Raw genomic sequence first — 72,089 nt, 5'->3', positions numbered from 1 at the left:
ATTTGGTCTCACTGACACTGCCTTGAATTTTTTCAAGACCTACCTGACCAACAGAACTAGTCAGGTTTTTGTTAAGGGCACGCTTTTCCGAGACTGCTCTTCTCAAACATGGTGTACCCCAAGGGTCTGTTCTCGGCCACAGGCTTTCTGTTATTACACTATTCCTATGGGTCAGATCATTCGTCACCATGATGTTCAATTCCATTGTTATGCGGATGATGTTCAGTTGTTTGGCGTCTTTGATCCTGCTATACCTGGTGATGCGGCTTGTGCCCTCTTTAAACTCATTAATTGCATCAATGAGTTGACGGCGTGGCTTCAGAGTAACAAGCTCAAGCTCAATATGGCAAAAACTGAATATTTCATTGCCGCCTCTGCTACTCATTATGAATTGGTGAAGTTTTACACTCTTCACCTCGATGAGCATGTTATCAAACCCTCCGCCTCAATAAAAAATCTTGGCGTTGTATTTGATGGTGACTTGAAGATGTCCGACCATGTCACTCAGCTTTGGCAACTACGGAATCTTGGCAGGATAAGACGTTTCATTGACTTCAACACGTGTAATAACATTGTGCGTGCCCTTATATTGTCTAGGATAGATTACTGTTCCTCCCTCCTTAATGGCATCCCTCAGAAAAACATTCAACGCCTGCAGGGTATCCAGAACAAATCTGCCCGCCTCATCTTCCAGAAGCCCAGATTCACTTCCACATCCCCATTACTTGCCCAGCTTCACTGGCTTCCTGTGGCTGAACGAATTAAATTTCGTACGCTTGTCCACACTTACAAATGTGTCAATCTGGATTCCCCTGAATACCTCTCTTCATTGCTCCATATCCGCCAGTCCTCATACTATCTCCGATCGGCTGGTAACTCGCTTGTTATCCCCAGAACCTTCAAACTGGCTGGGGATACTGCCTTTTCTGTGGCTGGCCCCAGTCTTTGGAATAAGCTGCCAATAGTCATCAGAAAGGCCCATAGCACTGGGACTTTTAAAAGTCTCCTTAAAACTCATCTCTTCCCCAAATATGATGTTTCCTTCCTTCTGTCTTCTTCTCGCGCCTCGCATCCCTTGGAAATTTGTGCGCGTTATAAGTTCAGTATTTATTATTATTATTATTATTTATTATATAGGACAAGGAAGCATCTGAAGTTGGTGGAGCAATAAGAAGTGAGTACATTATGTTAAATCTTGATACTTTACAACCAAACAATGTTTATCATTTTCTGAAAACAAGGGACAACATGTCCAGTCAAATTAAATCTATGTATACGGTGTGGTGATGCGAGCCAGTCCAATAGGGCGGTACCTACTACATTCAGTCACTTGATTGAAGGCTGGTGTTCTAAGACAGAAAGCCTGGTTTGCATAACTTTGGGCTTAAATTGCTGAATAATTAATGAGGGAAATGTCAATGGTGATATTACACATAAATTTTGACTTCTTGAAAACAATCGTGAATAAGCCCTTTCGCAATTTTAGAATCGGTCATGTGACGCGTGCATGTCAAAGGTCACGGGAGATAAACAACCCACGTTGCCGATAGTAACGCTATTATTCTCCCGTTGTTCGTGTGCAATAAAAGTTCGATATAATACACTGTTTCTTGTTCATTTCGCGTCAAATTTCGATATTTTAAATGAATAAATGGATGGAGATAGCAATGAGGAAAAATTGACAAGTGAAGAAATAAATTTGTGGACTGTAGAAGCTTTGAAAGACTACCTGCGTGTATATGGACTGAAGACAACTGGGAAGAAACAAGAACTACGATCGTTGGTTTATGCAGCTGGGATTTCAAGAGAAACCAAGTGAAATGGAAGAGGATAGAAAACGTTCTGAACATTTATCATGAACTTCTAAAGATCGATGATTCAGTAATTTTACCAGATCCACTAAATGATTTGACAGACTGGGTTGAAGAAAAGGAAGGGGTACGTCTATGGCCACCCATAAGTTACTTCGAAATCGCTAATTGGCTTCTGCAGGATGTGTCAGTGAACCGTCAGCCTGGAAGAAGAAGACACATGTTCCATCGCTAAGGGATAGGCTTCTCACCGATTACAAAGAGGGTAAAGCATATACAGCCTGTCTCAAAAAAAATTGTGCAAGTGAAAAGCGCCATCTTTGGCAATTAGAAAATACCGTTGTGACATGATGCTTACATCAACGTCAAGGGCACAGTATTAGCTCTCAAATACAGTTTGTTCTGTTCAATTTGCTCTTTTTAATCTCGAGATATGTTTAGTTAACAACGAAAGGGTAAAATCACAACAGCAGAATGTGAAATATTTATTTATCGTTTAATTTGTCGTATGTGGAAAAAGAGAACCATTATACCTTTATCATGATAAAACATTAAAAACAATTATGTATTGTTGTGTAATTGATGCGTTCTTTTGATTTCACGAAGGAACTCTTGATAAACTTGATGCTATCATTGATTTACATGTACAGCCCTCTTCCCTAGTAAAAGTGGCACAATTGTGATTTTACCCTTTTGTTGTTAAGTAAGCATATCTCGAGATTAAAACAAGCAAATTGAACAGACTAAACGGCATTTGAGAGCTAAGACTATGCCCTTGACGTTGATGTAAGCATTATGTCACAAAGGTATTTTCTAATTGTCACAGAGGGCACTTTTCACTTGCACAATTTTTTTTTGAGACAGGCTGTATCAGGGATACCAGTGGCCTCCTGAAGTTGGGAAGGAAAAAAATATTTCATAAAATACTAAATGCGAGCGTAGCGAGCGGAGCTCTCGTCCTTCACGGTGTGGGGTCCAGGGGCCCGCTTAAGGGCCCCTGGCAGGGTCCAGGGGCAAAGCCCCTGTTGGGGGTCGAGGGGGCAAAGCCCCCCGAAGCCAGATGGTTTCTGCACATTTAGCACCACAGGAAAGGCCATTTCAGAGGGTAAAAAGAACATTTCAAAGCTCCTGGCTTGTTCTACACTTTTAATAAAAAGTGCTTCCTTCTTCCAGAAAACATGCTTTAAAGTTTTGAATTTCCTATACTTTTATGCACAAGAGACACTCTTAAAAAATGTTTTTTGGCTTTATTACATGACCAATATGGCTGATGTTGATATATGTGAAGCAGAAAAATAAAACAATAATTAACAATTTGTGCTTGGCATCCACTACCTCCCCCACCCCACCCCACCCACCCCCACCTTTTGGTTAAAATTTCAGGACGACAAACATTTTAGCAGATTTAGCACCCCAAAAGAGACCATTTTTGATAAAAAAAACCTGTTTTAGACTTTTTTTGAAAAAATGCTTCCTTCATCCTAAAAAAGTGGTTTTAAATGTTCTGTTTCCTATACTTTTGCACATGGGAGACATTCTTCAAAGTGTTTTTTTGGCCTAATAACATGGCCTACATGATTGAAATTGATATATGTAATAATATAAAAACAATGATTCATCAATTTTTTTAACCCCCCCCCCCTTCGGGTATGTGGGAGGGGGACCACATGGGGGGGGGGGTACTTATGATTGTGCATGAACTTTCACCGCCATGAAGAATACATTGTACCCGGACATTGTATGATAAGAGTAATTTGTAAAATTCGGTATGTTAAACATACAGAGACAGAGTGATGTCACTACAAATTGGGACTAAAATAGTAGGCCTAAAAAGGAAATACATAGGCCTACACACACTCAACCTCCCCCCCACCCCCATGTTCACAACGACGGCTACACAAAGCCAAAGGATACAGCTAAAAGGTTCATATCAAACCTTTGACCGAAGTTCATTTCCATTTAGACATGACTTGATATTAGAGTATACATAGGCCTATACGGCATCAGCATCATCAGTCCAGCATCATCTCAAACGTCATCGTTCATTAATACACATTACATACTTCTTACTTGGGTAATATTTGTTGAGGAAAAAGAGATGAGTTTTTGAACGCAAAAGCCGACACACTCGGTATAATATGCTGGTCCGATAATGGACTAAAATTCATCAATTTTGGGCATGAAAAGGTGTTCTCAATAATATAAAAATTTGACCACATGCATGTTAAATGAGTACCATTATCTAGTTGAGTCATCCAGTCAGGGTTCTAAGGAATTTTCATTTTAAAATTGGAGATTTCCTCAGATTTTTTTCCTTCCAACGGGAGATTTTTTTTGCGATCGCCGACCGAATTTTTTTTTTTTTAAACGCGGTCCGGATTTCGGAAATATCCGGAAAACTGGCATCCCTGCTGTATACTGCGCCAATAAAGTATCCTTACATTTGGAAAAATAATCACAATTTCCAAACTGAACAATATTGGAGTAAATTTGTTTTTTTAATAGATGCACTGTCTAATCCTGCACATTATGACACCACGTTGAATCCAATGTAACCTCTCAGTTCTGCGAATAGTCACATTTTTTAAAATCATTTATCAATCATGGCCTAAGAGCCAGATGATGAAAGCCTAAGAGCTAGATTTTGAATCCTACAAGAGAGTGAATACAAATAATACATATCTTTGAATGTGGCAATTGTTATGCCATGTTACCATATTTAGGAGCTAAACATAATTGTCCCAAACTTACTATGCAAGATGAAGATGCTGGGTTTTTTTTGAGGAGGAAGGATTCATGCTTTCATTTTTTTCATTTGTGAAGAAAATGAAAGATCTTGGTCATATAATAGTATATCACGAAACAAATTAATATAAACACAAAACAAACACACTTTGAGGATCCATTTTTGGATCCTCTGCAGTAAAAGAAAGGTAGAGATTAATTTTAAGGGTTCTGCGAATAGTCACATTTAAAAAAATCATTTATCAATCATGGCCAAAATTATCCGAAATCTGGACTTCGTTTCAAAGAACAGGTACGAGGACAAACTGAAATTACTCAACATCAAGTGTCCTTATGAAATTGCAAGTAACCACTGGATCGACGATGTGAGAAAATGGCCTGATATTACATTTCCTCAAATTTTCTTCTACTTTATTGACCAACTGGGTATACAGCAAGCAGTTGATGAAAGCCTATAAAAGCCTTGAGAGCCAGATTTTGAGTACAAGCACTATTTCTATATCAGAACTCGAATGGATTGAAAGAGAGCAACTCGTTTCGGAAGTGGCACAAGTGGATTTTGTTTCCCTCATCATGGATGGCTTGACGGATGTTTCAGCTGTTGAGCAAGAAATGGTATTTATCCGCACTTGCAAGAAAGGACAAGTATCCGTGAAATTTCTTGTAATCATAAAAGCACACCAAAAGTGGGCGCAGAGGGAGTAATAGGGAGCTTGAAACACGCCATCAAAAATGGCCTTCAGTTGACTCAAACCGATTTGGGGAAAAACTTGTGGCTATGGGCACAGACAGAGTCGCAGTAATGTTTGGGGGTAACAATGGTGTTGTCACCAAAGTCCACGAGCAAGCCATCCCATCCCTTGGTGGGAATGCATTGTTTTGCTCACCGCCTTGAGCTGGTGACCAAGGATGTTATCAAGAACAGTGTACAATACTCTGATTTTGAACAGCTTTTGGAGGATCTATTCAGGTTCTACAAAAAGAGGTAGGATTTGTAAATTGTATGAGTAAACTTGCATTTATGTTGAGTTAGGCCTACATATAGTTACTAAAAGTTTCAAATTTAATCAAATGATTTAAAATGCTTTACTAAGTGTAAAAATTCTAATTCATATTCTCTATGCATTTTCATTTACTCTTTTTAGCCCACTGAACCGAGCAAACCTGAAGGCAGCATGTGCAGCAAAAAAAGTGAAAAGCCTGGTACCAAACGGGTAGGGGGTACCAGATGGGTGGCACACATCCTGCAAGCTATCAACAATCTTTTGCAGCAACTAAGCAGATGTCACATCAGGGGTGCCTCAAGGCAGCATACTTGGCCCTCTCCTGTTCCTAATCTTCATCAATGACCTACCAGCATGCACCAGGAGCTCTACAACTCGACTATTTGCAGACGACTGTGTGTTGTATAAGAAAATCATATCTGATACATCAGGGGTGCCTCAAGGTAGCATACTTGGCCCTCTCCTGTTCCTAATCTTCATCAATGACCTACCAGCATGCACCAGGAGCTCTACAACTCGACTATTTGCAGACGACTGTGTGTTGTATAAGAAAATCATATCTGATACATCAGGGGTGCCTCAAGGCAGCATACTTGGCCCTCTCCTGTTCCTAATCTTCATCAATGACCTACCAGCATGCACCAGGAGCTCTACAACTCGACTATTCGCAGACGACTGTGTTGTATAAGAAGATCATATCTGATACATCAGGGGTGCCTCAAGGCAGCATACTTGGCCCTCTCCTGTTCCTAATCTTCATCAATGACCTACCAGCATGCACCAGGAGCTCTACAACTCGACTATTTGCAGACGACTGTGTGTTGTATAAGAAGATTGTATCTGATACATCAGGGGTGCCTCAAGGCAGCATACTTGGCCCTCTCCTGTTCCTAATCTTCATCAATGACCTACCAGCATGCACCAGGAGCTCTACAACTCGACTATTCGCAGACGACTGTGTTGTATAAGAAGATCATATCTGATACATCAGGGGTGCCTCAAGGCAGCATACTTGGCCCTCTCCTGTTCCTAATCTTCATCAATGACCTACCAGCATGCACCAGGAGCTCTACAACTCGACTATTTGCAGACGACTGTGTGTTGTATAAGAAGATTGTATCCGATACATCAGGGGTGCCTCAAGGCAGCATACTTGGCCCTCTCCTGTTCCTAATCTTCATCAATGACCTACCAGCATGCACCAGGAGCTCTACAACTCGACTATTTGCAGACGACTGTGTGTTGTATAAGAAGATTGTATCTGATACATCAGGGGTGCCTCAAGGCAGCATACTTGGCCCTCTCCTGTTCCTAATCTTCATCAATGACCTACCAGCATGCACCAGGAGCTCTACATCTCGACTATTTGCAGACGACTGTGTGTTGTATAAGAAGATTGTATCTGATACATCAGGGGTGCCTCAAGGCAGCATACTTGGCCCTCTCCTGTTCCTAATCTTCATCAATGACCTACCAGCATGCACCAGGAGCTCTACATCTCGACTATTTGCAGACGACTGTGTGTTGTATAAGAAGATCGTATCTGATAATGATGCTGTTCTACTTGATGCTCTGCAGATGTGGGAGAGTACTTGGCTAATGGAACTTCATCCACCAAAGTACCAAGTATATAGTGCGAGTCACCATCAATCGAAAACCAATCCATGCCTCGTATTTAATCCATGGAGAAAGGTTCCCCTAGGAACAGCAGTTACCATATGCAGAGTATTATCACCAATTTAATCTGTAGCAGCATGGACAGTTGGAGGCTGATGTTAGATGGGTCATACCTAATTGCTGCCTTTGTTTTCTACAGGACATGCAGGCCCTTTGTGATGATACATCACGTCAATATTTTTCACATTTTATACAAGGTCAGTGTACTAGCAAGTTTCAAGACATTTGTGTGGACTCCCCTGTTCTTCACATTAGTATGTTATACAGGGCCGATGTACTGGTACAGGCAGCTCTTGGTGAGTACCCTCACCAGAAATGACTAACAGGTGACGTCATACACATTCATTCCTGCAAGAAATTCACATATAAATCTTATGGAAAACCTTTTCACATGGTTAGTGAAAAGGTAAAAGAAGATGCTATTCTGAATCAATATACAAAGGAATCCTTTACATGATGGTATGTATGTCATACACATCCTGTAGAAAACCTTTTTCACATGCATGGTTAGTGAAAAGTTAAGAGTAGATGCTATTCTCCACCAATATACAAAGGAATCCTTGGCTGAATTGAAAGCAAGAATAGTAGAACCATCAAAGATATAATAGACTATACTATATCTTCTAAGGGATAATACCATTGAGCACAACCTGAATATAGATCGCAACTGTTGGTATTTGCTAATGCCTAGAAGAGAACGATGGGAAGAAATCTTGCTGAGGTCATCATGTAAAGAGGTAAGAAGTTTGTACATGAATGGAGAATGGTGAGAGCAGAAGGTGTGGTGGAGAGAGCCAAACTATACAAATTACAATCCAACTAAAATCTGCATTTGCGGAGGCCATTCTACATAAAATTGGGTCTCACAGAGTTTGGCGTCAATTCTATGGCTACATGTACCTTGACAAGAGTATGGCATGACATGTGTGTTACTGTATGAGCTTTCTGTGTTACTTTTATCATTTAAATAATAACTATATATGAGTTTTTGCCATTTTTTTCCAATTTTGCTGGTTTAAACTGGCCAAAAACAGTTTTTTTGCTGGCAAAAACCAAACCCTGAGGGGAAGCACAACTACAGGCTTTGCCTCTGAATGATGTGTATTTTAAACCACTCTTAAAGACAATTGATGTACATTCAAAGGCTGTCGGATGCCCTCAAGAATTTATATTTTATCCTCTTCTGAGTATAGTTGCTGGATGCATGGGAGTGCATGAGAAGCAGAATAGAAATCAACAGTGACAGAAGTAACCTGCAATAATGTGGATAGTTGTTGCCTGAACAATTTGCGGGTTCTTCCGTCTTTATGGGTTCTCCTTGAATCTAAGGTAAGGTTGAAGAGAGAAGAACGGTCGATTCCCGAATGGTTTTAGGATGAACAAAATGTTCCTGAAATAAACCCGTCGTGTACAAATTTGTGTCATTTCGATCCCGAACCTTTTGTCGTCGTAATCCCCACAAAACCCCGACCCACACGACAAATTCAAGAAACATTGCAGAAAGCTCAGATGCATTATTGACTGCACAGAAATTTTCATTGACCGTCCGCGTTCGCTGAAATTACAAGCAGAAACTTGGCCGGACTACAAGAAGCACAATACGCTGAAGATTCTTGTTGGCTTAAAACGCCCAATGGTCAGATATCCTTCCTCTCAAGGGCGTATGGGGGAAGATTCCTGGATTTCATAGAGCCAAATGACGCATACCCATTTCCATGGCCTACAGACATTTGTTATATCCCTTTTTCTCACTCATAGAATAGTCGAATACTACTTGGTGCTTTTTACGGACAATGGTGTGTACAAGATATGCACAGGAGATCAGCTGAAATATGGTATCAGTTTGAAAGCGTACTGGTCACCGAGACCACCTCAATTCTTTAAGGCCATAGAATAGTAGAATACTACTTGGTGCTTTTTACGGACAATGGTGTGTACAAGATGTGCACAGGAGATCAGCTGAAATATGGTATTAATGGCAGTTTGAAAGCGTACTGGTCACCAAGACCAACTCAATTCTTCAAGGCCATAGAATAGTAGAATACTACTTGGTGCTTTTTACGGACAATGGTGTGTACAAGATATGCACAGGAGATCAGCTGAAATATGGTATTAATGGCAGTTTGAAAGCGTACTGGTCACCAAGACCACCTCAATTCTTCAAGGCCATAGAATAGTAGAATACTACTTGGTGCTTTTACGGACAATGGTGTGTACAAGATATGCACAGGAGATCAGCTGAAATATGGTATTAATGGCAGTTTGAAAGCGTACTGGTCACCGAGACCAACTCAATTCTTCAAGGCCATAGAATAGTAGAATACTACTTGGTGCTTTTACGGACAATGGTGTGTACAAAATATGCACAGGAAATCAACTAAAATATGGTATTAATGGCAGTTTGAAAGCGTACTGGTCACCGAGACCACCTCAATTCTTCAATAATCTGAAAGAAAGGGTGGTGCTAGGGTGAAACCAGGCTATCCAGAACTGCGAGAGGCCCACTCAGCAGTTTTCGCTGTGTTGCCTCTCATTATGGTAGGGGAAAGACCCCTAGTACTTGCCAAGTCATCAAGAAAATGCATGAGCTATTTTTGGAACAACATGACAGACCATCAGATCAAGTATCTCCATTCCTACAGGATATTTTTTTAATCTTGGATTTGGGAACCCCTGCTCAGATGTATGTGCTCTCTGCACACAGCTCAAATTATGCATCAAGATAACCAAGGACCGCGAGCGAAAAGGCACATGATGAAGTATAAGACAATGTCATTATTCATTATGAAAGTTCCATCAGCATCAGTATCCCAACAAACATTATAAATATGCATCAATTATTACAAATAACAAGTACATAATTGATCATTTATTGGGCCTATTCATTTTTAATCACACTGCAGGTCCTGATGAAGGGGATCCGACACCAGCTGCACCCACAAATGTAATGACCAGTCTGTTCAGATCAACAGCAAACAAGAGGCAACTTGCAGTAGGAGGCGAAACATCAAATGTGCATCATGCTCAGAAGAAAATGGAATGTTACCTTCAAAAGGAACCTTCTGAGTTGCAGGCGAATGCGCTAGCCTGGTGGTGTGATAGAATTGCAGTCTTCCCCTAACTCACTCTTCTTGTAAGGAAAGTGTGGTGTTTTCTAGCTTCCAGCGTGCGATCTGAAGAACTTTTCTTGACTGCTGGAGACATCTTGCGGCCCATACGGCCTAAGAATGTAGGCTGTCTTGTATTTCTTGCGGAGAACATACACACTATGGAAAACTTTCCTGCCGATGATTTCAAGTCAGAGTCTGGATCTGAATCAGGCTCTGAATCTTAAGAATAATATGCAACATTTTAGTTATATTTCAGTTTAGCCTGATCAAACTTATAAAAGATGCCAAGACAGTCTTTTTCTAATGAGAGAGGTTAACATTTTAGTTCACTTCACGTCCTGAAACGGCTTGTGAAAAGAAAAACTTGCCAAACAAACTATTAAAAAGTCAAGAATAATATGTATATCTCATTATATTAGTTGCATCAAATTTGTTTATTTTGTGCGCCATCAAGATCCAAACTTTCTTTTTGATTTTTTTAATGTAACCATTTGGTACTTCAAAAGCATGCAAAATGCAGACCTGCTCGTATGATCGTGTGATGATATGCACCCCCAAAGTTTATCATTTGCAAGAGGTTGAAATTTCAATAATTTTTTAAGCTGAACAAAGGGCGCTGTGCATACTCATATTGTACATGTGAGTTGTTGAATACATGTATGTACCAATATGATTTGTTAGAGAAAATTTCATTTTTTTTGTATAACAACCCCCCTTATTTGTGTTCATAATAAGAATGGCTCTTAACGTCTTGCTTTGTCAACAACTTGCCAACGTTTTATTTATTTATTTATTTATTTAAATAAATAATCTTGAGATTTAATGATTGTCGACAAAAAGTATAAATTTATACAGTGTAGCCTCTCTTTGTTTTATAATAATATGTAAGAGTGAATGCTTAAATAAATATATAATATATACTTGCTTTTTACCAAAAAAATAAAGTACTTTTATCATTTACAATATCCCATTGTATATTTATCGTAAGAATGCAGAACGTCTATAACACTGCTTACTGAATGTCTCAATGTCATACACAAGGCTTATATTAAGCAGGCACCCAGACTTTTGACATGTTATATTCCTTTAACATTCAAATGATATCAATTTACAATTTTTGAATTTGTGGCCCTTTCGACAAACATGCATGGCACACAAACATCTGTGCACATAAAATTGTTAAGGCACCAGTGAGCGACGGGCTAAGAATGGCAAAACATCAAATGTCGGTCAAAAGGCTGTTAAGACGGACCATATCACTCCTCTGATTGGAGTTACAATAGCTATTCAAGACACAGTGTATGTATTGGGATAAACTGCATATGAGATAGAGAGTTCAAGTGGGGGAAATGTTCACTCCGTGAACAAAAATGTGACCATTTACAATTTTGCAAATTGAGTTTGTGGGCCCTTTTTTGTTAATAAAAAAGCAATATATTCTTAACTCCCTTAACAGCATGATGTCTTCTATCAGTGGAGTTCTACCCAGAGGCAAGCCTTCATCACCTGCTGAGAGAAATGAATTTATTTATTGACTATTATTTCAGAAGTGGATATCAGTATCATGAGATAAAAGGATTTTTGACAGCACTACATCAAACCATTATTAGCGTGAGACAGATTAAATGTATCTTGCAAAATAGAGGGCTGAGACGATGACTACCACTAACTGCTGATCGGTATGAGATTTAATACAATCACAATTTAACCCTTGCCTTTAAGCTTTTTTTGTGTTTCACTGTTTACCAGGGGGGATTACCACAGTGGATAGGTATGTGACACGATAAAGGGAAATGAGTCGGATGTTGCTAATATGGATTTTGAGAACTTGGCAAAGAAAGTGTTAAAATTCTTTCGTTTTGTATTGTTTTTAGCGACTAATAAATTGAGGTAACTTGGCAAAGAAAAGCTGTATCAACATGGGGTTTCAGTTTTTGAGTGAAAGCTCTAAATGTCCTCTTCTAGAAACATGTGTAAATCTCATTTTCGACCAGGTTCGACATGTGACTCATTCCCCTTAATCATGTCACATATGGTCTCCTCTTTTAGGGCCATTCTTCAGAAAATGAAACTAATTTGAATAAAATCAAATTGTAGGTATCATTTATTTTTAAACATTTTTGTGACAAGTACAGTTCAAAGTTTTAAGAACTGTAATTTTCATGAAAAATTAATCGCTGAATGCCCTAATTTGCATAAATTAATATAATTGTTAGTTTTTGGTCTAAAAGTAGTGATAGGCTGTACAGCCCAAAAATAAGGGTGATGTTTCAAAAAGCTTAGGGTACCAGCTGAATTGAAGCAGCTAATCCTCCTGAGCATTTTGACACCTTAAAAAAAATCAGTTGAAAAATGAGACAGTGCCGACCAATAAAATGAGACAGTGGCGTGATAGAATTGCCGTCTTCCCCTACCTCACTCTTCTTGTAAGGAAAGTGTGGTGTTTTCTAGCTTCCAGCATGCGCTCTGAAGAACTTTTCTCGACTGCTGGAGACATCTTGCGGCCTAAGAATGTAGGCTCTCTTGTGGAGAATATCCACACTATGGAAAACTTTCCTGCTGATGATTCCAAGAGTCTGGATCTGAATCAGACTCTGAATCTTAAGAATAATATGCAACATTTTAGTTATATTTCAGTTTAGCCTGATCACAGTCTTTTTCTAATGAGAAAGGATAACATTTTAGTTCACTTCACGTCCTGAAACGGCTTGTGAAAAGAAAAACTTGCCAAACAAACTATTAAAAAGTCAAGAATAATATGTATCACTTATATTAGTTGCATCAAATTTGTTTATTTTGTGCGCCATCAAGATCCCAACTTTTTTTCTTGATTTTTGTAATGTAACCATTTGGTACTTCAAAAACATGCAAAATGCAGACCTGCTCAGATGATGATATCGTGCGATGATATGCACCCCAAAGTTTATCATTTGTAAGAAAGGCTCAGAGGTTGAAATTTGTTAAGCTGAACAAGGGCGCTGTGCATACTCATATTGTACATGTGAGTTGTTGGTGTCAATATGTACCAATATGATTTGTTCGAGAAAATTTTTTTGTATCACAACCCCCCTTAATTATTTGTGTACATAATAAGAAAGACTGGACCTTAACGTCTTGCTTTGTCGACGTTGGATCTTGAGATTTGATGATTGTCGACAAAAAGTTCTACTCGCCAACACCCCTAGACATACTAGTTTTTCCTTTTAATTAATATGCTGATAGCTGGTTATTTCAATGGTTAAATTTATGACAGTGTAGCCTATTTTGTTTTATAATAATATGTAAAAGTGAATGCTTAAAATAAATATGTAATATATACTTGCTTTTTACCAAAAAAATAAAGTACTTTTATCATTTACAATATCCCATTGTATATTTATCGTAAGAATGCAGAACGTCTATAACACTGCTTACTGATTGTCTCATTGTTCCCAGTGCCTGCTTATTTCAAGGCTTGAATGCAGAGCACACACCACTCCACTGATTGGCTACTTGCACAATCTGCCAATAGTCATCAATAATATTATACCCCAAACAGTTGACAAATGTAGACGGCCTGTGTATCCAGGTTGTTAATACAGAGCACACACCACTCCACTAAGGGGCAATAGCCGTTAAGGGTAGCGCTAGAACTAAACACGCCAGTGTCCGCAGGGACCCCGAACTTGAAGAAAATTTAAAAACAGGGGGTCCGAACTCTATTTTGGTGGGTCCGGTGCCCCAAAAAGCAACCTAGTGCTACCTTGTCATTAATAATATTGTGTATCCCAAACAGTTGACAAATGTTAATGGCCTGTGTATACAGTCAAAAAGGTTGTTAATACAGAGCACACACTACTCCACTGAGTGGCTGCTCACACGATTTGTCAATAGTTGTTAAAAATATTATACCTTAGGGCTCATATTGAAATACCCTACCACGTTTTCACACAGAAAAAAGGCAGGATTCCCCTCGCTAAGCGCGCGCCTCAGGAAAGCTCGTTCATAAAACGGATGGATTATATGCATCAGTGATACACCCTGCCCAGGATTTTAACAAAAGGCGGCTAGCACAGGAAAGCTGCAGGATGGCGCACACCTTCCTGTGTAAGGGAATTTCAATATGAGCCCTTAAAAGCTCTCAAACAGTTGACATAATGTTGACAGCCTGTGTATACAGTCAAAAGGTTGTTAATACTGAGCACATACCACTCCACTGAGTGGCTGCTCAAATGATCTGCCAATAGTTGTCATCATTAAACCCAAACAGTTGACATATGTAGACGGCCTGTGTTTACAGCCAAAAGCTGTTAAAACAGAGCACACACCACTCTACTGAGTGGTTCTCACACAGTGTGCCAATAGTCGTCAATAGTATTATACCCCAAACAGTTGACAGCCTGTGTGTACCCCTGGTAACAAGAATTTTGATCAACCTTTTATAACTTTCTCAAAATATTTCAGTCATTTAACTTGTAATGCCAACAGAACTAATATCATAATATTTGGCTGCAAGCAATTACAATGAAGGCACACTTTCTATCGGTCAAATACAGCATGTCCCAAAAGTCTCTCTACTATTTCACAGCCTTGTATCTCATCAAAGCTTTTTTTTCCATAATACAGACAAAAACTTTGAGAGGAAAACATTTGCAGATTGTGCAATTTGAAAATGTGATTTTCTAGAATGCTTAACTTGCTATTATTAAACAGTGGAATAATAGAAAATGTAATACCTAAAATAATTATTGATGTGTTTTCTCTCAAATTCTCTGATCATATATAGGCCCTAAATCTCAGTCAGAAATAGTAAGAGACTTTTGACACACCCTGTATGTTTATAATGTGAATGAATGTTTCAACTCTATACTCTTAGTTTCCTTCGCAGTTTGCCCTGTACTTCCAACATGCAAAGATACCTCAAAAGCCACTCCCTTCCTGTGGCATGTGCCGGAGACTTCCTCGCAGAAGTAGACATCAGCTTCTGTGCGTAGCGTGATATTGCTTCCAGCGAGGCTGTCAGGAATGTTCAGAGTTGTATTTGGCGTCTCCTCAAGTGATGTCAACTTTCCGTAGTACGGACTGATTGCTGAGATTGACTCTTTTGCAGAATCTATGAATGAAGAAAATTATAAAAGAAATAAAATCTTAATTAAACTTGCAAATTTGCGGATATTTACTGATGGTCAATTTACTGGAAAAGTGGGGAATTCATGGAGCTATATATTTCCTAGGAAATGTTGATATTTGGAGGGAAATTTTGCTTGAATTAGTCTCCTCCACAGCCAGTTTGAGTCCGCTTGCTCACCACACAAACCATCCGTCCACTTTTTGATTGGCTAAAATAAAATTAAGTCATGTCATGAAGCACAAACTTCTTTAAACAGGCTTTCAATACTTTTATGACCATAGTCACATGCACTAATTGTATATCAAACTCAGACGTACACCTGTAGGACAAATGTTAGATCTAACAGCCAATTAGAAATGGTGTTTGTACATTAAAATTATCAGGCAGTTTTGTGTGGAGTGAGCGGAATCAAACTGGCGGAGGAGAAGGCTACATTTTGATATACACAAGGAATAGTGGGAAATTTGCAATCTTAGTTGAAAATTGGTATATCTACCCGAAAAAAAAAAAAAAAAAAAAAGTCCTGGCCTGTGTTGTAGTTGCATTATTTTGCTGCTGATATCAAATAGGTTTTACCACACATGCCATATATCAAGGAGCTTATTATATTGTGATTCAAGACCATAATAGATTCCACCTGTTTAGGTCAATTATGACTACTTCCAATAATAAACAAGTTTATAGCATGTAAATAAAGTACAGTAATCTCACCTTGTGCATAAACTTGCCAGGCAGTGGGTGCTCCCTCTGTTAATTCACAGCCTTCAGGTAGACTAATGAGAAGATTGACAGTGACATCTGCACCTGGTATAATATCTACCTCATCAACGGTTACAATTGGTGATCGTGCAGAAACTAACTTCTTGACTTTCTGTGCAGATGTAGGCTTAGCAGCTGCTTTGGTTGGGAACACAACTTTCAGCTATAAGGAAACAACAAAATCAATATAAACATTAATCCTACTACCAAGTCAAAATCTAAGTTTCAACGACAGCGAGTAATATCGACATCCAAGTTTCCCTCAGTGTAAAAAAATAAAAAAAAAAAATTGATTGGTGTATAGAGTGTGTTATGTAACACAATGTGCTATACCAGTTGAAATCCATATACCCTCTATGGAAGACCTGACCTTAATCTACCACACAGTGTATATTTCAAATGTGAGAGAGATTAAGGTCATGTCTCTTCATTATGGGTGTATGGATTTCAACTGGAATAGCCCGATATGATCTACTCAGGCAAAATGTGGCAAATGTAAAATTGAGAAATGAAGCAATACTAGGGAGCCCAAACCAAGCAAAATACCACGCATTGAAGAGGTACAGATAGCCATATGTTTACCAATCTAGTGTTTACAAGAGAAAAAAACATGATTGCCCTTTGAAAAAGCAGAGCCCCGGTACAACCCTGCCATTTTTTCCCTTGAATAAATCGAAACTAACCTCTTGCACAGATTGTGAATCTAGATCCAACACTCTAACTGCGTTGCTGTTAGTATCAGCTATGTAGATCTTCTTCCCATCTGGTGATACACACAGTCCCCCTGGCTCGTTGAACTGTACAACATCTAGCGGAGCGCCATCTACTTTTCCAGATTGGCCGCATCCTGCGACAGTTGTGCACGTCTTCGTAACAGGATCAACAGATTTGATCTGCAAAACAATATTACATATTTTCTCACAGTTGTTTTCCCTTATGGTTTTGGTTCATTCTAATCTACATGGTAGTAGCAGAGTAGCAAATGTCATGGAAATTTAACCTCACTGTTGACCATAACTTTAGCATTAATTTACAAAACAGCTCCTGGGAGGATTCTTGTTTATATAGAAGATTTTTGTGGACTACAAGGTTTTCCTATTTCAACATGAGGAAGCATCATCAAAGCACTGTTTTCACTACAAAATTAAACAAAAAAACAAAACCTGTCTTCATTTTCATGTTAACTGTTCCTGCCCATGCACACAAGCAGTGTGTTTTTCCTCACACATTTGGGACAGCACTTTTAAGGAAGGAAGGAAAGAAGGGAGGAAAGGAAAGGAGGGAGTACTGCTGAACAGTGGTGTAGATTTCTTTTTGACATTGGGAGGGATGGGGTTGGAAAAAATTTCTTGAAGTATAGTGAATTCAGCACCTTTTGGCGACCTAATAAGTTTATTGTACAAATGCGTGTGGATATTTTTGCCATTTTGGAGCTAAACTGTTGAAATATGGTGCAAAAATGGAATAACTTCGCACGAAGCGCATAAAAATTTGCACTTTTGGGGGCTAAAATGGCCAAATATGAGGTTAATTTGGTCAGAAACACACATACAGGTGTCAACATGGGGGGGGGTGATTGTATGGACCATCCCCCCGGCAAAATATTTGGGGGACTTATCCCACCCTCCCCGGGATCTACGCCTATGCTGCTGAATTTAGGTTTCTTCAATTCCCTTTTCTGATGCTGTCATGCCATTGCAGATATTGTAACTACACACTTTGTGGCTTTCAAATGCGCCGTCACAATGTGCACATCGGCATGATGTCAAATGATGACATGTTAGGTCAACCCCAATGACTTCTGGGATTTACCGAAAAGGTCAATCACATTCTTATGAATCCATTACATCTCATACCTTTAGAGTAGGTATCGACAAAAGCACTTTTGCCGATTGTCGACAAGAGCTTTGCATGTATCGACAAAAAGTAAACAAAAACTTTGGCTAAGAAAGCTCGAAAAGTTTATCCTTACAAAAATTTACCAAGGTATTTTCGGGATCTCTTATTCTTTACATCTTTGTCATCATTTCCCTGACGTTCTCGTCGTGTTTCTTTAGGGTTTTCATTGTGACTTTTTCGATCTATCGCACATACTGGCAATTTTCGCAATCACGCAACATTGGCAAACAGGGAAAGTCCCTGATGATCAACTGATGACGTCATTATATTTATTGAAACAAGCACACTGATTGGGTAGCCTATTTAAGTGAAATGGGTAAAATATGAGCCAATCACAGACGCTGTTTATTTGCGATTTGACCTTTCACACAATGTTTTTTTTTATCTCTGTATTACTTGATCGGCTGTTAGCCTGTTAACACCGTGACATGACAGATGAATACAAAAGTATTTTTCAACTCACAAAACAGTCACATGCTCGGAATAATGCACACGCTCTCCATATTTGGGGAAATGGGCGGAGTTCAGAGCAAGTTGCGTGATGAAGCGGATTAATATTGGTTATTTACCAATTTGTGATTCGGCACTTCTGATGTTTACATTTAGTGACTGAAAAAAGCGAAATCATCAGGTTGGCAGATCATGTTTGTATCATACTTTTTTATATTTTAGCTCAAAATCTAGCATATTTAACTCATTAAAATGTGATAACTTTCACAACTCTTGCCTGGATTTCTAAAAATGGGCCAATCATTCTTTGCAATTGCATATCGCTTTCATGGTATTCCCGCAGCGTGTTGTGCCGTTGTGTAGGCTGCAGAATTTTCAACCGGATTGTCGAAAAATATGCCAGGTTTGTGGGACGATTTTGGTGGTTATTAATTAGGCCTGATTGTCGCCATCGGCTTTTTAATTTTGTCGATTGTCGACAATGAAAATGCTTGCCGATATCAGCACTACATACCTTGTGATTGTACGAATCTGCTACATATAGCCTCTGATCACGCGTCTATTCCATGCCACACCAAGAGGATGCTGCAGTTTCACATCATAGCCTTTACCATCTTCATCGCCAAATGCAAATAAATTCTGCAAAGAAGTAAATGTTCAAAATTATTTAACATGTACAATAGCATCTATAATTTAGGTTAAAAAGAGACAATGATGTTTTGAGAGCATTACTTGCCTTCCATCCAAAAATGCTGAAGGAATGGGACGGTCTTTCTCAAAACTGCCTTCATTAGAGCAGTTCAAGAAGGCAATCACATTGCTCTCAGCAGTCCAGCATCTCCATATACTTTTAACTGGCTTTGACGAGAATCAGCGTAGAAGTAGAAGAACAGCCCTTACAACATATGATATAGTACCTTTTACTAAGGTAAAGACAACAAGTGTGGGCAAGCACTACTTGTCACAAGCACTGCAAATGATATAATGAAGCAGACAGCAAAAATGACAAGCATGGAATGAAAAGAAATTAGAATAAGAATAAAGTATTCATAGGGAAAAATCAATTAGGTGAGATAAACAGACACATGCAAGTACAAAAGGCCAACTGGGTCAAAAAGGCAAAAACAAATCTATGGTCAGCCACTCTAATCAAAAGACCAGAAGTAACAAAGAAATTCTTGTTCAGACTCATCCTTTATGATAAACTTCTCAATTTTAGATTGTAAGATCAAGTACTGTTTTCACCTGTAACAGCTATTTTTTAAAATCTTTCAACAGCCATAGTGTTACTTGCTTATGATTTATTAACAAAACTCACAATATAAAAGATGGCTGATTTTATGATAAATATTTTTAAACACCAAAAAGGACAAAACAAAACGAACACAAACAACACAAAACAACAATGACACAGACAAAAGGATAAGATTCCCATGTTATTTTCATCAGGTGCAGAATGAGAAAAAAATAGTTAAAAAAAGAGGAAATGCAAATAAAAACAGATTGGGAGGGCCTGTAACAGCTAATGAAAATCCATACATTGTTTCTGCACAAGGATCTATTTGGCTTTGAGCTGATGGCATGCCCATACAGAAACTTACCATTTACACTGGTCACAATATTTAATTATTGGCATATAGGTGTCAAAGGACTGAATATTGATGGCTCCAACAGCAAAAAGACGTGTATATCTCCGTTGATTTAGCTGAAGTATGTATGACTGCCTCAGATATGCACTCGAATAAAGCATGTAGAGTACGCCAAGTAAATTCATATCGCAGGCACTTATACACAGAGCAGCAAATGAAAAACGTCTTTCTGCTGACGACGCCTTCAATAATTACCATCTTGAATCAACAAAACAATATATAAACAAATCACAAAAAGTAATTACCCCCTTTATTACGAGAAAATAACTCAAATACCTCAAAATATTTTGCCATGGTAACTCTTTGAATGAAAAAGATGCAGCATTGCAGATTAAAAAGTTGCACTAAAAAGCTACCCAAGCCAGCGTACCATTACAGTCTCATTGGTCAAGGATGACCTGTAGTGACCAGTGATGACCAGACACTTTAGCAATAAAAGCATCATTTTCAATGGGTTTAGGTGCAGCTTTTAAATATGCACCCATTTCATTGGCAGGGTCACCATGGCAACAAATTATGAGCTATTAAAACAAATGAGGCATCACCAGCAATGAATACAAGCACTGACATAATTTCCTGAAACTGCTTTAACATTTCCTGAAAATGTGTATTTCCCTAGATATTTGTATAGGGAAGATCCAAGCAAAATTTCCTGAAGATTTACATCCCTACATCACAATTGCAAAGCAATATGGATTTTCTTATTGCTATTTCAGTTTTAAAATTTGTTGAATAGATTTTGAGTTACTATCTCATGATGGGGGAGGGGGAATTACTTTATGTAATGTGGTTATAACGCTCACCATTGGATCTCTCTCTCCACCAACCAAAGCCTTCACAGCGCCATCTTTGAATGAAATTGTCCGAACTGTGCTGCTTTCACTGTCGGCTAAAAACAGACAGTTGAGGGTGTCTTCATTCGCTGCTGATATTCCCGATGGCTGAGCAAAGGCTGCCTTGTGTGGATACGAGTTGTTCCTGTTCTCCTCTTTACCGCTGCCAGCGTACGCCATACAGGTGCCCTCTCTGTGAAATCTGATACATGCAAACACAGAAGTAACCATTTTTGAATATTGTAACTCAGGTGAACTCAATATTTAAGTTGACGAGACAAAGAACAAGCCACATAGAAGTACGTATGTGGGGTTTTTTATACAGTGGATTTAAACACAAATAGCATCATCAAAAGATAGCTCTGCTAGCAAGTTACAACTAAAAAATTTAAGCATTCATCCAAACAAACCATCCCTTACTTTTTAATTCCCTTCAGTTTAACACTTCCTACTATAATATACATTACAGCCCTTATCTGGGGATTTCCTACATATCCAAGATATACCGCATGGTATTTAATTATTAACAACTAAGTTTTGGGTGAATTCAAAAACTATTTATGAGGAATAATCATTGTTTATTAAGTAATTGTAATATGTTTTTCCTTACCCTTATATACAATCCCTTACCTACAAGTCTAAGCTGGCTGCCATTGTACTATGCTCAACTGGAAACTGACCTTTTTGGTAAATTCCAAAACTCCTTGTAGACCTGATAAGCACATCATTTAGCGAACAATATTGTTACTGCGCATTGCAAGTCAAATGATGACTAACCGCAAGGAATTATGGGATTTACCAAAAACTGGCACTCAGAAGATAATAACATGACCATGTATACTCACATTTCTTTGAGCCATGTGCCATCTTCAAAGAACAGTCCCCATATGGTGTGGGTACCTGCCATAGCAATGAACATGATATTTCTGTTAGGTCCGCCAAACTCCAGATCCCACGGTGAGCTCAACTCTTGATCTGTCCACCTTCCTCCACCCACTTTGCCATCCAGCATCTGCCCTGTACCAGCAATAGTTGACACAACCTTCTGACGGAAATCAATCTGTGTGTACAATATGAATGATATAATAAGTTCACCTCAAAACACATATTTTGTAATGGTTCAACCTCTTGCATCTGGGCAAGCATTATTTGTGTATCTGCAAATATTACTCAAGGTGTATAATACTATAGATGGTATTTGAGTGCTATACAACATTATTTATTATACTTCAGAGCAAGACATTAATTTTAGTGTCAAAGAATTAGAATGTGTTTCTATGATTAGTACAAAAAAGGTCTAGAAAAGGAAGGTTGGACTTTAGATTGGTTTCTGTTGCAGATTCATCATGGGAAATGCCAGACTTCTTGGGTAATGTATATTTGGACACATGTTACAAATTATTTAAACATGTTACAGAACAACAACAAAATACTTAGTTAGCACTGACCTTTTACATTTTTGGGTTGAACTTAAACTATTAAGGATGGGGGCATTAGATCTTTTTTTTCTACACAAACATGTGTAGCAAAACTTTAAATTATCTGTGAATGAATGTTTCCTTCATACCCCGTATTTAAATATAACAGGAATTCATAATAATTACCATAATAATTACCACATATAGGCTGCAGGGATCCCATACAAATTATTATTATGCATTATACAGCTAGCAACTGACAAGAGAAAAGATGTACTCTGTTTATTTTAGTATATACTTTACCTTTCTTATTGTATGATTCTCAGTATCAGCTACAAAGAGGTCACCATTTCTCCACACCATTCCTTGAGGTGAATGAAAGCGTGCATCCTCAAAGCTGCCATCTTTGTAACCTATATCTGGACCTCCAATGCAGTGTTCAACAACGCCCTCCAACGACAGCAAAAGTATACGATTATGCCCGCTGTCCGCCACTGCAATCTTATCTCCCTCCTGAGTGAGTTCCACTTTACCGGGTACAGCAATGGAGACTCCGGTAAGGAATCTTTAGACGGTTTCAACGGCAGACTATGATCGCTTATCAGCCCGCGGGCTTTGTAAAATTCAAGCGCCACATCGCATATCATCATTGAAAGCTCTCGATTGCCTTCTCCCATGAGAGGCACCAAGTAGTCACCTGTGGGACCTACAAAAAGTAGCGTTGGCCAACACTGTATTTTTAAATCATCCCACATTGTCATATCACCGTCATTAACTACTGGATGTGATATATTGTACCTTAGCACCGCATTCAGGATATTCCCAGAGTCTTTCTCATTGTCAAACTTCGCAGAGTGCACTCCGACAACCGCCACACCGTCCTGTATGGAGTAGCGTTCCTCGATAGCTTCTAGGTCTGGTAGAATATGCATACAATTGATGCAACAGTAGGTGAAGAAGTCTAGGATGACAAGTTTGCCCTTCAGGTTCCCTTGTAGACTTAGTGGTTCACTGGTATTGAACCATTCCAGACCTAGTTGATAAATGGAATAAGAAAGCAAATAAATCAATTATCATTTACACAAAAAAATTGTCGCACATTTCACAACCAGGTTTTACAGTTGTGCGTCGGACCGGACGTAGAGTCTTTGAAGGCTCTACGCGGTGTAACTGCGAAAAAGCATTGATGTCACTTCCGAACTTGAGGTGAACCAAATTTGTAGTGCTTCGTGATACGGCCCAGGAATGGATGGATGAGCTTCCTTCACCAGTCTCACTCGAACCTGATAATGATATTGATACCGGTACTTGTGAAATAATGTAATGTGCGGGTGCACTAGTGTGCATGTAATATTTTTGTTGTGCATGTAGCTTTTCAAACCTGCATGTACATGTGCATCTAAAAAGCTTTTTTCTTTCCTGGCCCTGGCTGACACAAGGGTAAGCTGAAGGTACTCCTCTCATGATCGAGAATTAGATGTTTTGCCTATAGCAGAATAGCTGTTTTCACTTGTTTTGAAAAAGTTGTTTTAACCTTGTTTTTTTACCCCATAATTTCCCTCATTTATCAAAGCCCTGCCACCCTTTCAATACATTAACACTCCCGGGCTGGGGGTGGGGGGGATTTACTCAAGTTTGATTTTAGGTTATGTTTTTTGAGGTGGGCACCCAAAAATTTTTCTCTTCTTATTCCTATATTTTTGCTAAAATCCTTCATGAAGAAATGGTTTTGATCTTATTTTGAAGATAAATTATTAATTTAATGAAATAATAACAAATACAGTTGAACAAATGTATTAATTAATTACTACAGCTTAATTAAGTTAATTAGTCAGGGGTGGAGCCGGTAGAGGAGGAGCTCTGTGTTAGTGTGTAATTCCAATGGGAAGTTGGTGTTCATTAATAAAATTTATGCACTTTGTTGCCTAGTAGAAGTAAAAATGCATTTGCATAATGTTAATCTTATTTTTTAACTTTCTATTCTATAATTGCCTACATAATCTTAATAAACTTAGTAATTAAGGATTTAACGAGCTTTTAATTAATGCAGTGGAATATGTGTCATGCAATACAATGGCCTGTAAATTTTGCAAATCATGAAAAAAGGAATGAAAATAAATTTCCTCTGTCATAAATAGATCTTTTTAAATTGTTTTATCTTTGAAATATAAATCTTTTCAAAGGAGATTATTACAGTCAAAGGATTTAATCTGATGACATATTGATCTCTGGTTATTGTTAAATATTTTATTGATGTAGGCTAATTAATGTACAATTGTACATGGACCATTGTTACAAATTATTCACTGTATATTTTGGAACACCCTGTATGGGAATTGGATACTTAAATGTGATATTATAATATATAGCAATTCTTTAAACTATAATATATTTTCCAAATTTAATGTGCATTTGCTTACAATTAATGGCCCCTAGGGAAATTTAACATTAAATTAAACAATTTAAAATATAGCTTTTTTCACACCTTGTATAACACAATAGGCTTAACAAATATATTACAAACTATATTTAATGAAAGGACTAATTGTGTACATTCTAAATATCAAGTTCATTTTCAAATTTAATATACTACCGGTATGTAGAAATATGGGAGTGGTAAAGAAATGTAATTTTTTAGGTATTTTTCAGTGGAATCACCCTGTATATTTTTTGGCACACCCTGTATATCCACTCAAACATTACAGATTTGCAATCCTGACAATATATGCTTTCTAAAAATGTATACTTTCCCCTAAAAGGAGCCGGGCTAGATGATATTGCTCCTAAATTCCTGAAAGATGGGGCTTACCAACTCACTCCTTTAATTACTCATATTGTCAACTTATCTTTGGTCTCGGTACTTTTCCGGACGATATGAAGTCTGCCAAGATCATCCCTTTGTTTAAAAAGAAAAGCAGGCTTGATGTAGGGAATTATCGTCCGGTGAGCATACTGAGTTGTGTTTCCAAAATCCTTGAAAAAGTGTTTACATCCAAGTTGAAGAATATCTCTGTTCAGCAAATTTATTATATCAATACCAATCTGGTTTTCGGTCAGGGTACTCAACCGAATCTTGTCTAATTTACTTGACTGATTTTATTAGGTCTCAAATTTCTGAGGGAAAATTAGTTGGGATGCTATTGCTGGACGTACAAAAAGCGTTCGATAGCGTTAATCATCATATCCTGTGTAAGAAACTTCAGGCTATGGGAATTGACCCCACTTGGTTCATTTCTTATTTATCAAACAGGCAGCAGCTTGTGTGCATCGATGGTATTAATTCCAGTCTTAGGCAGCTCTCCTGTGGTGTTCCACAGGGGCGTTTGCTGGGACCATTGCTTTATCTCTGCTATAGCAACGACATGGAAACATCGGTGCACAATAAGCTTCTTTTGTACGCCGATGATAGTGTGATTATCTCATCCCATAAGGATCCTGAGGTCATTTCTCATAGTCTGAGTTCTGATTTATCTTCTTGCAATAACTGGTTGATTAATAACAAGTTGTCTCTTCATGTGGGAAAAACTGAGTGTATTCTATTCGGGACCAGATCAAAATTAGGCAAGGTCGGTGATTTTCAGATTTCCTATAATAATCAAACTATCAAAGCTCAAACGTCCATCAAATACTTGGGAGTGACACTTGACCAATACCTCTCTGGAGACATTATGGTTAGCTCTATAATTAACAAAGTTACTGGCAAACTCAAATTTCTTTACAGACATGTTCAATATCTCAATCAGAATTTACGGAAAAATCTCTGCTCTGCTCTTTTACAATGCCATATAGACTATTGTTGCACATCATGGTATTCAGGCCTTAACAAGCACTATCAACGCAAATTACAGATTATCCAAAATAAAATGGCTCGTTTCATTCTCAACTTGTCTCCCAGAGAGCATATTGGTCAGGTACACTTGGATTCCATTAAGCTTTTGAAAATCCATGATAGAGTCAAACAACTCCGACTCAATCACATGTTCAATATTTTCTATGCAATGGGTCCCTCTTACTTTGATCAGTTTTTCACTAAAACCACTGTCACTCACACTCACCGTACCAGATCTAGCTCACATAATTTCCATGTCCCCAGAGTCAGTGGCCTTGCTTCCAACTCCTTCTTTTATCAGGGTACCCTTGACTGGAATTCTTTACCTATTCACATCAGGTCTATCACCAACAAGAATTCCTTCAAATCCCATGTCAAAACCCATTTATCTTTAACCTCAATGAACCAGGAAATGGCTGAATATGTTTAACTTATTTCTCTTTTGTCCCCTCTTTTGTGGCTCTGTTTTCATCTCCCTTTTGCAGGCACCTTTTCATTTTGGACCCCATTGGAAATAAGTTGGCATATTTAGCCAACTTTATGGGTTATCCTGGCTCATTGACTTGGTTGTGTGTTTCTTGTGATGATGATTGATTGCATATTTGTTATTTTCTGTATTGTTGTCAATTTTGCCAAATAATAAATAAATAAATAAATAAATAAATACTTTTACATAGTTTGGGTGAAAACTTATTGAAATATAATCAGAAATACAAACTAGATGCCACAGTAATGTGTTTTACCAAACACGAATATCTATGCCCGTGACCACACCTAACCCCTTTCCCCTAAATAAACGAAAAATTGGTGAGCACCATGTGAAAGCACTTGTTTTAAGCTTTCATTTGATATACATGTAATGTTCATTACACTGGACTGGCCCACACTCTCTCTAATACCCTACCAAGCCTTCACTCTCATTTATACCCCCATCAGACCACCACTCTCTCTAAAACACCACCAGACTGGGCCACAATCTCTCTTATACCCCATCAGAACCCTCAATCTCTCTTATACTCCACCAGATCATCACTCTCTCTGAAACACCACAAGACTGGACCACACTCTCTCTAATACCCACCAGACCCTCACTCTCTCTAATACCCCACCAGACACTCACTCTCTCTTATACCCCATCAGACACTCACTCGCTCTAAAACATCACCAGACTGACCCATACTCTCTCTAATCTAATACCCCATCAAGCCTTCACTCTCTCTTATACTGCATCAGGCCCTCACACTCTCTAAAACACCACCAGACTGGACCACACTCTCTCTAATATCCCATCCCTTAATCAACCACACCCCTTGAATATGACAACCTTTTGAGGTGGTCCAAAATCAAAAATCAAAATGCCTACACATTCCCTTTTAAGGGAGTTTTTGTCAAGTGATCAATTTCCTTGACGTACGATTCAGACCTTTATCATTGCAAACACGGAAAATACTACCTATTGCGCTACACTGTGTTAATAAGTCGTACCTATTTTGCTTTTTAAACCCTTTAGACTTTGACCTCTGGGGATGCGGCTAACATAGAATACATCTAGGGTCATGGGTCATCATTGTACCAAGTATGAACCCTGAGGGCGCTGTAGTTCCTGAGCTAGAGCTGTTTGAAATTTTACACATATTGCCCCCTGTAGCCCATGACCTTTGACCTCTGGGGTCGATGTTACTGCAGAAAATATCTAAGGGTCATGGGCCATCGTTGTACCGAGTATGAACCCTGAGGGCGCTATAGTTCTTGAGCTAAAGCTGTTTTAAAAGTTTACACATATTACTCCCTGTAGCCTATGACCTTTGACCTCTGGGGTCGTGGTTACCATAGGTTACATTTAGGGGTCATGGGTCATCATTATACTAAGTATGAACCCTGAGGGCGCTATAGTTCTTGAGCTAGAGCTGTTTGAAATTTTACACATATTGCCCCCCTGTAGCCCATGACCTTTGACCTCTGGGGTCGGGGGTACCCTAGGAAATTTTTAGGGGTCATGGGCCATCATTATACCAAGTATGGGCCCCGAGGCTACTTTAGTTCTTGAGCTAGAGGAGTGCAAAGAAGTGGTCTTAAGGAGAAGGAGGAGAAGGCGAAGACGAAGGAGAAGACTAAACACAACAAATACAATATCTATGCCCCGTTGCACGGGCATAGATAACAAGGCGGTTCTCGAACCACGAGTCTCGCCTGCTTTTGCGACCACCTGCTTTTTCAATTACATTTGGTAGAGGTAAATAAATTTGGCGGTTATCGGCTGGGCACGATTATCTGGCTGATGGTGACTGTACCCACCAAGTGTCATGCCCATGCAACAGTTTTTACTAATTTGACCTCAGATGACCCCTGGTGACCTCGAAATGACCTTCCAAAAATTAGGCTTAAAATGTTGACTGTACCCACCAAGTTTCATGCCCATACGACTGTTTTTACTAATTTGACCTCAAATGACCCCTGGTGACCTCAAAATGACCTTCCAAAAATTTGGCTTAAAATGTTGACTGTACCCACCAAGTTTCATGCCCATACGATTGTTTTTACTACTTTGACCCCAAATGACCCGTGACCTCGAAATGACCTTCCAAAAATTTGGCTTTAAATGTTGACTGTACCCACCAAGTTTTATGCCCATCCAACAGTTTTTACTAATTTGACCTCAGATGACCCCTGGTGACCTTGAAATGACCTTCCAAAAATGTGGCTTTAAATGTTGACTGTACCCACCAAGTTTCATGCCCATACGACAGTTTTTACTAATTTGACCTCAGATGACCTCTGGTGACCTCGAAATGACCTTCCAAAATTTGGCTTTAAATGTTGAATGGACCCACCAAGTGTCATGGACATATGACAGTTTTTACTAATTTGACCTCAGATGACCCCTAGATGACCTCAGTGACCTTGACCCACTAACCAATACAAACCGCTTTTGTCTCGGGTCAAGATGCACCCACCCACCAAGTTTGAGGAACGTGCGACTCATAGTCTCCGAGGAAATAGGCGGAAAGCAAACTTTAACCAAAACTTTAACCAACTTTGTCACATACACACACACGCCCCTACACACCACCCCACATCTGCACGGAAAAGTGATTATATAGTCTCCTGCCTTATCAGGCGAGACAAAAATGAGTTGATTTTTGACAAATTGTAAGATGTGACACAATTGGGTCCCACCTCAAAAAACATGACCTTAGGCTTTAGTAGGTGTGTGCTGCTGAGAATTTGAAAGTGGACCCATAAATATACCAAATTTTCAAGAAATTTGGACCCATTGACATACCAAAATTCAAAAATTTTGGCCAAATTTAACCCTTATTGTCTTAGTTTTTACAAATTTTCCCAAATTTTTTTGGATAACTTCAAAATTTTGGCACGATTGAATTGGGCTATTTTTTGAGAAAATTTAAAAATTTTTGAAAAAAGGACCCATTCATATACCAAAAAGGGGTCATTGATATACCAAAAGGCCGAAAATGGTACCCATGATATTTGCAGCACGTCCCCAGATGGTCAAGTACTAAGTACCCCCCTGGGTTAAAACCAAAGTGTTTGGCAACTGTTTAAACTTGATACAAAAGTAAACCTTGATGCAACAGTAATAATTTAGTCCCTTATATACCGTGGGTGGTCTAAAGGAAAAGATCACCGATTCACCATTAAATATTATTTGATGCATTCACACGTGTATGCAGATGTGTCAAGCGACACCGTGCGCTCGGAATTGAAGTTGAGATTTATTTAACTTGCAAAAGCGACATTGTTTTTGCCTTCACATTGAATTATATTGATTGATCGGCTTGATTGACACGCTCTAAAAATGGAAACAAACATTGAGCATGCGTGAGAATAGCTTTTCTGCAAAAGTGATTGAGTATAAATTCAGCTTGATTTCTGGAGCACATCATGATCATGTGACCACATCATGTGATGAGTATTGTCAATCACACATTTTCAATGGAAAACTTCTTTAAGGGGGTACTACACCCATTGCATTTTTTTTTTTGCATTTTGTGAAGAAATGAGAAAGAAATTGGACAAAGTGGTATGCAAAATGAAGGCGCAAATCTTCTCGCTCAATTGGTGGCATCAGTATCAATGACGCGTACATGCTTCTAATGGTATAAGCCAAAAAGTGGTACATCACCGATGTTTTAAATTAAAATTCACTTCATTTTGGAAAGCTTACTATCAACGGATTTCGTTAAAATTTTGGATATGTGTTGCTAACACATTAGGGAAATAATGTTGATATGTAAAATGGGAATAAGTGGTCCCTGATTTCTTTTATGACTTCATGAACTTGGTGCTCCACAACTATCAAAAAACGAACCGGTTAAAATGCTTCTATTTTCAATGTTGAGCTATATTTTGTATTTGGAACTTGCGACACTATGTCACTGAAACTTAATTAAGCCATAGGTAACAGGTTACCACAATCACACTACAGCAATGTTGAAAAAGATTGTATTTTTTGTCACCTATACCACCATATTAGGTAGTTTTCCGTAAGCTTCATTTTTGTGATTTTGGTAACTATTTTATATTTATTTGCCCAATCCATCTCAACTAGGCAATCTAAATTGTACTCACCATTTACATCCCAAGGTATTTTAGTATATATATATCCACCTCACACATTTCCATTATATATCCAGTAACAGACAAAATATCAAAATTGATGCCTCATTATGACATGTATGATATCACAGACTATCACATGTATTCAAAATTGATGCCTGAATTTGACTTGAACCAATTGACCTTATAGCCTTTTTTAATCTCTTTTCCTAACAACACATTATAGAAGATACATACATGATGTAGTATTAAATTGTCTATGTGGAAGAGATTAGGCCTATTTAATTTATTCAGTGTTATAATCAGTGAGTACATTTCTATAGATAGTATAACAAAGGATTTAATGTATTCTATTCATGTATTCTACTTGGACATGTTCAATAGAATAAATTATGGTTTGTTATGAAACACACATCTCAGTTACCAGGATACAGTAAACAAAAAATATATAGGGCTAAAATGATTTTCTAAAATGATTTAAAACCACTTTGTATGTAGAGATATTTTATAAGTTCAGAACATGAGATGATGAACATATTTATATACTTCATAAATTTGCAACAAAAAAAAGAAGATGGGTACTGATGAAAATCAGGGTATTATATCGCCTTAATCAACTTTCAATCTTTTAATAGCCTCATCAGTCATCATCTCATAGCTGAGCTGAAACGAAAACAATTAACTTATGGTGACCACCCGAGCTATCAGGGTTCATAGTGTCAAGACCACAGTGAAATCAATGACTTTTAATGACTTTCAAATACACTTTTCAATGACTTTTTATTAAATCTCATACCTCGGATGTGTTGAACAGTATTGTTTGTACATCTTAATATAAGTACCAGTTATGTTTGTACCTCTTAATATAAGTACCAGTTAGTTTTACCCTATACAAATATACATTGATACTACAGCCTGCAGGTTCAGCTGCTGAATTCGGAAGGGTTACTCAACTAATCTACTGTTCTAATTTATCTAACGGGAAAGTATAAAGGGCTATTTCATAATAAATGACAACATTGAGTCCCAAAAGGGGTCAAAATTCAAACTCATTTATTTCATGCAAATTCATTATCATTTCAAAGTTCAGATGGTGTGTCAATAATTCTCAAAATATTAGAGCGTCAAACCCTCAGGAACCATTAAAAAATTAAATTGAATTTTTGCTGTGTAAAACATAGCTGCCGTCTGAGGGGACATTTTTTAAACAATTTAATACACAACTTTGAAAGAGTATATGTAACCAACATTGGGTTCATACTTATTCATATTTAGTCTGTAATAATTGTTGTATGTTCCTTTACACTTCAGTGTCTTAAATATGCCAGTTTCAATATAAAACAATTAGTAAATTGATACTAATCCAGATAAATGGTGCAAAATTACTACATATTTTTAAGGATAAACTTTATCTTCACATGAAAAATTCATGAAATAGTCATTTTGTCCTGCCCAATAGCTACACTGATGCATAAGTGAGTATTCTCGTCAATCTGTTGTACTAGTCATGGAAAACCTAAAATAAAAGACCCCTCCTGTGTCATTTGTTCTGGATAGGACACATTTTTTAACACATAATAAAGCATACTTTAACTTTAGAAATAGCTGCATCAATACCGGGCATCAATATTATTGCATAAAAGATCCCCAGCATTTAAAATCCACTACAAACAGGGTTAATATTCTGGTTAAATTAGGAATATTGCAATTTTAGCTAACCAAGTTCAATGCAGAATAATATCATATGTGTTCTCAACAACTGGACAATAATTTGAACACTAAAGTGGTTTGTAAGCATAATTTGCAATAAAATGCAAAAATTTCTTGTAGGTTTGGCTCTTTGAAATTTTTATTTTTAGTTTGTTTACCAATTCATGGAAATGACATAATTGTGCTGGAGAGGACATTTGTTAAATTGCAAACAGAATCGTGGATACAGGCTTGCAAAAATGCAACAAATACCAAATCATGTGCCACCTTGGTAGAAGGAAGACCACTCTTCCTCTACAAATTTCACATTCTATGATATAACCCTTCTTATTTCAACATTTATTAGTAATTAACTTCAGTTCTGGAGAGGACAAATTTTTAACGCGGAACTGTGGTATCAAGAACAAGTGGTCTACTGTATGTAAAATAAATGAATTCCTCAATCAGTGCCCTGTCCCATCAATTGGTAATATAACACAGATTATACAGGTAGGGTAGGGGTTTATATTTCCTCTTTAATGTTAACAAAAATGGAGGCATGAATTGGAGAGGACACTCATTTTTTTTTTTTAACGCAAAATGCCAATTTTGCAAGAATCTACGGAATTTTAACATTTTTGCACCAATTTTCACCATTCAACTTGCATGATGTTCCACACATATCATATTTTCATTGCAACAAGCACATTGCCATAGAATGTACCTAATTTTTCAAAGAATTAATTCAGAATACATGGGCAAAATGAAATGGGACTCCAAAATTGGGTTAAAAATGTACCTTTTGGCAATTTTTTTATACAAAAAATACACAGAATTCTGTAAAAATGCTCATGTAGCTTGTAGTTTGTGGCATACTTAGAATTAAGTTAATAACACTGCATTATCACCCTAATTATATCAACCAGATATGATAAAAGCCATTTTTGTGAACGTGTCATTTATAATGAAATAGCCCTAAAGTAATACATAATAATCACATACATTGTACCTGCCAACCCCAGAAACCCCAAAAGTGGAACACATATTGCGCGGGAGCACTTGTGCGACCGAGCATATAACAGCGGGGTTCAGGGGCAAAGCCCGGTGGGGGTCGAGTGGACTAAGCCCCGAAGCCAGAGGGTTTTTACACCATTTTTGACCTGTTTTAGACTTTTTTGAAAAAATGCTTCCTTCATCCTAAAAAAGGGGTTTTAAATTTTCAGCTTCCTATACTATTGTACATGAGAGACATTCTTCAAAGTTTTTTTTTGCCTGTATAACATGGCCTACATGACCGAAATTGATATATAATGCGCAATATAAAAACGATGATTCATTAAATTTTGCTCCCACCCCTCCTTCAGGTATGTGGGAGGGGCCCACATGGGGAGGGGGTACTAATGTGTATTTCAAAGCTCCTGGCTTGTTTTACACTTTTAATAAAAAGTGCTTCCTTCTTCCAGAAAACATGCTTTAAAGTTTTCAGTTTCCTATACTTTTGTACATGAGAGACATTCTTCAAAGTTTTTTTTTGCCTAATAACATGGCCTACATGACTGAAATTGATATATATAATGCATAATATAAAAACAATGATTCATCAAACTTTGACCCCCCCCCACATCTCTGGGTATGTGGGAGGGGGCCCAAATGGGGGGTACTAATGTGCATGAAGAATACATTGTATGATAAAAGTAATTTGTAAAATTCAGTATGTTAAACATACAGAGTGATGTCACTACAAATTGGGACTAAAATAGTAGGCCTATCCCAAGGGAAATACATACACACACTTACCCACCCCCACCCAACCTCCCCCCCTCCACCCCAAGTCCACCCCGACTGACGGCCACACAAAGCCAAAGGATACAGCTAAAAGGTTCATATCAAACCTTTGACCCAAGTTATTCAATTTAATTTAGACTTAAACATGACTTGATATTAGAGTATACATATAGGCCTACACGACATCAGTCCAGCATCATCTCAAACGTCATCGTTCATTAATACACATTACATACTTCTTACTAAGGTAATATTCCATGGCTGGAAAAAGTGCACAATTTCCCGGGAACATAGTTGAGATTTCCCACTATTTCTTATGTATTTTTTTATTTAGAACTTGAAAATTTCCCTCCAAATCACAAAATTTCCTGGGAACCAGGTTCCAGAGTTCCCTATTTTTTCCAGGCCTGTAATATTCATTGAGGAAAAAGAGATGAGTTTTTGAACGCAAAACCTGATAACATGCAGGTCCGATAATCGACCAAAATGCATCAATTTTGGGAGTCTTTTGGGCATGAAAAGGTGACCACATGAATGTTAAATGAGTACCATTATCTAGCCTAGTCATCCAGTCAGGGTTCTAAGGAATTTTCATTTTAAAATTGGAAATATATGTGTCCAGAAAGAATCATCATTAATATTCCTTTTTTCTTGGGAAAAGCGGAACGTTCCGTTTTTACCGACTTTGAGGTTTAAAAAGTGTAACAGTTCCGCCAAAAGCGGAACGGTTGGCAGGTATGTAATCATAAATTAAATAAAATAATTATTAAAATACATCGTATTTTTATTTTTTCCTTCATACAAATATATTTCAAAGACTTTTAATGACTTTTTTTACTTTTCTACAAAATTTAATGACTTTTAATGACCTTAATGACCTTGCTTCAAATTCACTGACTTTTAAGGAATTTAATGACCGCTACGAACCCTGGCTATGTAAGGTTAAAAAGCCCTGCTATTTTTCTATCAAATTAAACTTTTGAACAAGGTTAAACTTCTTTTCAACTAACATACCTTTTATTCCGTTGAATGAGCTTCAAATGTTTTATTCCAGAATTCACATTTTTTAGCTATTTTTGATGTAAAAGAGCTTGATGCAAAACGGTACCAGCTCGAAGCTTTCGCAGTAGTACTAACGCATGTTGTATTAACTTTGTACGCAAGCATTTTGACGGTAATTTACGCTAGCAAATCATGCATTTTCAAGCACGTTTGACATCTTTTTACTGCATGACGCATTTCTGTATTTATTCAAGATGGAGAATTTATAAAAAAACGTAATGTATTCTGAGAAAATTCCCATATGTCTCAAATTTTCTGCAATTGCAACTTTTCACTCATTAAAATCATCTTTTCATGTGACGGAACTTCACGGAAGTGATGCTGATTTTATAAAGCTAAAGGTACGTTTCTTGCTTTTACGATTATTTTTTCGAGACGTTTTTCGAGCCATTTTCACTTGTTTTCAAAAAGTTGTTTTGACCTAGTTTTTACTCCACAATTTCCCCTCATTTATTGAAGCCATGCCTTCCTTCATCATGATCATGATTCTTGAATGATGATAGCAAAATACTTAAATTGCAATCCCTTGTAAAACCCTGTGGACCAGTGGCTAACATACTCGGCAGTGGGGTTTGACCAGACTGCCTTACTAGCCTGTATCATGTTTCAGCGAAAGAACGTCTGTAGTCAGTGTTCGAAATAAGCACTTATCCTCTTGTCCTCTTGTCCAAAAATCACTGGGGACAACCATATTGAGCTATGTACTTATCCCCTGGACAACCACTATATTTTACCTCCAAAGTATGACACATTTTGGGGACAACCAAAATGTAGTGAGGACAAGCAGAATTTATGCTTTAGTTATCCTCTGGATAACCTCCATATTTTCCTTATTTCGGACACTGTCTGTAGTACATACCTGTTTTTAATGACGTTGCAACAATGTTTCTATTGTCAGCAATAACACCTTGCATTCATACTTTTGAGTTTGTATGGAGCACGTTCGTACACATTATAAATTTATAAGTGAAATCAGAATATCCTGAAAGGAATTTAGGTATCGAATTGAACGACACTGACCTCGCAGCAGCTAATGTTTTCATGTAAACGTGGCATAATGTATACATTTTTAGCCTACGTTTCAGTATCCTACTATCGGATCGTTGAAACAAGAAAATCTCATTCCCCGCCTCATTCACTTAATTCACTCTGACACCTTCCTACACCACCAGTTGAAATAAAACTCAAAACATCCCGTGTTATTCCTCAAAACTACATGCACCTTCATTAATAAAAAATTGAAATCCTAGTAGAAATCCGTTATCGAAAATTGTTTGATATAAAACGTCAACAAAAGTAATTTTTCTGAAGAGTAGATACCGCGTGTCAAAATGGCGGCTCGCAGTCGCATCCCCTTCTTTGTACGTGTACCCAGGTCACGGTCTGTCTACGTGACGAACAGTCAGGGTCAGAGGACAGCGCAACCTGTCTGCTGCCATGCCGTAATATATGCGTGACGTGTGCACAACAACAGCCTAATATGGGCATAATGGCTCTGCCCAATGAACCATATACGGCGCTGTCAATCATCCTTATTCACAATCGCCTTTGTCGAACAGACTCTTACAGACTCTTACGCAGGTAAGAGCTCACGCTGTCCTCACTTTAGCGATTAGGATCGACGAGCGTCAGGCCGACACAATCTGGTTGTGTAGGAGACTATCATCGTGATGCCCACGTTGGAACCATTGGATTACGGAAGAAATATTCATTACCAGGACTGAAGCAAGTACCGGACATTTTTCAACACGGAGCTAGCGGAGATTACAACAAATTCGTCCAAAGGTAAGCTAAGGGTTGGGGATCGCATTTTTAACTTTGACTAAACTGTTTCGGAGTTAAGGCACGCTAAAAGTAGACCATTTTGGGGGCTGTATTTGGTGTACATGTGACGTTTTGAACAGAGTAAAAAACGACCATTTATTCGCTATTGCTGATACTCACCGAATCATGTACCAATACACAAGGTATTGGTACCGTACATGAGATCAGGTATAGGGTTTGACCCCCACCCTTTTTATTTCCCCCCACCCTTTTTATTGAGGCACCCTTTATTATACTGAAATTCCTGACCCCCACGCTTTTTACTGAGGCACCCTTTATACTGAAAATTCCTGACCCCACCACTTTTTGCTTTTTTCGCTATTTGTATGTATACATTGATGAAGTCACACACAATTTGGTTCGAAGTAAATCAAGTACGCCGAATTCTGCACCTATCATGATCATCACACATGCAAGTCCGATGTTTTTCTCTCCATTGATTATTACGTGAACAATGCAAATTTGATGTGAAAAACTACTACAGTACAACTGTATAATAAACATTTTAATGAATAAAGTACTTAATATGGCATTCAAATATTGTTCTTGTCATTCAGCAACTATATCCTACTTCTTCGCTGAATCAACATGATCAATTATGCATGATTAATGACGTCACTCATTCATATACAATGTACGATCAATGTAAAGAACAAACTAATTAAAAAAATACCACACATCGTAACACGTCAAGGGAAATCGGACATTTGCATATCACGTGTGTGAGTTTTGGCAGGGCTTCCGGGGAGGATAGGCCTATTATGGGCAATTCCACGTTACTCGCGTTACATTTTTGATAAAATCAGCACATTCAATGTCATATAAATACAATTGAACAAGGAGTTGGTTTATTCATCTTCTCTCCACATGTACTTACTGACCCAACGTATCAAATCACATAAACTTTAATTTTGTAAATAACTAGATGAAACATTTATTAGCAAAACTGTGATTGTGACTCACGTTACGAAAAAATTACACCTTCAAAATTAGGCTTTTACTTGTTCAATATTTCTCCTCAAACAAACAGCTGCAGACAAAAGTTTATACCACTAAGTAATTACCTTATATCTCAGCTGTATTACAGAAACAAACATCAAGTATATTTGAGATTGGTATTTTTAAAATGGCCAACTGTAGCTAAATTGGTGTGTGACTCAAGCACGTGACTTCATGCGTTACGCTCACTATTTTGATTACATGGTCCCACTTTGAAAGCTTTAAACGCGCTCAATTTCATTTCCATTGTGGTCAGTTTTACTTTAGCACTATAAAAATACTGTAATTCAGCATTAAAAAGGACCCTCCCCTCTGGGGTGGGGTGGTGGTGTGGTGGGGTGGGGTGGTGGTAATGGGGGCTAATGATGGAAATTTTAAAAAAATGGCAATTTGAATAAGAATACAATTTTCATATACATTTATTACATAAAATGCATTGAAAAACTGTATGGAAACATTCATATACACCAGGCACAAAAAGAAACTTGTCAGTTATAGTCATCCTTGCTGTTCAACAACCTGATCATTTTGGATTATTCTGAAATATACATTTTGTTAATTGGACTTTGCTTTCTCACTTGACACCCTGTTCGTAAAAAATTTAACAAGAAATGATCCCGACATACTCCTCCAAACCCCAAAATTAAAAGTTGCAATTTCAACGATTTTCAATGGGATGCATCGTTGTGTTGTACACAAGCACCACGGGCCGATCAATAAAGCACACAGTGTAACAGGCACAATTGAATCGTTAAAATTGCAACTTTCGATTTTGGGGGTTTGGAGGCACATATCTTGGTCAATTCTTGCTCGATTTTCATGAACAGGATGTCAAACGAGAAAGCAAAATCCAACTAACAAAATGTATATTTCAGAATAATGCAAAATTATCAAGTTGTTGAACAGCAAGGTTGACTATAACTGAGAAGTTTCTTTTTGTGCCTGGTGTATATGCAAAACTGATATAGACCATTTAAGGTTTGCAAAATGGGTTCCTAAACATTTTCCGTATGTGCAAAGAGGGGTAAGGATTTTTTGGCAGGGTGAGAAGAGGATCAAGCAATTTATGGCAGGCTGAGGGGGAGGTCTGCTTATTGCAGAGCCCCTATAGTAGCAAAATATAAAAGGCTGCCGCTGATCAATGTGGAACACATTCCTCAGACTTGATTTATTCATCTTCTCTTTACATGTATCAATCACGTGAACTTGTAATTTGTGAATAACTCTATGTAACGATGTAACATTTATTAGCAAAAATGTGGTTGTGATTTTGGTTACAAAAATTACCCCTTCCAAATTGAGCTTTTACTTTTTCAATATTTCTCCACAAACAAGAAGCTGCACACAAAAGTTGATACCACTTAATTACCTTTTACTACAGCTATACTACAGAAGCAAAGTACATTTGAGTTTGGTATTTTTAAAATGGCCAACTTAGTGCATGACTCGCGTTACGTTACATGACTGTTACACTCACTATTTGATAACACAGCCCAATTTGAAAGCTCTAAACATGCTCTATTTAATTTATATTGTGGAATTCAACTTTAAACATGTTCTTCTGTTCTGGGGTTAGGTGGAGAAACTGGGGTGGAATGGTGGTAGTGGGTGTTTATAATGGGTGTTTATAATGGAAAGTCAAATTGTGAATTTGAATTCACAGATGGAGACAAAAACGGTTTCCAGTCCTGCAATTTGTTAAGTGATGTACAATAATTATGAGTCCTGGGAGGGTAAAATTAGGAGGGAGAAGTTTTAGTGATTATTTATGGATTATTTTCTAGCCCTACTGTATAGAGAGCTGTATAATATGTGTGACTCGCGTTACAATATCGTGACTCGCGTTACATTGTGACTCGCGTTACCATTTTGAATAGTCTGTCTCTGGTGGTACAATTGTAGCAAACCAAAAACCTTATGAAATAATTATGAGTTATGACCCAAACCAGGAGGAAAATGAAAGGGAACATTTATAACCCTTTAGATTTTTTACTGCATTAAAAGGTTGTTTTTTGTGACTCGCGTTACATGCTTAACATTATACAGCTTGCCGTTCCATCCTGACCATTACCAACACAGTTTCCTAATTTTTTATTTTTTATTTTGACAAATTATGTATCAAAAAACAACACTATCACAAAAAAAAATTGTTTTTGTTCCATATATTAATGAAAAAAAAAATTAATTACTTTTGACTATCTGCTATTAACAAAATGTAGGAAAATACATTAAATCCTTCAAATCAATGAAAAAAAAATACTGCAGCTGATATTCATTTGAAAATGTCTATTTTGTTAACTTTTAAGGGTGTATAATCAAAATACATCATCAATCATTGCCAATTGCAAAGTTCATATTTTTGAAAAAATGTCATTTTAACATGGAATTGCCCTTATGTACATTGCGCTGGACACTCGTAAACAGGCGCTAGACACAGGCATCAAATGGAATTTTATCTTGCGGCATTGTATGCGGGTTTTGCCAATTTTTCTTGGAACTATGAAATTAGGCCCTCTTTAAGTGAAGGTACTCTTTGTTCATTCATCATTATAGTTGATATTATTAAAGTCAGAAAATGACAAGTAGAAGTACTGTAGTTGAAAGTTATTTTAAAGGAGAAAATTAGAAATAAAAATAAAATAATTAATTATTTTGAGATTGTCAATTTTGGACGCGGGCGGTAAACAGGAAACTAATACGAAGGGCCTTATTATAATTAAATTTATAGGGTACGGTACTAGACGTTCGCTTTTCGTATCTCTTTCCTTGTTGGAAAGGTATAACGTTGACGAGATAGGAACATGTACCTAACATCCGGGACCTACTCTGCCGTGTTTGGCTGAGTAACGGTACGTGAACACGGTCTTTTGTGCCTATGTAAATTAGTCATTGTATAAAGCTGTGTTTATACCCATAGGTTGGTCATCATCAGACTGAATCATTGTCGTTAACTGCACAAGTTATGTGTGCAATTCTAGAGAACGTTGACCGACAGAGGGTGTCAATATACGTGGTGTCGCTTTTGAAAATAGCGATTCATGCGCATGCTCAGCAGGCAAATACGACGGCGATTTAGTACACTGATCATGCGTGCGATTCAGATTTCTGCAAAAGCGATTGAGTATAAATGCATCTTTAGAAATGACTGGCGATTGTGTGTTCTCAAGTGGGTTTTATCATGTTAAAGGCCCATTCAGTGATTTGCTCATCCGGACGATCGTAAAAATCATCAAAATTCAGATTTTGGTACCTTTGTAATTGGCATAGATGTGCTAACATAGCCTGCTAGTGGTTCGGTCGAAAAGCCGTGTATTTTAGACAAAATAAAGCATTTGCATGATTCTGGACTTTTGATACTGACAGTACAAAAGTCCGACTCGAGATCGAAAGAAGCTCACTCTCCACGCACCAACACGCGTTGCATATTGTTTCTACTACTTATTACATCAGTAGCTACTATTTTAAACAAAATACACAATTTTAACAGCTTTTTATAAAACTGTTTTTCATATTTGAATTGACCGTTAGTTTGCCTCGGTGACCTTTATGCTGATTTTGTTTTCTACTACAAAAATTAAGCGCCTGTTTTAAATCAATTTAGACTCTACTTCCCCGTGTTAGAAACACTGGACTAGGAAGTTTTTCCAGTCGATTAATTGGCGACTGTACTGAAAATCTCGATTTTCTCGAGTCGATCTGAGTTGAAGTAGAAAACCTTTCTAAAACTTCTGTTTTTAGACTAATTTGTCGATGTATTCAGGGAAAAGTGGTTTAATGAAATTCTGTAGACTTATTCTTTATTTCTAAGCAACTCTGACAAATTTCCATTTTTTTTAATGTTCCTGTGAAATCACTGAAAGGGCCTTTAATTAGTGACCTGACACACATTTGTATTGGTTCGATCAAGCATTGATTTTTTGTACTGGATCGTTCAAGCATCTCCAACAAATTTTTCAATGTAAGTGCCTCTGGCCCTAGTGGAAGTAAAAACGGACACTATCATGGCCAGAGTTCTAGGGCTATACTAGGCACCGGAGTTTCGCGCGCTTTAAAACGGCAAAATGCGCTGGCCACTTTTCAAAATGCGCGAAAATGCGCCAAAAATAGGTCAAAATGCACTAAAATGCGTGATCCCCTGTTTTCAATGCAAAACACAAAAAAAAACATTGGTAAAACAATGGCATGTCAATCAATTACTTAACGACTTCGGTTCATTTCCAGTTTCTGGAAAAATAAAAATAAAGATGGCGACCATCACAAATCGTCGATCGAAATGTCGAAAGCAAGGCAAATTTCCCCACATTATGCTTGGTTTAATGATCGTTATTTGTATTTTGATGTACATAAGTGAAGTTAGAACCAATATTGCGTGAATTTTCTTGTAAATGCTGCCGATTTGGGGCATAAAATCGTAAGTTTTAACTTTAAGCTTATCGATGGGTCAAAATCGTGAACATTCTCGATGGAACCCAAAATGCGCTTTGGACACCCAAATGCGCGAAAATGTGCGCTTTTGCGCGAACCGCGCGAAACTCCGGTGCCATACGGTACTGCAACTGCAAGTTGGAACAAGCCGGCATAAGCCGCACGCTTTTTATTTTAATCCCACGCTTTATATCATTCCACACTTTTTACCCAAAAAGTTTAAACCCCCACGCCCCACAATGATTTATTTTCAGAATTTCGAACCGGCACGCATAAAATTAAAAAAGCGTGGTCCGTGGACTGCCGAGTATCAGTATGGGCTATTTTTTTATAAAGTAGCCACTGCGGGAGCCCCTGGTCCTGCGCTTCGTCTTTCCCAGCCTGTTCTTTACTATAGCCCATGAGCCACACCCACTGAACAAAAACGATTTTTAATGACAATTTAATGTTTCCGCATTCCGGCTATTCATCTGCATCCTCATCATGATCATACTGTCGAATTCCTCACCCTGTTTGAAATCACCAACCACTTGACGATCTTCTTCGGCTGCATTTGCCTTCCTTTCTAAGCACTGCAAAATCAGCTTTTTCTTCTCTTCGTCAGTTTTGCACTCTCTCAGAGCTGCGTACATCAGATTACCCATTTTTGACGGCAGAAATCAGTAACTTTAAAGTTGGAACTACTTCCTAAAATCAGCTGCACCAATACATGTATCGATCATGAATAAAATGACATATCGATTTGATTGATTGATTTGATAGATTAGTCGACTTTATTTGAGGGGTACTGTAAAATAAGGAAATCTCTGCATATTTTGTCTGGGAAAAAGAATCCGACTTTGCACAAAAGACATACTATCTTCCCTATCGAATGATCACTTTGAACAATTGAGTACTGACTAATATCACTGTTATGAAAACAATATATTTTTCTAGATATTTTTATAATTATTTTGCCCATATAATAATAGAGCCCCTGAGCCAGGATAAAGCAGTCCAATCAATTAGCGCCGCTTATCGACGAGATTTTGCCATTGCAAACTTTTTTTGTGAAACTTTTCCCCAGATTTTTAAGCTTTCTGGATTTTGATGAATTTTATGTTTGGTTTCTATATTTTGCTTAGAGCTACTGACCCTGCTGACAGTTAGAAATGAACTTTCACGTGCTGTATGAACAAATTTGGCTGTCTGAACAGAAGGCCCAAGAAAGGCAAAGTTTGCTGAATGAAGGTAAGTAAGTGCAAACAGTTTAGAATTTTAATGAAATCTTGGTTTTTCATGTTTTTGAAGCCGCTTGTTTGTTTGTTTGTTTGGTTGGTCCGTGAGGGACACATGCTAATCCATGGGAAATCCATTAGACTATGCCATAGTCGATTTTTGATAAATAAAAATGTTATTAATCATGATGAACGCATTCAGTTGAACTCGAAATTATACTGATATTTAGTAGGCCTACATCAAAATACTAGTATAAAATGGTTATGAAAAAGTTTAGGATATATAATTATATTTGTGACAGTAAAAGTAAAGTATAGGCCCTACGTAGGCTTATATTATTGAATGCAACATATCATAATGGCATAATTATAATGACACTTCAATACTGAACAATTCTAATTTTAGAATCTGCCAGTTTATTATCCGAAAAACCGACTATGGACTTTCACTTTTAAGCAGAACTTTACCCCGGACTCACACACTGTCAATCATACTTGTTTATCAATAAAATCTAACCACAAGACTAAGCATGGTGGTACAATACGCGCTAGATGCATACGTTCATCCACCAGCACAAAAGCGCCGCATTCCCTAGATAGTTGTGTACCATGTATAGTTATAATGGTACCAGTGCAGCGTCGGGAGGATTTAAACAATAACGAGATCTGGGCGACCAATCACAAGCCAGATTCATTTTTAAAGATGCATTACATCATCACCAATTTTAGTTAGGCCAGAAATTGGCCTAACTCTCAAGGCAAAGTCAGTAGTCCACTTGGGAAGCTAACAAACAGAGGGCGACGGTGACTGAAAAGATCAGTTGTGAAAATCTATCAATTGTGCACTCATTAATTAAATCAGAGTTTTAAGCTTAAATGTAATAGCCAGAGTAGTGCACAATTGGCAAGTGGACTACGGAGAAGTCTAGAAATCCATGGACCATTCCAAGCTCATATAAAAAGCACAAGTCTGGATAGCCAGTGCATGACCCATCCATGCCCCGGGGCCGGGCATCCATGATGCTGCAGTGCAGTTCATGATGTTGATAATGTTTACAGTTGAATTACACACAACATCACACATGAAATGAATACACGGGAAAAGAAGGGGTCGAACAAATTTGTTATATTAATGTCTTGGCATGGTGCTTGGGAAACACATGAACACATGACTAGCAACTTTATTAAAAACACTTGTTTTGTGTGTGATGAATTTGTCCCACTCATTGATTGCATTTTCGGCGTTCGCACTTAAAATCATTTTCCTGTGAGCGCGTCCAAAATTGAAAATCTCAAAATAATTAATTATTTTATTTAAATTATTTCTAATTTTCTCCTTTAAAATAACTTTCAGCTACTTCTACTTGCCATTTTCGCCATCTAAAATCGGACTTCTTTCCATATCCCTGTCCCGTCATATCCGGATGGCATCCCTTGAATTTAGTAGCCTCTGACTCTGAGCACTAAGGATTAGCCTGGCTTCGGCTGAATGTTAATATAAATAAATAAATAAATAAATTTTCTGACTTTAATAATTTTGTTTGTTTGTTTGTTTATTCTTCTTTATACTGGGTCCATATTCAGGGGAAAATTTAAGTATTCCCCTGTTCTTCCATATGGCCCAGTTATTACATACAAAAATACAAATAAATAATTACAAAACACTTAGAAATATCAACAATAATGATGAATAAACAAAGATAACAACTCTACCTTCACTTATTTATAAAACCAAATATTGTTAAGAAATAATTAAATGCCCGCTCTAGTCAAAACGAGTCAATAGTTGCTTGTAATTGTTCAAACTAAATAAAAAAAATAAGTGCCGATTCTGCCTTTATTGAAAAAAAAAAAAAAGGAAATAAAAAATAAATGACTTTAGAAATATTATGCGACGGTTTTACTAACGTATGCTTGAGAGCTTTGAGACAAATAATTAAATTAATAGGCCTATAGCCTAATAACTTTTAACTTAAAAATTATTAACAAGCTTTTTTTTATCTTCTAGTGAAGAATGATATTGCTAAAGTGCAAAAAGAAATCAAGGAAACAAAAGAATCTGGACTTATTCTCAAGAGTCAGCTTACACAAAAGGTAAGACAATAGACATTTATATATGGTCATTTTCACAGTAAAGGGTGTAACTTTTGATTTTTAGGATCAAAATTTCAAACCACTTAAATATGTTTCTGTTTACTGAAATCATGCATAGAAGCAACTTAAATTCCAGTAAAATAATGTTTCAAGGCTTAAACCTTTTGATTTATAATAAAAAAAATAGACATTTCCATAACATTTTGGTTAAAATCTAAGAAAAAATGTAATTTATATATGCTCAGAAAATTATGAAATGAAAGCTGGAATACATGTGAAATTCCATTCCAAAGTAAGTCAACAGATATAAGTTAAATTTTATACCATGTTTTGCTATGTTTGTAATTGCAGTTTTGAAAATCTTAAACATCAAGTGTCATTTACAATGGAAATTTCCCAACCTTACACATACTTTTTAAGTTTTAATTGGGTTCCTAAAATAATTTGAATGTCTAACTTCATGTAAAAATACTACTTGATAAAAGGAACTAGGGGTGTGATTTTCAGGTAATTTTGTGCCCGGTACCCGGCACATTTTTCAAGCGGTAACGGGTACCAAATTGCAAAAAAAAAAAAAAAATTGAATTAAAAAAAAAAAAAAAAATTTTTCAAAGTTTTTTTTCGGTTTTGTAGTGTCTCTGGACCTAGACCTAAATGCTAGGATCATGGTTGACCTAAAAAAAAAAAAAAAAGAAAATGAATTTTGCACATTGTTTTGTGTTTTTATTCTGAAAATTGATACCTACTCTATTAATGATATCAAAATGCATTGAATTTGAATGCATTTTAATATCATTAATAGAGTATGACATGAAAACTATGTATCAATTTTCATATTAAAAACACAAAACAATGTGCAAAATTCATTTTTTTTTTTTTTTCGGGTACCCGGGCAGGGAATTTCCTGCCCGGGTAATAGGATTATCGGGCGGGACTCGAATTCCCGGGACTCACTCACGCCCTTAAAAGGAACCTCCCAGCCAAGTTTCACAGAAATTGGAGTTATTTTTTCAGAATTGGCAACTCAAGCGATTTGTGTTTCGGAGGCTTCAGTTAACAACACAAGTGATCATAAAAGTAAAATATTTGGCTAACTACTACAAGTTGACATGAAAAAATAGGTAAAAAATATCACAATCACCAATTTTCATGCTTTGCTTCTAAGTTCTAAGTATTGAATTTCAGTTGTGACAAAAAGTAAATTCACAGCAAGTCATGAAATGAGACTTTTTTTTGTTTCGGAGGCTTCTTGTTAACAATGGTTAAACATTGCAGAAGTAGTTTTTTTGAAAAGAACACTGTTGGGATCATCTAAGCTGTTGTGTGTATTCTATGTGGCAGATATTGTAGATTTATCACACTTTAATTGTTTCACCCATATTTTTAGTATGGTGTTAACTTGCATGTGAAGCCTCCGAAACAGGCTTTCTTGGCAATCAGTATATTTTTCAAACATTTTAACCATAATATCAACACTTTTTTAAATTTATGACATTCTGCACATATCAAGTAACAATTACAATGCAGATATCAGTATGAAACACACCAATTTAGATGTGCAAAGATGATAATTAATCTTAGTGTTGTTTCGGAGACTTCATTTGTTTCGGAAAGTGTTAACGGAAAGTTTGTATTGGGTCCCATTTTCAAACGGTGATGTATATCTCCATTGTTTAAAAACTAGTGACTTGAGGATTTACTTTGCTACATTTTGATAAATGGATGAGCTCTTTTATTTATATTTGCACAAGCTAGCTGAACAGTTTGTTTCGGAGGCTTCAAAAGAGTTAACGAAAAATCGCCTCTATGAAGTCAAGATTTTATACTAACAAATTTAAAAGCTTGCAATATCGGCTAATTTTTGTTATCTATTTCAAGTTAAGAAATCAACTGTTATGAATCAAGAAGAAATAACAAAGAATTGTGAACCACAGCTATACCCATAAAGTTTGTTAACAATTGTTAACGGAAAATGAAGCCTCCGAAACGACAAATATTGAAGTCCGGTTCTCAAAAATACAGGGCTGTTCACAATTAAAACTAATGTGGCAGTTTTTACTGAGCATATGACTGCACTTTCAGCATAAGAAACATTATCCATGAACTAACTGAAGAAAACACAGGGCTTTGCAAAAATGCCTATTTTTTTAGTATATCTAAAAGGCCACATTTATGGACATTTTAGCCTGCCAAAACTGAATGCAGTAACTCCCAAAGATGATTATGCTACCCAAGGTAGCTGCTACCTAGATGACTTATGTGGCCAAAAATCGTGGAATTCTGTAGCTTTATTAGACCATTACAGATCAAAGTGTTAAAATCCAAAGTTACACCCTTTACCGTGAAAATGACCATATGAGTATAGAGTTGATTTATATGCCTTTTATTACCTCATCTCTGCCATGTCTGCTGAGAAGAGTGATGATGTTCAGGCAGAGCACAGTTTTTTAATAATTTTACACTTAACACTTTTTAATTTAATTATTGTCATTATTTGCTCAATTCAAACAGTTTTAGACCAACTTAATTTCAAGTTACTTGTAATTTCTTTAGTGGTATGTTTTTAGTCTCGCAATTCCAAGGATGCTGGTTCGAGTCTCTGTGAAATCTTACAATTGTTTTAATACCGGTATTTTAAATCACAAATTAAAGTATGATTTTCAATTGCAAATTCAAAAGGATATTTTTGTAGTACCAGTAATCTACCCCTCACCCAGAACCTTAAAAATAAAAAGCACCACAATGTTTTCCAAGAATGTGTCAAAAAAGGATTAAAACTGCTACCAAGTAGCAATACCAATTTTGCATGGAAAAAAGAAAGAAAAAATGAGAACCAGAAAAGTAAATTTATGTGGTCTAATCGTCTTCAAACAGTCATACTTTTTATATATATATTCATTCTTTATTCAGTTGGGGGCTTTAGCAAGTGAAGAGGAGAATGTCCTGTGGTTTTCAAGAAGACAGGAGATGTTACAGGAGAAGCTAGATGAAATAAGGAAACAAAAAGTTGAGCACCATGGTCAGTTGGTGAGTAGATGGAATAGATGAAAATTATTTTTCTCTCACCATATAATCTTTTAAAATGCGTATGTAGGGCACCAAACCATAAAACTAACATTATGGAAAACCCAAAATCTCTGAATGTCCCTTTAAGCTATTCTATACCTTTGTTTTCCTATGCCAAAAGTCTTGCCCCCCCTTCTCTTTCCCCCATTGGATGCTGATCATGCTGGTGCCCTGATATTTTTAAAATGCCTAAAATCTTTAAAGACTTTAAACCTTTTTTTGTACTTTTCAGCCCATTTTAATTTAAACAATTTTTGTCAAAATTTTCCGGCCCTTCAGAGTTGCTATGCCCTCCTTTCCCCTCCCCTCTCCTCAGAAAAAGTCTGGCTAAGCTACTATACTGCCTCTAAGGCAAGGTATTGTAACTTCAAGCTTTTCTTAACTTAGATAAGATTGCAGAAAGTGACATGTATGGGAGAGTGTGGTAGGTTGTGCTTCAGTATACATTAACGGTTCTCTTTGAAAGAAGATGCTTAATAAGTGTTCTACTGTCTCAGTCATGGTTGGCAATGAATGTAATGTAATGTCACATTTCTGCAATCTAGATTCTAAGTTAAGAAAAGCTCGAAATTACAATGCTTTGCCTTATTTTCATTTCTGATTTTGTCTTTCAAAAGGTTACCTTACAGGAATCTAATAGAAAAGAGAGGTCAAAGTTCATTTCAGAGGTCACTGCATTTAGTAGATCTTATGATCTTGGTGGAAAAGGTCAACAGGAAAGACAAGCTGATGCTAAGAAACACTTGAATGATCTTCAAAAACAGCAAAAGCAACTTGAGACAGGTAAAGAAAAATATTACTAGTGATTTAGCCTTTATGATAATTTCTCCCTTTTCTGATTTTCAATTTTGAATTATTATCTACTATATTTATAAAGAAAAAGAACTAAGAGTGACCCTCTCCAATTTAAGGACTTCCCATTTGGCCTGCAAAAACTAAAAGATCTCTTCATGATCATTATTTTCCACAAATCCTATTTGTACCAATCCTACTTTGTCCAGTCCAATTCCCATTTATAATGAGCAGATGTTGATATTGCAATAAAGTTCAACATGTTTTAGCCCCCACCCTCAACAAAGGTATATGCTAGTTACTAATACTGGCTGCTCTATTCCTCTATCTCTTATTTTGTACTCTTATTTAGAATTCTTATTTTTATTTTCCCATGTGTATAATTATAGAAATTTATTTAAATAATTTATTTGATCTCTGCATTTCCTGTAATTTTTCTCCCCAGACAATTCAGTTCTTGGCAAACAACAGACTGCAATTACAATAGAAGAAGAAAAGCAAACAGTCTTACAGAAAGAGATTGAACAACTCAAAGCTAAACTTCAGTGTAAGTTTATAAGAAAACCCCCAAACAGCAATGTGCAGAAGTGATATGGGCCTGTAATTTTTTGCAAAAAGATGTCTTTATGAGCATTATTTTGGGCCAAAAAAAGAGCAAACTTTTTTTCTGTATGATCTATTTTGCCTTCCACCAAGGAAAATGGTAATAAATCAAACTATTGGTGCAACCCACTTTTGTTATGTAGCTGTTCCCCCTGGCCAATTACATGTTTTTGGCCCAGTGGGTACTACTGTTGTCATAAGGGGTACATTGTTGACATTAAATAATTCATATCAATAGAGGCTTTGTTAATTGTTGATCTTCTAGACCAAAGAGCTTTTAAATAGAAATAGAGTCGCAATAGATTATATAATCTTTTGTTCGTTTGATGCCGATTAGAAGTTGCGACAGGCTATTCATAAAAGTGGTACCCTTGTTTCGAATAAAGGGGTTCCGCCATTAAATTGGTCACTGATCCGGCATCATATTAACGCTCTACACAACAGGCTAGTATCAATAAGTGACCACACTACAGTCATGTGTAAGGGCAGTCATGTGTAAAGTGGTACCATTGTACTCATGTATCCCAAATGTGTGCTTGTGTGGGTCTGAAGACTATAAGGAGGCTTTAGCTGTCGATGCAATCATCTTTACCACCCACCTGACGATAGGTGTTTCATTTAAATAAATTGAATGCTCTTGGTGATCGATTACACATTAGAATGTATGAAGGCTGCCATTTCCAGTCCATATATCTATATTAGCTTATATTACACTATAATGGTAATCGCTATACGTATGTACATGTAAGTATAAGTATAGGCCTATAAAGGTTGTTTTTAAGAAATTTCCATTTAATTTTATTTTAAGAAGGAGATTGGTATAGAAATAGTGGCGCACTCCAAAGACGGAGGGGTTGGGGAGGGACAGATTCACCTCTGTGAGAAGTCTTGGGAGGGGGAGGGAGGAAGAGGGGAGGAGGGCATATGGAGAATGAGAGAGGGCTGGAGGAAGGGATAACAAAGACAAGTAGATAAATAGAAATATAAGGAAAATGATGGGAATGAGAGAGGGAGGGTGAGAGGGGACAATGAGAGCGAGGGAGTGATAAAATGTAGGCCTAGGAAAGAATAAGTACAGAGAAGGGAAAAGAAAGGAATGATGAATACATTTAATAATAATTATTAGGCCTATATAATAACTAAACACATAACAGCACTGGGCAGCCATTCGACGATGTCAATGCCTTTATTCGATTACGTAATTAAAACGCCCAGTCAGATGTATTTCACACCTACCAAACACAACTCACCCAATTTCGCAAACTGGACGTTGAATGTACACTCTCATGAATATTGATTGGCAACATTTTCCAATATGTCAGCGCCAGGGCTATGACACTCACCTCATTTGCATGGCAAAATTACCTGTCTCCTCTGCAGCCAATTTGGTTTCGCTCCATCGAAATCAAGCTGGTCATGGAGGAGACTACCCTCCTTTGTGTTTGTTCATTTGTGTATGGAGAGCCCTTTTTGGAGTCTATAATAGCTTATAATGACTTAGGCTACGCTCTCAGCTAGAGTCCGACGCTGCATTGTACTAGAAATACCTTTTTTGTGAATTCGCTATAGAGCCAATCGGGAACACGTATTCGTTTTGAAAATATAGCATTAAAATTAGTATCACCCTTGTGACCCCCGTGCAGTGGAAAACCCTAATTCTTTCATTAAAAGGAAAGGAAAATTTAAAAAAACACGGATCTACCTGTGCACCTATAAAATGGGCACAGCAATTTGTCTCAAATATGAATGAATTTTAAGAAACATACGGGATATGATGAACATTGACCTGACGCCATGATAGTAGGATCTATTAGTCGTTTTATATACAATGTATATACCGTATTGTCATAATACCAATATTTGTCATTATATATGATGATTAATATTTAGCAACGTAAATGTGCAGTTCATATGCACAAACGAATACTGATCTTTATGATATTCAGGTTTTTGTACATCACATATAACATGTCACATAGGAGGTCATACGTGTTGACCTTCATCTATTGTATTTGTTCATCTGTGTATGGAGAGGATTAACGCCATTAAAACTCCATCAGTATTAGGGCGTAGTTCAGTGAACTCACCGGATTGCTGTTCCAAGTACTTTGATAATACAGATAATATGTATTAATGGGTCGAGGCGATTGCATTGAAAAACCTAATAAATTATTCATAACAGTTATGTAATCAATCAATAGTGTGGACACTTTTCATTTGCAAACCACCAAAATTTGTGATCTTTTAGCGTTGGAAAAGAAACCACGTGAATAGAGTGCCTTCTCAAGAATATCAACTCTCTGTCAGCGCTCTAATCGGAAACAATAGAACAATAGACCCTGCAGAGCGTTGTTCTAGAACACTTCTGATGGATTTTATAGAATTCAAATATGATATTGTTAGAATAGATTATCCACGCACAAGTGGAACAGTATAAAAGCATGTTGACTACACCAATCTGTACTAAAGATATTTCTTGTGTGTACTGATTCTGAAAACCCGTTAACTACGTTACTGTGAGCTACGTTACGCACTCATTTATGCATCTTTAAAACTTCTATGAAATGGTGAAATCGGTGTTACATTTCACTCAAGTGATCTTTCGTTTGCTTTTTATGACCTTGGATTAAGTAAAACCAGCCCATTTTGTAGCCGGTAACGTAGCTCACATTACATTGAGTTTTAGTGTTAAAAAACATCATGACGTCCTGAAAGAAAAATATACAAGTGGTGTTGACAATCTTTTACATCTGAAAGTAGTGATACATTTGCTCTTAAAAAAAACAAAAAGCAGGTCTTTTTGAACAACTTTTATTTTTTCAATTTTTACAGTGGATTGGCACCGGATTTTGTAGAATGAGCGATATACAGATCTATAGAAGATGTAGGCTATGCACTACTTCATTGATACACAGATCTTCAATAAATGTACAAAACGCACTACTTCATCAATGCAGTTCTTCAGTAGATATACACAATGCACTCCTTCATCAATACACAGATCTTCAGTAGATGTACACAGTGCACTACTTCATCAATTCATTCATTCAATCTATCTTTATTCTGGTAAGCTCTTTCAATACATAAGTACTGATCTCCCAAGAGGTCCAGATCAGACAATATCAATATACATTGTATAATAAATTAAACAATCAAAATACAAAGAATACTATAATACAAATGAGGATATGAAAATAATACAGTAATGTATATACACAGGCATGAAAAAAGATGAAAATAATAGGAACTACATCATTACCATTATTATCATAAACCAAAAACATAATTACAAAATATATACACAGTATTGTTAAACAGCAATAGCATTTTTGAACTCATACATACTCATGGCCATAAAGTTTGAACGAATGTTCAGTGGAAGATTATTCCAGAGTACTGCAGCTCTGTAATTGAATGTTCTTTTACCAGCAAAGATATTCCATGTAGGAACAATCAGGGCATTATGAGTTTGACTTCGAGTACCTTTGTCATGACTTGAATGTGTAAAACTGAAAATAGATGAGAGATAAGATGGAGCTATTTGTTTAAGACACTTGAAAGTAACAATCAGTGATTGATTATCCCATCTACAATTTAGTTTTACCCAATTCAGGTCTTCCATCATTTTGTCAATTGGAGTTCTGATGTCAGCATGGAGAAGCATTCGAGCAAGCTTGTTCTGCAAGACCTGGAGCTCATGATGATAATTAGCATTGAAATTATTCCAAACAGAACTACAATAGTCAAAATGAGGGAAGACTAGAGCTTTAGCGAGCATGTTCACAGTACTAGGTGGAAGATAATTCTTGACTCTACCAATTACACCGATACGTTTAGATACATTAGATGACATATAATTTATGTGTTCACTCCAAGATAAGTTTGGGTCAAATACTACACCTAAATATTTGTATTTATTTACAATTTCTATGCTCTCATTTCCATAGGCAAGAGATATATCCTTAAATTTACTTAATTTCTGTCTAGAGCCGAATAGCATGATCTTAGTCTTTTTAATGTTTAAAGTGAGTTTATTAGACTTGAACCATTTAGCTATCATATCTAGGTTACTCTTGAGATTAGACTGTAATATTGTTGGATCTGGTGAACTAACTAAAAGAGTTGTGTCATCTGCATACATTACGCACTTACAATTAACAGATTCTGGTAAAGAATTAACAAAATAATAAATAACAAAGGACCCAATATTGATCCTTGTGGTATCCCAATATTAATATCTTTAAAATCAGAGAGAGTTGAATTTATATTGACAGCTTGGGATCTACCACTCAAATATGATTTGAACCAGTCCAGTGACATGCCAGTGATACCATATGAATACAATTTATCAAATAAAAGATCATGATTTACCGTATCAAAGGCTTTTTAAGATCTAAGAAAATTGACCCGGTTACTTTACCATCATTCATGTTATTCAGGATATAATCAGTTACATCTAGGAGAGCAGTATTAGTACTGTGATTAAGTCTAAAACCTGACTGGCATGGATTTAAAATATTGTTTAATGTAAGGTAGTTGTACAATTGATCATGAACAGTTCGTTCTAAAATTTTAGATAATATTGGCAGAACTGATATAGGCCTATAATTGCTGACTTCATTCTTGCCACCATCCTTGTAAATAGGTGTAACCTTTGCTTTTTTCCACACAGTAGGAAAGACAGAAGTTAACATGGAAAGGTTACATATATATGCAAGGGGTGACAGATGACAGGAGCAGCTAATTTCAAGAGTTTAATACACACATTATCAATACCAGTACTTTTGTTATTTGAAAACTGACAAATTTGATCAAATACAAAACTTGGTGTTATAATATCAAATTTAAAATCTGCATTTTCAACATCATTATTGAGTTTGTGAACACTATCATTACTACACTTAAATTCGTCAGCTAATGTGTTTCCAATAGAGGTAAAGTAAGTGTTAAAATGATTAGCTGTTTCTTTATCATTTGAAGTGAACCCATTCTGAGTTTGTACATTAGTAACATTAGATTTATTCTTAGGTATTATTTTCCTAATTGTACTCCATAATTTCTTAGAATCTTTTACATTTTCATTGATGGCCTTGTTACAATAGTTCCTTTTCAATGTCTTATTAAGTTTATTGACTTTGTTTCTTAATTGTCTTGCCATATTCCAATCATCAGAATTATTGCTTTTATGAGCTTTAGCAAAATAATAGTCCCTGTCTTTAGAAAGTTTAATATAATCTCCTGTAATCCAATCAGGTAATGAACCCTTGACACGCTTCTCTTTAACAGGACAATACACAGATCTTTAGTAGATGTACACAATGCACTACTTCATCAATACACATATCTTCAGTAGATGTACACAATGCACTACTTCATCAATACACAGATCTACAGAAGATGTAAGCAATGTACTTCATCAATATACAGATCTTCAGTAGATGTACTCAATGCACTACTTCATCAATACACATATCTTCATTAGATATACACAATGCACTACTTCATCAATACACAGATCTACAGAAGATGTAAGCAATGCACTACTTCATCAATACACAGATCTTTAGTAGATGTACACAATGCACTACTTCATCAATACACATATCTTCAGTAGATGTACACAATGCACTACTTCATCAATACACAGATGTTCAGTAGATGCATACAATGCACTACTTCATCAATACACAGATCTTTAGTAGATGTACACAATACTCTACTTCATCAATACACATACCTTCAGTAGATGTAAGCAATGCATTTCATCAATACACAGATCTTCAGTAGATGTACATAATGCACTACTTCATCAATACACATATCTTCAGTAGATGTACACAATGCACTACTTCATCAATATACATATCTTCATTAGATGTACATAATGCACTACTTCATCAATACACAGATCTTCAGTAGATGTACACAATGCAATGCTTCATCAATACACAAATCTACAGAAGATGTAAGCAATGCATTGATGCAAGATGTACAAGATGTACACATTAATGCACTACTTCATCAATACACAGATGTTCAGTAGATGCACACAATGCACTACTTCATCAATACACAGATCTTCAGCAGATGTAAGCAATGCATTTCATCAATACACAGATCTTCAGTAGATGTACATAATGCACTACTTCATCAATACACAGATCTTCAGTAGATGTACACAATGCACTACTTCATCAATACACAGATCTTCAGTAGATGTACACAATGCACTACTTCATCAATACACATATCTTCAGTAGATGTACACAATGCACTACTTCATCAATACACAGATCTTCAGTAGATGTACACAATGCACTACTTCATCAATACACATATCTTCAGTAGATGTACACAATGCACTACTTCATCAATACACATATCTTCAGTAGATGTACACAATGCACTACTTCATCAATACACAGATCTTCAGTATAGATGTACACAATGCACTACTTCATCAATACACATATCTTCAGTAGATGTACACAATGCACTACTTCATCAATACACATGGTCGCATGTCATAAGAAGAGAATGAAAAAAGGGTGGAGGGATTACACTTTTCTGAAAATTGTGATACAAATTTGATTGGCTTTCCGTAACCCCATATCCTACAGCAGTGGGTCATACCTCATTTTAAGCCTAATGTTATACTCTTTCAATCTACTGAAGCATATAATTATATAAAAAAAAAAAAAAAATCACATCAGTTGAAATGAAAAATGCCAGGGGTGGAGGAGCAGGCGGATGTGGAGCAGGCGGATGCGGGAGTGTCCAATAGGGCCTATGTGAAAATTCACATGTCAGCATGTCAAAACTACCGGAATACTTTTTCAAATCTAGTGAGGGTATGATGTATTGACAGCTTTGAATGTTGAATTTGTACAACTAAAACAATTACTGACTACAATGTACTTTAGGTGGTATTACACCCCTGATAAATTTTGTGACTAATTTTGCATTTTCTCAAAAAGTAACTACATTTTGTGTACACACTGGTAACAAAAGTTATGTATATTTTTGGGGCAAGGAATCCAATATACTTCACCAAAATTTCAGTGATTCAAGACAAGGGGTTAATTGTATACGCTAAGAAATGGGGTACATTCTAGTGGTACCTCTTTTCTTATCATAAATAAAGTAACGTACCGCTTGTCTTGAGTCACTGAAATTCCAGTGTAGTAACTTGATTCCTTACCCACATAACTTTTGTTACCAATGTGTTATTACTTTTTGAGAAAAAAATGCAAAAATAGTCACAAATTTATCAAGGGTTGTAGTACTACCTTAAAGGGTTATATGTTCAATTTTTTTTTTTCATTTTTAATGACATGCTAATGTACATTTCTCTTCTTGATATTCATTTCCTCAATAATAGAATATCTCTCGCTAATTACTCGTAAAAAGGTCATTGACTTTCACATTGTAATTAACATACGTACAATTATTTTAAATAGGTCATTTGAAGCATTAATGTATTGAGAACATATCCTCCAAATCTGGTGACATTCTTGCATAAAATAAAAATTTTACAGACATTTTTGTAATTGAGGTCCGATTTGAGAAAAACGCATTTGAAAATTGAGGTTTACATAGACGCCTGTGTATTAATGAATTAGTAATTAAGCATTATCTAAAAAAAAAAGCATGTGATAAGGTTCAAAATGGTGTTAATTATTAGAGGTTGTCAATATGTACAACATATCAAAAAATAAATTTTTTGTCATTTTTGACCATGTAATGGAAATTGTACCCAACTTATGACATGCGACCACATATCTTCAGCAGATGTACACAATGCACTACTTCATCAATACACAGATCTTCAGTAGATGTACACAATGCACTACTTCATCAATATATGGATCTTCAGTAGATGTAAGCAATGCACTACTTCATCAATACAGATCTTCAGCAGATGTACACAATGCACTTCTTCATCAATACACATATCTTCATTAGATGTACACAATACACTACTTCATCAATACACATATTTTCAGTAGATGTAGGCAATGCACTACTTTATCAATACACAGATCTTCAGCAGATGTACAAAATGCACTACTTCATCAATACACAGATCTTCAGTAGATGTACACAATGCACTACTTCATCAACACACAGATCTTCAGTAGATGTACACAATGCACTACTTCATCAATACACAGGTCTACAGAAGATGTACACAATGCACTACTTCATCAATACACAGATCTACAGAAGATGTACACAATGCACTACTTCATCAATACACAGATCTTCAGTAGATGTGCACAATGCACTACTTCGTCAATACACAGATCTACAGAAGATGTACACAATGCACTACTTCATCAATACACAGATCTTCAGTAGATGTACACAATGCACTACTTCATCAATACACAGATCTACAGAAGATGTACACAATGCACTACTTCATCAATACACGGATCTTCAGTAGATGTAAGCAATGCACTACTTCATCAATACACAGATCTACAGAAGATGTACACAATGCACTACTTCATCAATACACAGATCTTCAGTAGATGTACACAATGCACTACTTCATCAATACACAGATCTACAGAAGATGTACACAATGCACTACTTCATCAATACACAGATCTTCATTCTTCAGTAGATGTACACAATGCACTACTTCATCAATACACATATCTTCAGTAGATGTAAGCAATGCACTACTTCGTCAATACACAGATCTACAGAAGATGTACACAATGCACTACTTCATCAATACACAGATCTTCAGTAGATGTACACAATGCACTACTTCATCAATACACATATCTTCAGTAGATGTACACAATGCACTACTTCATCAATACACATATCTTCAGTAGATGTACACAATGCACTACTTCATCAATACACAGATCTTCAGTATAGATGTACACAATGCACTACTTCATCAATACACATATCTTCAGTAGATGTACACAATGCACTACTTCATCAATACACATGGTCGCATGTCATAAGTTGGGTATGCAAAAAGGGTGGAGGGATTACACTTTTCTGAAAATTGTGATACAAATTTGATTGGCTTTCCGTAACCCCATATCCTACAGCAGTGGGTCATACCTCATTTTAAGCCTAATGTTATACTCTTTCAATCTACTGAAGCATATAATTATATATTATTCAGTAAAAAAAATCACATCAGTTGAAATGAAAAATGCCAGGGGTGGAGGAGCAGGCGGATGTGGAGCAGGCGGATGCGGGAGTGTCCAATAGGGCCTATGTGAAAATTCACATGTCAGCATGTCAAAACTACCGAATACTTTTTTCAAATCTAGTGAGGGTATGATGTATTGACAGCTTTGAATGTTGAATTTGTACAACTAAAACAATTACTGACTATAATGTACTTAAGGTGGTATACACACCCCTGATAAATTTTGTGACTAATTTTGCATTTTCTCAAAAAGTAACTACATTTTGTGTACACACTGGTAACAAAAGTTATGTATATTTTTGGGGCAAGGAATCCAATATACTTCACCAAAATTTCAGTGATTCAAGACAAGGGGTTAATTGTATACGTTAAGAAATGGGGTACATTCTAGTGGTACCTCTTTTCTTATCATAAATAAAGTAACGTACCGCTTGTCTTGAGTCACTGAAATTCCAGTGTAGTAACTTGATTCCTTACCCACATAACTTTTGTTACCAATGTGTTATTACTTTTGAGAAAAAATGCAAAAATAGTCACAAATTTATCAAGGGTTGTAGTACTACCTTAAAGGGTTATATGTTCAATTTTTTTTTTCATTTTTAATGACATGCTAATGTACATTTCTCTTCTTGATATTCATTTCCTCAATAATAGAATATCTCTCGCTAATTACTCGTAAAAAGGTCATTGACTTTCACATTGTAATTAACATACGTTACAATTATTTTAAATAGGTCATTTGAAGCATTAATGTATTGAGAACATATCCTCCAAATCTGGTGACATTCTTGCATAAAATAAAAATTTTACAGACATTTTTGTAATTGAGGTCCGATTTGAGAAAAACGCATTTGAAAATTGAGGTTTACATAGACGCCTGTGTATTAATGAATTAGTAATTAAGCATTATCTAAAAAAAAAAGCATGTGATAAGGTTCAAAATGGTGTTAATTATTAGAGGTTGTCAATATGTACAACATATCAAAAAATAAATTTTTTGTCATTTTGACCATGTAATGGAAATTGTACCCAACTTATGACATGCGACCACATATCTTCAGCAGATGTACACAATGCACTACTTCATCAATACACAGATCTTCAGTAGATGTACACAATGCACTACTTCATCAATATATGGATCTTCAGTAGATGTAAGCAATGCACTACTTCATCAATACAGATCTTCAGCAGATGTACACAATGCACTTCTTCATCAATACACATATCTTCATTAGATGTACACAATACACTACTTCATCAATACACATATTTTCAGTAGATGTAGGCAATGCACTACTTTATCAATACACAGATCTTCAGCAGATGTACAAAATGCACTACTTCATCAATACACAGATCTTCAGTAGATGTACACAATGCACTACTTCATCAACACACAGATCTTCAGTAGATGTACACAATGCACTACTTCATCAATACACAGGTCTACAGAAGATGTACACAATGCACTACTTCATCAATACACAGATCTACAGAAGATGTACACAATGCACTACTTCATCAATACACAGATCTTCAGTAGATGTGCACAATGCACTACTTCGTCAATACACAGATCTACAGAAGATGTACACAATGCACTACTTCATCAATACACAGATCTTCAGTAGATGTACACAATGCACTACTTCATCAATACACAGATCTACAGAAGATGTACACAATGCACTACTTCATCAATACACGGATCTTCAGTAGATGTAAGCAATGCACTACTTCATCAATACACAGATCTACAGAAGATGTACACAATGCACTACTTCATCAATACACATATCTTCAGTAGATGTACACAATGCACTACTTCATCAATACACATATCTTCAGTAGATGTACACAATGCACTACTTCATCAATACACAGATCTTCAGTATAGATGTACACAATGCACTACTTCATCAATACACATATCTTCAGTAGATGTACACAATGCACTACTTCATCAATACACATGGTCGCATGTCATAAGTTGGGTATGCAAAAAGGGTGGAGGGATTACACTTTTCTGAAAATTGTGATACAAATTTGATTGGCTTTCCGTAACCCCATATCCTACAGCAGTGGGTCATACCTCATTTTAAGCCTAATGTTATACTCTTTCAATCTACTGAAGCATATAATTATATATTATTCAGTAAAAAAATCACATCAGTTGAAATGAAAAATGCCAGGGGTGGAGGAGCAGGCGGATGTGGAGCAGGCGGATGCGGGAGTGTCCAATAGGGCCTATGTGAAAATTCACATGTCAGCATGTCAAAACCGGAATACTTTTTCAAATCTAGTGAGGGTATGATGTATTGACAGCTTTGAATGTTGAATTTGTACAACTAAAACAATTACTGACTACAATGTACTTAAGGTGGTACTACACCCCCTGATAAATTTTGTGACTAATTTTGCATTTTCTCAAAAAGTAACTACATTTTGTGTACACACTGGTAACAAAAGTTATGTATATTTTTGGGGCAAGGAATCCAATATACTTCACCAAAATTTCAGTGATTCAAGACAAGGGGTTAATTGTATACGTTAAGAAATGGGGTACATTCTAGTGGTACCTCTTTTCTTATCATAAATAAAGTAACGTACCGCTTGTCTTGAGTCACTGAAATTCCAGTGTAGTAACTTGATTCCTTACCCACATAACTTTTGTTACCAATGTGTTATTACTTTTGAGAAAAAATGCAAAAATAGTCACAAATTTATCAAGGGTTGTAGTACTACCTTAAAGGGTTATATGTTCAATTTTTTTTTTCATTTTTAATGACATGCTAATGTACATTTCTCTTCTTGATATTCATTTCCTCAATAATAGAATATCTCTCGCTAATTACTCGTAAAAAGGTCATTGACTTTCACATTGTAATTAACATACGTACAATTATTTTAAATAGGTCATTTGAAGCATTAATGTATTGAGAACATATCCTCCAAATCTGGTGACATTCTTGCATAAAATAAAAATTTTACAGACATTTTTGTAATTGAGGTCCGATTTGAGAAAAACGCATTTGAAAATTGAGGTTTACATAGACGCCTGTGTATTAATGAATTAGTAATTAAGCATTATCTAAAAAAAAAAGCATGTGATAAGGTTCAAAATGGTGTTAATTATTAGAGGTTGTCAATATGTACAACATATCAAAAAATAAATTTTTTGTCATTTTTGACCATGTAATGGAAATTGTACCCAACTTATGACATGCGACCACATATCTTCAGCAGATGTACACAATGCACTACTTCATCAATACACAGATCTTCAGTAGATGTACACAATGCACTACTTCATCAATATATGGATCTTCAGTAGATGTAAGCAATGCACTACTTCATCAATACAGATCTTCAGCAGATGTACACAATGCACTTCTTCATCAATACACATATCTTCATTAGATGTACACAATACACTACTTCATCAATACACATATTTTCAGTAGATGTAGGCAATGCACTACTTTATCAATACACAGATCTTCAGCAGATGTACAAAATGCACTACTTCATCAATACACAGATCTTCAGTAGATGTACACAATGCACTACTTCATCAACACACAGATCTTCAGTAGATGTACACAATGCACTACTTCATCAATACACAGGTCTACAGAAGATGTACACAATGCACTACTTCATCAATACACAGATCTACAGAAGATGTACACAATGCACTACTTCATCAATACACAGATCTTCAGTAGATGTGCACAATGCACTACTTCGTCAATACACAGATCTACAGAAGATGTACACAATGCACTACTTCATCAATACACAGATCTTCAGTAGATGTACACAATGCACTACTTCATCAATACACAGATCTACAGAAGATGTACACAATGCACTACTTCATCAATACACGGATCTTCAGTAGATGTAAGCAATGCACTACTTCATCAATACACAGATCTACAGAAGATGTACACAATGCACTACTTCATCAATACACAGATCTTCAGTAGATGTACACAATGCACTACTTCATCAATACACAGATCTACAGAAGATGTACACAATGCACTACTTCATCAATACACAGATCTTCATTCTTCAGTAGATGTACACAATGCACTACTTCATCAATACACATATCTTCAGTAGATGTAAGCAATGCACTACTTCATCAATACACAGATCTACAGAAGATGTATACTGCAAAGCACTGTACTGATGATACAAATAAAAATACTTTTAAAACACTGAGGGCATTGGAACCTACAGAGAACAACAATAAATCAATATTTGTACTTCTTATCATTTCATTCTATCACAGCATTGACAGAGAATCATGAGAAACAAGTATCCAAAACCAAAAGATTAGAATTGGCCAAGATGCAGGTGTCTAATATACCAAATGCAGATCCAGAATTTCAAAGGTGAGATGATTGACAGCATGTGTTTTGGACTCTGTGGTCCGTATGCACAAAAGAGTTAGACCGGGTCTAAAGTTAGACTTGGTCTAAGTGGAATTTAGTCCCAGGAGAAAGGACATTTTCCTTTACATTTGCTTAAGTTATTTTGTATTATTTTTGATCTTTGCATTAAATCTTTAGAATTTGCTAGCTACTCTAGGAAGGAAATCAGAGTAAAGGACCATTCGTGATGGAATTAAATTCCACTTTAGACCCGGTCTGACTATTTTGTGCATACGGACCTAAAGCTGTTCATAATAATACATGGGATCAGGAGGCAAAACATGTGTTTAAGAAGTGATACTAACACAAAATCTGTTTTTGGTGATCGTTTGAAATTATCAAAGAGACTGAGAAACAAAAACAGAATAATACTTGAACTTCTATTGTTCTTCTAATAAGCAGTTTGAAAGTTTTTGTGTGAAATTTGATTTAAATTTTGTTTCTCAGACTTCGCTCAGAACTTGAATCTTGTCAAGATGACACAATGCAAGGTGTATGCCAGGCTCTACAGCAAGAATTAGATAGATTACAACGTCACCGATGGCAACAACAGGTGCAGCAACAAAGACAACAACCACAACAAGCTCAAACTAAGGCGAGTTATCATACAGATTTAGCTCACACTAGGAATAGACTTGTGAAGTTGCTTGTGATATCTTCTTTCATCAACATTGATCCAGTATTTTTGTGAAGTTCAACTTGTGTTTTGTAGACGCTTGCTTTAAGATGGGTAACCTACCTGCCCTAGTATAGCAATGTCAAAAGTGACATGTTCTTAACTATTTACTTCAAACATCAACAACAGATACCTGATTTTTTTTCGATGTATATTTGATGAGCCTTGAACACTGAAAATATAGCTGTCAGTTGTTGACAAGTACACTTGTGCTGCTACTGCTGACTGGTACATATAATACAATGAAAAGTGACTGAAGTAGAATTTTGAAAAGTGACCCAAGTAGAAACCCTGTTTGTTACTTCAAAAGTACTCATGTCAGGAATATATTTGTCTTGTTTTCTTCTTTTCCAGAAAGTTGCCAGTTTGAAGCCATATCAGAGCAGCAACAACAAGCAAACATCTAATATGATGAGACTACCGCTTGGTGATCAATCATTCAGAGCCAACCCTCCTAACACATCTTCTACCAATGTACAGCCAACTGGTGGTGTGATGCAATCTGAGACACCAGGGAAAGGAGGAGTGGGAAAGTTCAAACCAAACCTGGCCAAACTGAGGAGGTCTATGGAACAACAAAACCAACCACAGAATAGTAATGTTCAACAGGTTAGTTTGATTATCATTTGAGTTTAAAGGCAAAAAAAGGTGTTTGGTTCACTGGCTGCACCATATTTTAAAAACGAGATTAAAGCCCCGGAGAAAAGCATTTTTTGTCTTAAATCACAAAAGAATACAGGTCTATGCTAGTTATGAAATTTCATAAATATGGTTTGGTTTTAATGTTTTCAAAATAGCTCATACTGTGACTGAAATCTTGAAAGAAAAAGTTTTCCACCTGTCTGCTCCTACACCAGAAAAGTTTTGGACAACCAAGCAAGTTATTCTTGACCTTTGCTTTGAGTCTCAAGAACTTATTTGGAGTCAATTATTTTACCTTTCAATATCATCACATTAATATGGGATCAGTAGAAGATGAAATATGTTTGAGGGAAAAAGAACTACACTAAAATGTTGGCACACACATACATACTTATGTCAATGCTACCCCCTGTCCCCAATTCAATGTTAATGAAAGCACTATGACATCTCTCAGATACTAGGGAGGACAGCCATAATGATAATGCTTTACTGAGCTCAGCCAAGCATCGCTGTCTTCGATAACGCATTATAGCGAAGAGGAAGCCTGTAGCAAACTCTGTCAGGCTTCGCTGAATTGTACGCACCACTCCGATACCACCGTTGACCAAATATCGATTGAATCGATTTTACGACTATGCTTGAATTGACACCTAATTACACCACTGTATACCAAACTGGTATACCAAAACTAGTATACTATTCGCTTATTCCTATCAAAACGCTCTGGCGTACATGAACCATTATCAAAGACACCAAAGCATGGCTGAGCTCAGTGAACCATTAAGGCTGTTCTCCCTTTAATATTGAAGGAAGAAGGGTATGGGAAAGGGGTAGGTTTGTATTTCTCATCAAACTTAAGTTACACTAATCTCATTGAAGTAGCAGGGCAGCAATGATGAGTTCCAGCATATTGAGGAAGTGCGGGTCAACTATTTTTTTTCCTTGATTGGTTCAAAACATGACTGAAGTAAACATGGAACTATCCTAATAACATCTTAACAGAACAACAATCTTTCGACCACTGAAGAATGTCAAGTAATATTTTTTAAATAACCTGAAAGTAACTTGCAATTATAATTTTGTGGCAGAACTGTATTATGTACCATTGAATGCATTTAAATTCCTTACACCTACTTTTGTCTGGTTTATAGAAAAGCTAATACCTCTCTATTCCAAACACTTTTATATAATGTTGATTTTTATCAATTTTTTTTCATTCCTTTGTTTTCAGAGCCAGCAACCTTCAACATCAAGCACATCAACCAACTCTGGACCACCTGCGGCTAAGCAAGTGAAGAAAGTGCGCTTTGAAAATGCAAAGTGGAAATAAATTTCCTCTAAATTAAACTTCTTCCAAGTTGGGTTTGTTCTGTCCTAGCTATGTAGTAATCTACAGAGTGACAATTTGAAAAAAGGCTAGTTTGTTTTAGCAAGCATCGCCAAATTTTGCAGGTTTACATATTGTCCATTTTCATGTTCTACTAATTTACCGTTTTCTGCTCTAAATACTGGGCATCTAAAATATTGACCAAGAAGTTGATGGGAAGAGTTTAAGTTTATAGCGAGTTGGATTGGCTATATGCCAACTTGATGCAGCAAACAGACTGGGATGTTTAACTTGACTGCACTGTAGAACAGGTAAAGGTTATAGTGTTATGCTTTCAAGTTAACTTGAATATTTCATGTAATTTTATCAACTTTTCATAGCACTTCATTGATTTTTAGGAAAAAAAGTCAATTCTAGAGTCAATCAACAGAGTAAATAAAAGCTCCAACAAATCAATGAACATCATATTTCTATTCCAAATGAAATTTGTATATTACCGATCAGAGTATTAATGAAAAAGACGACAAAATAATTTTAATTATCTTGTATTTATTGTTGAAATAACAGAAAGTAGTACAAAAACATTGTTACTTATTTAAACAATTTTTACATGTACAATACATACAATATTACGCTGGAATATTGTAAAATATAAAGCAATACTCAGCAATGTTATGCATAGTTAAAACTGTTACAGAAATAAAATATATTTATTTCAAATGATGACTGACAGCTACTTTTGGGCGATAATTTGCGTCTTGTCACATGTTCACTATTATAGACATTTATTAAAATGAAAAATATCTTGGAAATACTGTTTTTAATCAACCAGAGGTTTGTAGAAGACACAGCGATGGATAACCATCATTTCTTTATACATTCTACTCTTCCAGTTGCAATGCATACACCCCCTGTGGAGGATACAACCTTAATCTCCCACACAGGGGGTGTAGATTTCAAATGGAGTCACATTCAGGTAACCCCATTTGAAATTCACACTCCCTGTGTTGGAGATTAATGTCATGTCTTCCATAGGGGATGTATGGATTTCAACTGGAATAGCCCATTTTCTTTCTTACTTTCATTACTAATCATATGAAATAACAGCATCACTATAAGACATAATGAACTCATACCTAACAGCATAGTTCATGATAGTTCAATGACCCCCATTAAACAAGCAGGGCTCAAAATTTGACCTTTAGTTGTGGGATATGAGTTTTTGTACCCAACACACCCAAGCGCCATTCTTTGAGTGTAGAAGCCTATTGGGGTTAAGGAACCGTGTCCTAGAGATTGTCATGCATGAAATCCCCTTGTGTATTATCTATCCTTTTGGATGTCCACCAGTTCCATTTGAAAGAGAGGGATGTTGAGGCATCAACTCGTACGATTATGTGTCAGCTGATACCTGAATATCTTTGTCCTTCAAGAACTAGTGTTCATATCGATAACAATAGATGGAAGTCAACTAATTAAGCAGGCAAAAATGCGAACCATTGAGGGCTAGAATTTGAGAGATTAAAGTCGATTGACTCTCCCAGAGTTACATCTATGGTGCAGGAGTTTAAGCTGTCAACAGGTACTTTACAAGAATCAAACGTTTGTGTAAGAAGCGGCATCTCAATCTCAAACATAGCAACAAAGTTCTATCCCTGAAACTTGTCTTTTATAAAAGCTGTATGGAATAACACATTTGCTTCAAAACTTGTAAAAGACAAAGAAAAACCTTTCAAGAGATGTCGATCAAAGGCCTTTTATTCTCATCCACACATGTCAGTCACATTACTAATAATACATACACTGTTAAGAGACAAATAACAATATATAGCAAAAGTAATATCAAAGCTTTGTAAGAAAACCAATAGCAAAAATACAATCTGATGCTTACAAATTCTCGCCCAATAACAAAATAACAGAGAAGTCCAAGACACTTAAGCTTTTCTTGAGAATGCAAAAAAAAAAAAAAAAATCACATATTGGTGAAAAGTTGACTTCATTCAAATAATGAAATTAATCAACTATATTTCAAGGATTATAAAATGATAATCGAAGAGTTCAAAATAATAGCTCAAACTTGAACTACAATCGAACTTGCAGCAGATTTTATGAGAAGTAGATTGTGCATACAAATGATCAAACAACATACCAACATTTGAAATTTACTATTTGGACCAATCATACATCAAGTTCCATTGTCAAGCAAAGGTCATGATTGAGGATTCAATAGATAACGGAATTTGGGAAATAATAATCAATGATCCACAGTACTATATTGTCAGCATACATACTAGTCACAAGTAAATCAGAAGGAACATAATGTGCCTTCTATGATTTTTATCAGTTTAATCATTTCCATACAGTGTTGATGAGCCGTACACATTAGCCATGCATGGTCGTAGCTTGAGTTCTAAACAATAACCTCAAATTATCCACTGTCTAATCATTTTAGATCTGATGTGCACTAGTTACAATCAAATTCAATGAAAATCAAATCTCGTAAGATCTATACTCTTGATTTAAGCCAGATTTACTAATGACTTGGTATGTATCGCAAGTAACCAAACCAAGTTTCCAAAGTCTCTTAACCCATGAAAAGGTTTTGCTTTTGATTGTGAGAATACTTGAGCCTTGGCAAATGCAATCAAGTCATTGTGAAACTGACCACATGATTTAAAGTTAAACAATTCCAAAAGTTTCTGCGAAACATACATGTAGTTTGTGAAATCACACACTTTTAATGTTAAGCACCAATTAAAAACGTTCATTAGGAATGGCCTTGTATGTATCACAGAAACTTATTATATGGAAATGTAACATCTTGCATTAACTATTCGTTCACGAACCAGTTGATTATAAAGATGATGATGTACATGTAGCTTGTTTCTTGCATCATAATAAGTTCAGCAAAGTGTTGCAATCTACACCATCATACTTATTTGAATTTGATCAATTGGTTCAAGAAGTGCTTCTACACCATGTATGGTATTATGCATAATGTAAAGTTATGTATAAATTTTATTCGCTGGCGTAGTGCACATTAGAATATGACCGTTGCTAGGTCAACTGGCTCACACTCTCTTTGTTACGAACTACTGAACGAAATGATAACAACGCAAAGCCTGTGGCATATCATAATTCAGAACAGGTGTTATGAGCCAGGCTTGAACCAGTAAGCAACGGTTACTAAGTACATGCACTACGTCAGCGAATAACAAGTGTCCTCTTGATTCCGATACTGAATAGGCATTTAACCATATTGAACATATAAAAACCTGAACATTCTTATCACCATACCTGACCAACACATAAATATCCAAAATACTGTTACCTGCCAATTAGTTTTCACAATAAAAAGCAATGCCCAATAGGTTACGAATAATGACACAGAAATTGATGTTTGAATTTTGCAATCCAAAGACTACAGAATTTGTTTTTAGACCCAGTCACAACAGACAAGGCCATGGGACTGACCAGATGATATTAAATTTTCAAAGCGAAGTATGAGCTTATGAGGTCAGAGCTGCTGTTAGTGTTAGTGAAACACTAACAAACAAAACAATCCCCACCACCACTTTGTGCAAAAATCAAACATTTGACAATTACTTTGTAATGAGTAACTATCGCAACATGTCTGCAAGTTTATCAAAAATATCCAGCTGCCAAAACTTTCTGAAGCAATCATGTAACACTTTTAAGTAGAAGCCTGTGTATTTTTTAACCTATTTTTCAAGGATAAGCATATTTTTCACTGTAATATTTTGTAGTTGCCACATGATGACAAATTAATTTTCCATATAAACTAAACTTGCATTTTTATCTCAAAATGACATCAAAATTTACATTTGACATTTAAGTGAATTTTAAAAATGAACAAGGGGTCTTTAGAATTAGGAACACCACTTTCATTATGGTAATGGTATTAATATTAACATCTTGAGCAACTGAGCTCTAACTGTTAAAGCAACCTGGTTAAACTGAATTCAGGTAGTTCCATTTGGAGTTCATAGAACACAAGAAAATGCACTAACATGATTCTGTAGTTGCCACGATGCAGACAGAGTAATCTGCATGTTTCACACAAAGTGTTTTCTAACAGCTCTATTGGAAGTTTGAAATTTGGTTTTTGAGCAATCGCTATAGAAAAATGGCAATACCAGGGCTGCATTTTAGTAATGTTTATGATGCATCAAATCAAAACCATGAACATAGATATCCGAGGAAGAGATATGGGGTTAGTTCCAATGCATCGTACATATTAGTGAAATGCAGCCCTGATGTTGCAGGGCCTCAGATTCGAAGAGAATCACTGAATCGATTCTCCTATTAATTCTCGTAACATTTGTTGTGAGAATCAAATTCTTTCATTGAATCATGCAGTAAGTGAAGCGACTCAGATGGTTTTTGATTCCGGCTTACTGGCTTAAATCTAGGCCCTGTGTTGTGTGAGTGTAAGAGTGTACAAGAAAGGCATGCCTGTAAAGGACTGCTTAAAAATCGGGTTTGGCATTATAAATTACGATATAAAACCTATCGGTAATCTAAAAGACTGGTTTCACAAGTTCCTGACAATGAGATAGTCCTTATGAAGGACCGTTACCTGAAAAATATTACACAGCTGACATATTAAGCAATACATTCAGCATTCAAATGTTTGTTGAAATTACAGATGTGTCGCATGACTATCAAAATTGACACACAATGAGCTAATCCATGTAAGATCCACACACCCCCTGTGGAAGGTTTCATTGCCATCTTAATTCCAGTTGCCGCTTTAAGTCAAGTCAGCTTGAAATTTGTTAATTTTAGATGTGAAATTCCAGCTAAAGATTGTTGAAATTTATGAAATTCCAGTTGAATTTTGCACAATTTGGCCTAAAATTCAATTCTGTGTGGAATTCCAAATCTTCCACACCATTTATGGATGAAAATGGTTGAATCTGGAAAAATCTAAACTGTTGAATTTAGTTGGAATGCCAAACTCTTCCACAGTGGGGGTGTGGTTTTCAAGTGGAACAGCCCAATTAACCAAACTAGTTTGTATCAATATTGTACCAAGTTCCGGTACGAACTGTGATAATAAATGTGTGTCACCAGCGCCATGTACAGTACAACCAGAGGTGACTTGCACAAAATCCTGTATTATACGGTCAACCGGCTAAATCGATCATGTGCAGCATGTCAGGCTCAAAAGGCGACATTGCACATGCAAAGGTCAACCAGTTGCATACGATCGTGTGCAGCATGTCCACAGCGCGGCAAATAACTCGGCACAAGTATGATACAGGTTCACTATAATGTGTTACAAATGTCACAAGGACTGGTCCAACAAGACTTTTGACTCAAAAAATTCCACTCTTATAAAAGTTGCAGCATCA

At 36.5% G+C, this 72,089-nt stretch overlaps 2 protein-coding genes across 4 annotated transcripts; one reads left to right on the top strand and one right to left on the bottom strand.

Annotated features, from left to right (window-relative positions):
• Window positions 1–11,879: 11,879 nt before the first annotated feature.
• LOC140147989 (coiled-coil domain-containing protein 172-like) lies at window positions 11,880–67,365 on the top strand. Of its 3 annotated transcripts, none has more exons than XM_072169811.1 (10): window positions 11,880–12,026; window positions 43,784–43,889; window positions 45,885–45,970; window positions 48,881–48,997; window positions 49,654–49,819; window positions 50,274–50,375; window positions 63,925–64,027; window positions 64,514–64,661; window positions 65,097–65,351; window positions 66,616–67,365. In XM_072169811.1, the coding sequence occupies exons 2-10, from the start codon at window positions 43,811–43,813 to the stop codon at window positions 66,712–66,714; spliced, it is 1,155 nt and encodes a 384-aa protein (XP_072025912.1). In that variant the 5' UTR covers window positions 11,880–12,026; window positions 43,784–43,810; the 3' UTR covers window positions 66,715–67,365. The 3 variants fall into 3 exon arrangements, with proteins under 3 accessions (XP_072025912.1, XP_072025911.1, XP_072025913.1); XM_072169810.1 differs by lacking the exon at window positions 11,880–12,026 and adding an exon at window positions 36,983–37,196; XM_072169812.1 differs by lacking the exons at window positions 11,880–12,026; window positions 43,784–43,889 and adding an exon at window positions 36,983–37,196.
• Window positions 14,161–43,377, bottom strand: LOC140147986 (NHL repeat-containing protein 2-like). Its single transcript, XM_072169806.1, is given in 10 exon segments — window positions 14,161–15,439; window positions 16,169–16,379; window positions 16,900–17,109; window positions 19,080–19,121; window positions 19,124–19,204; window positions 21,018–21,249; window positions 21,893–22,107; window positions 22,769–23,004; window positions 23,007–23,498; window positions 43,168–43,377. Coding segments are annotated over 10 exon segments (2,130 nt in total). The 5' UTR covers window positions 43,304–43,377; the 3' UTR covers window positions 14,161–15,164.
• Window positions 67,366–72,089: the final 4,724 nt, after the last annotated feature.

This window comes from Amphiura filiformis, chromosome 3 (assembly GCF_039555335.1).
Source record: "Amphiura filiformis chromosome 3, Afil_fr2py, whole genome shotgun sequence".
Taxonomy (NCBI): Eukaryota; Metazoa; Echinodermata; class Ophiuroidea; order Amphilepidida; family Amphiuridae; genus Amphiura; species Amphiura filiformis.
Note: the sequence above shows the minus strand (reverse complement) of the source record. Positions and strands in the feature narration are given on the sequence as shown.

Coding starts and splice junctions, on each gene's coding strand:
- LOC140147989 (XM_072169811.1), top strand. CDS start 43,811: ATGAACTTTCACGTGCTGTATGAACAAATTTGGCTGTCTGAACAGAAG. Junction 50,376..63,924: donor ACTCAAAGCTAAACTTCAGT/GTAAGTTTATAA, acceptor ATTCTATCACAG/CATTGACAGAGAATCATGAG. Junction 64,662..65,096: donor CACAACAAGCTCAAACTAAG/GCGAGTTATCAT, acceptor CTTCTTTTCCAG/AAAGTTGCCAGTTTGAAGCC.